The sequence below is a fragment of the Monodelphis domestica genome, chromosome 1 (genome assembly GCF_027887165.1).
Source record: "Monodelphis domestica isolate mMonDom1 chromosome 1, mMonDom1.pri, whole genome shotgun sequence".
NCBI lineage: Eukaryota > Metazoa > Chordata > Mammalia > Didelphimorphia > Didelphidae > Monodelphis > Monodelphis domestica.
Window position 1 is genome coordinate 695,007,369 of NC_077227.1, and position 72,089 is coordinate 695,079,457.

The 72,089-nt window shown below is 38.7% G+C and overlaps 1 long non-coding RNA gene across 1 annotated transcript; it reads right to left on the minus strand.

Annotated features, from left to right (window-relative positions):
• Positions 1 to 8,336: 8,336 nt before the first annotated feature.
• Positions 8,337 to 25,593, minus strand: LOC107650584 (uncharacterized). Its single transcript, XR_001626130.2, has 3 exons — positions 25,332 to 25,593; positions 20,619 to 20,777; positions 8,337 to 9,988 (listed from the first exon to the last, which is right to left on the minus strand). It is a non-coding gene; the product is annotated as an uncharacterized LOC107650584 (long non-coding RNA).
• Positions 25,594 to 72,089: the final 46,496 nt, after the last annotated feature.

A 72,089-nucleotide genomic window follows, 5' to 3' on the forward strand; every position in this document is an offset into this window, starting at 1 on the left:
TCCTGCTCATTCTGTAGACATTAACATTCACACCCCAAGGTGACAGATCTTTTTTAGACCTGCAAAGAATCTTTTGTTTGTTTGTTTTAGATTTTGGCTTTTGATTTTTTTTTAACTGGTAGTAACCTTATGTACATAGACAAAGGTGAAAAATTACAAATAAACTAGCCACATCAAATAGGAATTAAATAGGGCAAAAGTTGATTATAAAGTGAGCACAGCTGCCAAGATCAAAATTAAAACAAAGAAAAAAAACTGCTTGAGATTTTAGAACATTTTGTGTAGTCAAACTTAAATGCTAAAGATGAGAAAGAGAAAAGACACCATAAGTAGCTTTAAACTCAAGTCATCAGATTCTCGGATTAATGTAGCCATGTTTGGGGGGTGAGATGGTACAATGGATAGAGCACTGAGTCTCTAGCACTTAATCGCTGTGTAATCCTGGGCCAGTCACTTAACCAAGTTTGCCTCAGTTCCTCATCTCTATTATCTTTGTCAAGAAAATTCCAAAAGGAACTGTAGGAGTAGAAACACAGAAGAAAAATAACTGCTTGATCATATGGTTCGATGGGATTATGATTGGGGATGTAAACTCTAAACGATTACTGTATTATAAATATTAACAATATGGAAATAGGTCTTGATTAGTGTGTTATTATGGGATTGTTAAAAAGAAAGAGACAAGAAGGAAACATCTAAATATTTTAAGTTTGTTGATGGGAAAGGGGAGAGGAAGAAGTATAACAAGGGAGAAGGAAAAGTTCTTACTTCTTATCCCCAAAATTAAATCCCCTTAATACAATCCTAATGGCTAACTTATCTAGGCTAAATAAATTAAGTTTTCCCCCAAACAAAACCTCACAAAAGAGTCCAGTAAATGAACCAAGATCCCAGAGGTAAAGTCCAAAGTAGGTCCAGAAGAGAAGTTCTTCTTTGGTCTTCCTTCTAGCTGCCTGTAGCCAGTTCAAACAGGTTTCTCCTCTCAAGCTGGTATCTCAGAAAACGCCAGGAAACTTGTAGAAAAGATGGAAATCACAGCAACCTCCAAACTTGCCCCAGAAGTCTGTGGGTTTTTTTCAGTTGGGACCTTAGAATCTTGACCCAGGCTCCCATGTGATTCTCTGTCACATGTCTCTGTCAATCAAATGCAGTTCATTTTGCAAAATCATTTTGCAATCTTCCTTTGCTTACTACATTCCCCCCATTTTCACAAAGGCCAAATCATGTTGAAAATACTATTTTGGCATTTGTGCACAATCTAAAATACTTACCAATTACCTAACCTAAGAAATCTACCCCAAATAACAAAAAACCTACACTCAACTATCTTAATCTAACTAATACTAACCTATTCTAGGGAATTTAACAAGGAAAAAGGAAAAGGAATTAAATAATAAGTACAAATGTCAAACAGAAGCAAAAGCAAAACAGGCAAATAACATCAAAAGAAAAGATGAACATAACTTCCATGCAAACATCAAATTCAAAATACTCTTATCAGCCAATACAGAACACTGTACTACTATTGTAGTACATTAACATCTAACTTAAGAGTAAAAATTTTTGAAAATTACAATATACACAACATTGCATAAGTTTTACACTAAAAATCAAACCAACATTAAACTCACTTATGAAAATACATGTAACAATAGATATAAGTGAGCTATGTACATACTTCACACATATATACACATATACATATAGTATACACAATATATACATGTATGCTATACATATGCACACACATACACTTATATACACTTCCTATTTATACATATGTTATATATATACATATACATACAATTAATTTACAATCCTATTATACACACTATTTATATATATTTACATATTTATTTACAATTTTGTTTGATATGTGATATCTTATGTTATTTGTGTTGTGTAATATATGATGTAGTGCAAGTCAGTGTCTAGTTTTATCTTCTTAATACTACCTAACTAGTCTCTATCTTCAAAATTCTTCTGCCTAACTAGATTTCTATGTACTTAAACTAAATCTAAGTATCTAACTACATTTTGTTAGTAACTAACTTATCTATAGCTAATTATAACACTATTAGTACCCTAACTATACATTGTTTCACTCATTTAAGTAGTGATTCAATGTAATCTAACCATGTTTATGTTTTGTGTTTATATTTTGTTATGTTGTTACTTTTGCTATGTCATGTTGTTTTGCTAGTGTAATGTCAGTGTTACTGTTATGTTAGTGTTATGTTACTGTTGCATGCAATATATACTTACTACTACTTCTCTTCTCCTCTTGCTTGAAGAATTCTTCTTCTGCAATTCCATGGTAGTAAATATATTTGTGTTTGTGTGTGAATAAGTGCTATGTAATTTTGTTCTATAATACATTAACCAAAGTCTATTCATTCATGAGTCCATTAATCCTGTAATCCTCTTCATTGCAAATTTCCCAAAGTTTTTAAATTTATAAGTTTTCAGTCTTTTAACAATGTCCATTAATTCCTGAATTCTCCTCTTCATCTGCATTGTCCTATTCTATCATCTTCTACAGGAATGGTCCTCTCCTTACTGATCTTTTTGACTGCAGACTCAATTTGACTGATGATTCTATCTTTCTGCAATCTCTTCTTCTTAATTTTCTTCTTAGATGATTTGTACATTTTCATTATTAATACCATGTACTAATTTTATATGTGAGCAATGATACTATGAATCTCTACCCAAAACTTTTACTGAAGATGGAGAAACTAACACAACAGTGTAAGGACCTAATCAACTCTCTTGTGTTGCTGACGTTTTAGCAAAATTTTTGACATATACTATATCTCCTGATTTGTAATTATGAAGAGAATAACCAAAGGACCAGTTTGAATTAATACTCCCATATCATGTAATTCTTTTAGTCTTTGTTGTAAAGCACTTAAGTAAGAAGCAAGTTGACAATCTTCTCCTAAGAGAGATGTATAGACTGTCTTACAAGTTTTTGTCTGTAGTGGAGCATGTCCAAAGAGCATTTCATAGGATGATATATATATATATATATAAATCTGCTTTTGGTCTCGTACATAGGTAAAACAAAACTATGGGAAGAATCTCTGGCCATTTGAGATGAGTTTCAGCCCAGATCTTCCCCACCATAGTCTTGAATTCCTTATTTACACACTCTACCTGACCTGAACTTTGTGGGTAATAAGGAACATGATGTTTTGGTGTTATTCCTAGATTCTCATAGACTCTTTCCAGGATGTCTTGGGTGAAATGCGATCCCTTATCAGAGTCTATGGTTAGTGGTACTCCAAATATAAATATAATTTCCTTAATCAACACTTTCACCACAAAGCTAGCTGTGTTTGTATTTGATGGAAAAGCTTCAGGCCATTTGGTCAATCTGTCAACAATTACCAATCAAAACTGATATCTTCAAGCTTTTGGCATGCTGATGTAATCAATTTGCAGACTCTCAAGTAGACAATATGCTAAAGATCTACCTCCTAAATCTTTCCATCTGAATGCCCCTTGATTGAATTTTTGGCAAACAGAACAGCTTTAACAGATCTTATTTGCTTCAGTACTTATTCCAGGAAGAATCCATTGTCTCTTTACAGTATCAATTACAGCTTGAGTACCAAAATGACCTTTTGTGTGGATGGCTTGACACAAATAGGTATATAGGTCTTTTGGTAACAGTGGTTTTCTAGTATGTGCTACCCATATACCATGTTCTTTTCTTTCTCCAAACTTCTCCTTCCATTTTTGTATTTCTGAGTCTACATAAACTTTTTTCTAGATCATCAGATTCTATAGTTCATGACTAAGTTCATGATATATACCAGAGCATTTTTAGCCATGAATTTTGCAGTTACATTAGCTCTATGATTTCCTTTAGAGACTGAATCCCTGCCATAAGTGTGATTTCTACAATAGATTACCACTAGCTGTTTAGGCTTCTAGATAGCATCCAACAACTCAGTTATTATATCTGTATAAACAATTGGTTTTCCAAATGAAGTAATAAGACCTCATTGTTTGCAGATCTTCCCTGTAGTATCACAAACGAAAAAAGCATAACGGGAATCTGTATAAACATTTGCACTTTTACCATCAGTCAGAAGACATACTTGCTTTAAAGTGACCAACTCTGCACCTTGAGCACTAAAGTTACTAGGTAATGCTCCATACTACAGTGTCTCAAATTCTATAACAACTGTAGTACCTGTACATCAAATTCCATTACACAAATATGAAGAACCATCTGTGAATAAAACCAAGTCTGGATTTTCGATTGGAGTGTCTTTTAAATCCATCCTAGGCATATCCATTAGGTCTACTACTTCTACACATTCATGCAATGGTTTACCGTTCTTTGGCAAATCAGGAAGAAGTATAGTTGGATTTAATACACTATACCTCCTCAACTCAATGTTTTCACTCCCTAGAAGTATAATTTCATACTTAGATATTCGTTGGTCAGGATAAGCTTGAGCACAAAATTTCCTCATTAGTGTTTTTATTTGAAGTGAACACTATATTGTCAATGGACATCCCAAAATTAAACCTGATGACTTCTGGACTAACACAGCTGCCCCTGATTCACCCCTTATACAAAGAGCTATACCAGCAGCAATTGGATCTAGTTGACAACTATAGTATCCAATTGGATGATAACTTTGTGCCAAAGTCTGTGTCAGTTCACCAGATGCAATTCCTTCAGTCTCATTCACAAATAATTGAAAAGGTTTAGTATAGTCTGAGATTTCAAGAGCTGGTGCAGATAGAATAGCTTCCTTAAGCTTGCAGGTGTTCAGGTTTGAGTTTCAGAGGTTCTGGTTCTATATTCCTGGTTAGATCTGTTAAACACTTAGTAATTTCACTATACCCAGGTATCCATTGCCTACAGAAACCAGTTGTTCCAAGAACAGCTCTGACTTGCTTCTTGGTCTTAGGTACACTCAGTTCCTGGATATCAGCTATTCTTCTGAATGATACTTCTGGAAGTCACTGACAACACAAAGTCAAGATATTCAAGGTGAGTCAATACCCACTGTAGTTTTGCCTTGGAGATTTTATGTCCATGTTTATATAATTCAGTCAAAAGAATCTTGCTATCCCTTAAACACACTTTAGCAGATGGAGATGCTAGGAGGATATCATTAACAAAATGTACTATTTTGCTCTCCTTGAATGTTACTATTTTAAGGTCTCTGTTCAAAATTTGTGAGAACTGACTTGAGGAAATGCTGAAATCTTGTAGAAGATGAGTCCAAGTCCACTGCCTCTGAGTGAGTGATCACAAGAAGTGATGTGAAATAAATGGGCAGTTCTTTACATCACTTTCTGTGTCTCACATGTACCAATGGTGGCCTAAGCTCGGATTAGGAGAACCAAGGGGGTCAGTCAGTTTTTTCTGATTTGTCACTTGCTAGTGCATGCTGGTCATAGGCCATACTCCCCTACAGATAATTCTTAAGTGGGGGTGTATACATTCCTTGGTTGCTAAAATTCTAAAGACTAAGCAGGGTGGAGTAAATCTAAAATTCACAATCCCTCCTGATAATTGGGGGACTAGTCTCCCCAACTGAACACTAAACATAATCATTTTGTACCTCTAAATCTTCTAAGTGCAGGTGCATATAAAATTTTCCCTTCTAAGAGGAAACTACAATAGTTAGAGATAAGAGGAGAATAGAAGAAAGCAAAACGCTTAGAGCATTGACAAAAACTAATTAGGGGGAAATCCCCTTTTTAGAGTATACATTCAAATTAAATGTTCAATCAAGCTTCAATTCAATCAATCACACCCAAAGTTCATTCTGGATCTTCTTGATGTAGTGTAGGTTTTTCAGGCATCTTTCTGCAAACAGTTCATTCTCTGGATTTTAGGAGTTAGCAAGCTTCTTTCCTTGAAGATCTTTCTTGAACAAAAAATTTTAAATCTTGAATTTTTATTAAAATACAATCCCCCCCTGAAGTGGGTATTAAGAAACACCCAGTTCAGTTCAGGATGCATGGTTGAGTTATGGAGGTGTATGAGTCAAGTATCAAAAGAAGAGAAAAAAGACCAAAAACATAAAGAAAAAAATGGAAGAAAGTTAAACTTTTGGGAGAAAGGAAAAAATTCAAAATCAGAATCAAATTATCAAAATCTATATATATAAAATTTTGAGTAAACAAGAATTAATAATAGGCCCTTGTATTAGGGTCCAATAAATTTCTAATAGGCCTTTTGTATTAGGGTCCAATTAAAGTAATTTCTATTCCACAACTCTGAAGGACAGAATGCAGTAATATTTCACTTACCCATTTGCAGCCAAGACTACAGGAAGTTGCCATACTATAAGAGAGAAAAAGGACCAGATTTTTGTGTGTGATAGGGAAGTGTTATAACTCGAGCAAGAAGCAAGTTCTTTCAAAATAGAGGGAAATGAGTTAAAGCTAAGCTCCCTGTTAGACTTATGGATCCTAAACCTCAACCTTCATTTCCTTTCCTCAAACATTTTCCAATATTTATTAAATAGAATTTTCTTTACATCTGTCTCCAGCATTTATCCATTGCACAGGCCCAAATAGTTACATAGAGTTCTCCCCACTTAATATTCCTATATTAACTTTCCTGGCTGTACTTATTTGCAACATTCTTGGCAATAGATTACAATTAACAGGGGGCAAGGATCCTCAGATAGAGCTCAGAAAACAAGACAGCCCCTGCTCTCAAGGAACTCAAGCTTCAATTTAATATGCATTTATTAAACGCCTATTATATGCCAGGCACTATATAAAGTGCTAGAGATACAAAGAAAGATGAAAAATAGTCTCTGCTTTCTTGAAGCTCACAGACAAATGGAGAAAAGAACATGCAAGCAATTGTGTACAGACAAGATAGATATATACATAGTAGGGACAGTGAGGTGACTCAGCGGATTGAGAGCTAATCCTAGAAACAGGAGGTTCTGGATTCAAATCTGGCCTCAGATACTTCTTAGCTGTGTGATCTTTAACCCTCATTGTCTAACTCTCACCATTGCTTAGCCCTTTAAGCTCTTCTGCCCTGGAACCCATATATAGTATTGATTCTGAGATGAAAGGTAAAGGTTTAAAAAAAATACTATAATACAAGCAGTCTCTTCTGTATTAAAAAATACATAAGAGAGAGAAGTTTTGTACCCCAAGGGAAGCTTGGACTTTCAGTATGGAGAGGGGGAAAGTGAGGAGAACCCCCCTTCCACAAAGTGGGGTTCAGGGGAGACAGCAGATGTAACAAGTTGGATCAGAGAGAGGAGAGGGGGTTTGAAGATATTCCCCCTTCTGCCTTCTCTCAGCTAAAGCTGCTCTCTTCAATTCACTCTTGTTTCTCTTGTGCCCCCTCCACTACTCAAGACCAAAAGATCTCCCCTTGATTCATTCACTCATACTCAGCTTGGGGAACAGATAACTTTTAATGTTAACTCAATCAGATGTTACAAAAGGAATAATGGGCAGGGAAGAATGGGAAAAGGAAAGTGGGAAAAGGGGGTCCCTGTCCCTATCTAAACCCTTTCCCCTCCCTCCTTGAGTTTGGGGGGAACTCAGGCCTTGGCAGCCTGCGCCCCCTGAGAGAAAGTCAGTTTGACTCAGCCCTGGGCAACAGGAGCTGAGGTAAAGTCTGTTCGGGTTTCTCTTCAGAAAGTCCCTTCAATTGGGAAGTATTGGAGGGAAAGATTTCCAGTCACCAGCAGGAAAAGTGGGTAACTCTCAGGAGAAAGCCTTTATTAACCTCTCCTGACTGAAAGCCTCACTGCTCTCTCCTCCAGCTAGAGTTTTCTCCCCTCAGGATTCCACTCCTGGGGCCCCTCCCCTGTTGGGGTGACCAATTTCATATACTCTTCAGTCTGGCTCTTTTTCCTAGTGCCAGCCTCTGTCACACTTCTCAAGAATCTTTTTCAACCTCTGTAAGAAAAAGGTAATCATGCTTTTCTCAAGAAAAAAGATCCCTCTATTTTCTTTCTCCCTCTCTGCTCCAGCATCTCTCAAGTCATTACTCTTAAGAGACTCTCTTCATATTGACTCCTTAGGGAATAGTAGTTAAAACTCTTAATTTTTGAGGGCAGTTGGTGGCTCAATGGATTGAGAACCAGGCTTAGACATGGGAGGTCTTAGGTTCAAATCTGGCCTTAGACATTTCCCAGCTATGTGACCCTGGGCAAATCACTTAACCCCCATTGCCTTGCCCTTACCACTCTTCTACCTTAGAAACAATATACATTATTGATTCTAAGATGGAAGGTAAGGGTTAAAAATTAAAAAAAAAAACTCTTAGTTTTTCCTCAAATACTTATTAGATGTATGACCCTATCATTCAGTCACTAAACAAGTTCAAATCACTCAACCTGCCAACCCTTAGGGGAAAAAAAAATTTTTTTTTAACTCAGTTCTTGTGAAACAGATGCTACAAAGAAAAATAGTAGTCAATACACCTAGTGCAAGGACTGTTGTCTGATAATGTATACAACTTTCTGGCCTAGTAGTTGCTTGCTTCTCTATTATGGGGAAAGTGATAAATTTCCTTTTCTATTGTCTAGTACCATTGCTGTTTTTGTTTTTTGTTTTTTAGTTACTATTATATACCAGGCTTTTGGCTGCCTTTAAACTATATTTTTGTTTATATTATGGTAGACAGAAAAGTGAATGGAGGGACTGAGACAAATAGAATTTATGTATATATAGAGAGACAGAGAGATGGTGTGAAAGGGAATTTAAACTCCCTTTGTTCTTTTTTAACTTATTCAATCAGGAACTTGGACTCTGTTTTAATTTAATTAATCAATGAGCTGGAGGTCTTTTTACCATTGAAATGTGCAGAGATAGACCAGCTTACATTGAAAGGAAGTAGAAACCAGAGAGACAGGAAGTGATGTAGGAAAAGGGCTTATAAAGGCAACTGGAGACCTGAACATTCATTCTGCATTGGAGATTCTGTGTTGGTGATTCCCCACTGATTCTTCTGTGTTGGTGGCTCTGGCTGAAAGAGGGATTCTATGTTGGTGGCTCTTGCTGAAGGAAGAAGTATTTTGTGTTGGGGACTCAGCCTGAAGGGAGATTCTTACTCTGGGGACTCATGCTGAAGAGACTGCTGAGACTCCTGGCTGGAGATCAGGACCTGATTGAGCTTTTTGTCAGGGGATGATCTGGATTTCATTGGATCAGTATTAAGGGTTGGCTAGACAACTCGTTACCTCTTTCCTACATTTCCCTTCTCTTTACTATCTCGACTTTGCTGTAATAAAGCTACTAAAGCTACTAACAGACTCATAGTTTAAAATTTAATTATTATATATGGAAACCACTACTTTTTTAACTCTTACAATTCAACAAAACCTTTTTAACTATTACGATAGATAGACAGAAAGATAGACACACAGATAGATAGATAGATAGATAGATAGATAGATAGATAGATAGATAGATAGATAGATAGATAGATGGATGGATAGATGGAGAGAGAGACAGAAAGACAGAGAGACAGAGAGAGAGAGAAAGAGAAAGAGAAAGAGAGACAGAGACAGAGAGAGAGAAAGAGAAAGAGAGACAGAGACAGAGAGAGACAGAGAGAGAGATTGAGAGAAAGAAACAGATGGGATTTTAGCTGAAAAGGAAGCCAGGAGGCAGGGGTAAGGAATAAGAGAGTTCCAGGCATGAAGTTCACAGCCAGTGAAAATGCCCAGTTTGGAGATGGAGTATCGTGTGTAAGAAACACATACTTATTAAGCCTCTACTATATACCATATTATGTGTATCATATGTTAAGCTCTGAACTATACAATAAGCCAGTTACTTACTGGTTAAGCAGGGAGCTTAGGGAATTGAGTGAGAGCTCCTGGCCTGATTTACTGGCCTGGGCTGAGTTCATGATAAACTCTGGGTTCCTCTTCACAAAAGGCCTGGCAGGGGATTCCCTGAAAGAACCCTCGCTGTTGTCTTGGACCTGGGGCTAAGTCAGTGATCAGCTTCAGGAGTCGCTGAGCTGAAAAAAATGAATCGTAAACATGGAAAATATTTAAAAATAAAAATTAATTTTAAAAAAGGGGGTCCCCAAGCTTCTGGCCTAGTTCAGAAATCTGGTTGCTGTGTCCACTCTTCATCCACAGTTTCTGTTCTGATCACTTCCCTATAGGTAAAATTTTGCCGGTGGGCTAGAAGGAGGATACTTTTTTCTATGAAAACTGTAATTTCTCCTTTGATCTTTTCATTACTTAGTCCTCAGCTTTCGTCTAAATCATCATTGGAATGGTTGCAGGAGGAGCTAGACTATATTGCTTTTCCCTTTGGCTCCACCTTGCCATTCCTCTTCAATCTCTTTTACTGAATCTTCTACCAACTACACACAAATTTCCCCAAGGATCTGGCCTGGCCTTTCATCCCCACCCCCCCCACCCCAACTCCTCCCTTCTCTCTCAATACTATCAAATGTAAATGGCAGACAGGCAGCTTCTCCTACCAGGATACAAGAAACAGCCAAGGGAGAAGAGTCCTGATGCATCTCTGCGGACAAAATCTTGCCTGTCTCCTCACCTCCAGCTTTAGCCTGTTAACACACCTGGGAAATCCAGTTCCCTATGAGCTTCCTGTGAATTTATGTGAGTTCCCTCGTGGCAGCCCTTCAAATTCCCTGAGAGAAGATATGTTGCAAACCCTTCTATAATGTATTTGTGGTTGGGGTTTGGGGGGAATCCATCTTTTTTTTTTTTGCCAATTCCACATAATAACACATTTCCACATAAGTTTTCTGAAGTTATATGATCAAACTTGTCTCCCTCCCTCCCTTCCTTCCTCACTCCTGGAGCTGGCAAGTGATTCTATCTGGGTTATACAGATATTATCACACAAAACCTATCCCCATGTTGTCCTTTTTTGTAAGAGAATGATCATTTAAAACCAAAACCCCAAAACATAAACCCAAATAAAGAAGTGAAAAATTGCCTAGCCCTTACCACTCTTCTGCCTTGGAACCAATACAGAGTATTGATTCTAAGACAGAAGGTAAGAGGAAAAAAAGAGCTGGAGAAGGAAATAGTGTTCCACCCCAGATTCTTTGCCAGAAAAACCCCAGATGGAATCACAGTCAAACAAGAGTGAAATAACTGAATAACAACAATAGAAGGATGGTTCCCCAAGCAAGGGAAAGTGATTTCCCTACCTTCCTCCTGTCATCTGTTTCAGCCAGACCACAAACTGGAATATTACTGTGTAAGCTCTGGCTTCCCTAATATTTAGGAAGGTCATTGATAAGGCAGTGTGAATCCAAGGGAGGGTGACCAGATATTCTGGCAACTGGAAATCATGCATGCAAAGATCAGTTAAAGAAATCAAGTGCATAGCTTGCCAAAGGAGAGAAGGTAGAGGGATGGGTGATATCTCCATCTTATTGTTGGCTAATTACTCAATCAATCAGTGGTGCTTAATTAAACACATAATATGTTCCAGCCCTGTGCTAAACCTGGGGAGAGAAAGAATGATAATTGGTTTTGTGTTGTTTCTCCTTTTAGACTGTGAGCTTCCTGAGGGCAGGAACTTGGATAGAGTACTGGCCTGTAATTAGGAAGACCTATGAAAAAATACATTTTAATGAAATATTAAAATTATGGATCTCTCAGTTTGTTGTACCTTCACCCTACACTTGGGAATTTGACTACTTTTGGCTGATGAATCTCGTCCATATGACTCAGAGAATTGACTGTTTCGTAGCTATATGGTTTATTAAACCACAGTTTAATAATGTATTTATAATAAGAAAAATCATTATTAATTATTTTTTTATTCCATTACAATTTAAAGTACAGAGAAGTGACTCACTCTAAAGAATCTGCTTTGCTTATTTATCTTCTATTGGTCCATTGGACCACAATCTCCATAGTGAAGGAATGGGGAGAAGGAATAATGTCATGGGTACCCATCAGAATTCCTTCTATAAACAATTGGCAGAAACAAAGGAGAGAGCTAGGAGTTTGTCTCTGTTTCCTAGACTGACCTTGATAATAGTTGAGGTTTCAGAGCACCTACCAGTCTGGGTTCTCCTCACACCCTAGTTTTACATGGCCTCCTTGGTCTTTGGCCATTTGCTTTGTCATTTCTCTGACCATAACAGTATTCCATCACATTCACATCCCATTATTTTTTCAACCATTCCCCAGTTGGTGAGAACCTGTCTAGTTTCTAGTTCTTTGATACCACAAAAATGACTGCTGTATATATTTTTGTAATCTTCATCATTTGTTCTTTCTTTGATCTCTATGAGGTAAAGGACTACTAGTCATAGTCCTGGTATATAGGATATGCTCAGTTTAATTAACCTTCTGGGGTATAGTCCCAAATGGTTCTCCAGAATGGTTATATCATTTAACTTCTCCAAAAACAGTGCATTCATGTACATGTTTTCTCACAGTTCTTCCAACATTTGTCATTTTCCATTTTTGGCAACTTTACTAATCTAATCGCTATGAGGTGGAAATATAGAGTTTATTTTTTAATTAATTATTTGGAGATTTTTTTTCACCAAATGGCTACTGGTATCGTGGATTTCTACTTCTAAATATGACCTTTTTATATTCTTTGAGAATTTGTCAATTTGGAAGTGGTTTTTACACTTATAAATTTGAACCATTTCCCATTATATCTTAGAAAAGATAGTTTTATCAGAGAAATTTGCTGCAGAGAATTCCCTTCACACACTGACCCATTTCCCTTCTAATTTCACTTGCATTGCTTTTGTTTGTATAAAGACTTGGTTTCATTTATGTAATCAAAATGGTCTGTTCCTTTCTGTCATTGTCTATATACCTTGTTTGGTTATGAATTCTTCTCCTATTCCTAAATCTGGAAGATAATTTCTTCCCTGGTCCTCTTAATTAGTTTATGCTAGCATATTCTCTAAGTCAAATACTCATTTGGAGCTTCTCTTGATAAAATTTGTGACATGCCAGGCTATACCTTGTTGCTGCCAGATTGTTTTCCAGTTTGCCCAGCATTTTTTGTCAAAGGATGAATTCTTATCCAAAATGTTTGATCTTTGGGTTTATGAACTATTATACTTCTCTGCTAGTTTGTTTTCATGTATTTTGTACCTAATGTGTTTCACTGATCAATTTGTCTCTTTTCAACTAGTACCAAACTGTTTGGATAATTGTAGCTTTGTAGTACAGTTTGAGTTTGCAAACTCCCTGACTCTATTCCTCACCTTTTTCACTGATGCCTCTGAAATTCTTGACCTTCACTTCTTCCATCTGAATGCTGTGACTTTTAAAAACTAGTTTAATAAAGTAATCCTTTCATAGTTTTATTGGCATAAAACTGAATAAGTAAATCAGTTCTGGTGTTATTGTTCTCTTTATTATATTGGCTGAGTATATCAATGAGCAGTAAAGCGATCTCCAACTCTTTAGATCAGTTTTTATCTGTGTGAAGAGTTTTGTAATTGTGTTCATTTGATTCTTGTATGTCTATAGAATCCCATGTATTTTAAATTGATTGTACTTATTGTGGACAGAATTTCTTTCCTATCTCTTCTTTCTCAATTTTATTAGGATTATAGAGAAATATTCTATGATATATGTGGTTTTATTTTATATCCTTCAACTATGGTGAAGTGGTTAATTTATTCAAGTAGTATTTAGTTGTCTCCCTTGGGTTCTCTACATAAGTCATCATGTCTTCTATACAGAGGAATAATTTTGTTTCCCCTTTTCCTATGCATATTCCCTCCATGTCTTTTTCTTGTTATATTGTTGGACTCAGGTTTCTTCTCAACTGAGCTATATTCTTCCATTTTGTGGGTTAGTTTATCCCGTTTACATTTACTTTTTTGATATATAAATGTGAATTTCTCTTGATTCTATTCACTTATACTTTTCCTTTTCTTCACTTTACATCTTTTCTTTGTAAAAAAAAAAAGAATAAAAGAACATGTTTCAGAGAGGGGATTTCTTTTAGCCTGAGAGCTCTCAATTTGAAATAAATTGCTTCTTCCTCCCCTCCCCCCAACCATCTTTTCTTTCTCTATTCCAGAGATTTTATGTGGCACTGTGAAATGAGAACTGTGTATAGAGTCAGGACAACCTAACTTTATATATGGCCCCAGGTCCTTAGGAGTTGTATGATCCTGGTCAAGTCACTTAAACCGTTTTTTACTATTTATTCATCTATTAAATGAGTTGGAGGAGGAAATAGGAAACCACTTCACTATCTCTGCCAAGAAAACCTCAAATGAAGTCTCAAAGGGTCTGTCAAAACTGAACAATAAGCACAACTACAACAAATTTTTTTCCTTCTTTTTAAGCTATCCTTGACATCCACCATCAATGTTTAGAGTTTGTTTTGTTTGAGACTGACCCTCCCTTTCATCTATTCTCTTCCATATTCTCCTCCTTCCTTTTCCTACCTTGGTCTTTTCTATTTGTTGAATAAAATGTTTCTCTGTAAATTCCATGAGGGCAGGGATCTTATATCTAAGCCTTATGTCTTCTCCTGGGCTTTTCACAATTCTATTCATACCCTATTTGTTTCACAAAAAGTTTTTGAATTCTGGGATAGTCTCATGAAGTTAAGTCTCATGGAGAGTGTCTCGTGAAGAGTGTCTCCTGGAGATAGTCTTCGGGGAACTTCACCAGAGACTTCAGTGTGGATTATGACTTCAACTTAGACTCTGACTCCTGGACTACTTCATTAGGTGAATGAAAAAGCTGACTCCCTTCCTAGTTTCCTAAGAGACTAGCTTCCATCTTGGAGGAGGTTTCATGGTTACTCACTATAGGCCCACCTGGATGGGGACCAGTATAGGTATTTTCTCTAACTTCTTTCACATTTCTCTACTTTATTGTTTCCCCTCTATTTTGGTAAATAAGCTTCTGGCTTGAGATATAATAATTTTGGCAACCACATTATTTCATATAATTTAAGTCCAACCATTAAATTTAACATTTAAAACCTGGTGCCAGGGTTTGTTCCTTAAAGAAGAAGGCATCCTATGTGCTGCTATTCATCCTGGCTGGGTTCAGACAGATATGGGCAATAGTGGATCATTGAAGGTATGCCTCCTTCCTGCAACTCCCTCTGTTTGGGCCCAAGATTCAGATAGTATTGATGTATTATGACCTAGTCTTTGTTTGGGAGGATACCATAGGGCAGGAACTTGGGATGAAGGCACAGGGAGTCAGTTAGTATAGGCTTGATTGTCATAAATGGCTTTGGAGTGGGAGGAGAAAGTGAGCCCTTGATGGAGAACATTCTGTGTTAATTTCCTGGGATGATGGAGAAGGAATCAGATATGGTCTGATCTCCAGGAGTGGTAGAAGAAGATGATCTCAAATAGGAAACACAAGCAAATTGTATTAGCATCTAGATGGATATTTCCACTGTTTGTCTGTTTCTTTCTTTTTAAATCTTTACCTTCTTCCAACTGGTCCTGGGATCAGTTCTAAGGCATAAGAGCAGGTAAAGGCTAGGTAAATGGGATTAAGTGACTTGCCTAGGGTTAAACAGCTAGGAAATGTGTGAGACCAGATCTGAAGGCAGGGCCTCCCATCTCCAGGCCTGGCTCTCTATCCCTGAACCTCTGAGCTGCCCTTCAGGTTGTTTGAATTGGAACTATTCCTTCTTATTTGCTCCTTCCTTCCAACACCATCCATATGGGCCATGACTTGTGTCAGGTTCCAGAGGCTACTGAATCACAGAATTTGTCACTGACTGGCAATCCTTCCACTGTCCCTCTGGGAACTGGGAACTCACTCCCTTCTTTCTGAGTCACTTATTCACTGCATCCAGATGTTCTCCTAGCTTGTTCACTCTCCTCCTGGCCCTCCTTAACCTGCTGTGTGTTCTTCAGGCTTCTTTGAAGAAAGAAGAATCTGTGCAAGGAGTGCTGAAGGTCCTTTCTACACTTTCAGGGAAGGATTCAGGATATTTCTTTGACTGGGAAGGAAAGGAGTTGTGTTTGTGAAGTTACATCACGCTGGAAGGTGGTGATGGAGATGGATTACCTTTTTTAGAGAACATACAGGAAGACAATGTCATTGGATCAAAGAATGTGTGCTTGTGGGGGCAGCTGGGTGGCTCAGTGGATTGAGAGTCAGGCCTAGAGACGGGAGGTCCTGGGTTCAAATCTGACCTCAGACACTTCCCAGCTGTGTGACCCTGGGCAAGTCACTTGACCCTCATTGCCTAGCCCTTACCACTCTTCTGCCTTGGAGCCACTACACAGTATTGACTCCAAGACGGAAGGTAAGGGTTTAAAAAAAAAAAGAATGTGTGCTTGTTCAGGAGTAAGATGGAAGATGGCTGGAAAGGGAGGAGGGGGCCAGGTTATGAAAATTTGGAATGTCAAACAGAGCACTTTGCATTTGATCCAGGAAGTAAAAGAAAGCCACTGGAGTTTATGGAGCAGGAGAGTGCCATAGTTAGACTTGGACTTTAGGAAATCAGTTTGGTGGCTGAATAGAGGATAGACTAGGGCAGAGACCTGGGGCAGAAAGAACCACCAACAGGACACTACAATTAGGAGATGGGAAACTGTATCAGAGGGGTAGCAATATCGGAGGAAAGAAAGGGAGTGCATTTGATAGATGATGCAGAGGTGAAATCAATGGGTCTTGCAAATAGATTGAATATGGTGGGAGCTGGTGGGAAGAAATAGTGTAAAATCCAGGAAAACTCTTACTTTGTGAGGATGAGAAATTAGGAAGGTTTGGTGTTTCTCTCTACAGTAATAAAAAAGGAAGAAAGTGAGGAGGGTTGAGGGAGAAAGATAATGAGTCCTGTTTTGGGTATACTGAGGTTTGTCTTTAAAGCATCTACTCTAATAGCATAGTGTGTTTACTGGATATCCAGTTCCAGATGTCTGAAGGCAGGTGGACAAGTGGAACTGGAGTTCATCAGAGAGTCTGGGGCAGGAGAGGTCCATTTGAGAATCCCCAGCTTGAGATGGCAATGAAATCCATGGGAGCTAATGAGGACACTGAGGGAAATGCTGGAGGGAGGAGAGCCCAAGAAAGAACCCTGAGGGATAGCTATGGATAGAAGGTGTGATCTGCAAGAAGAACCAGCAATGGACAGTGGTCAGTCAGACAGGCAGAGGATGCAGTGGTGTCCTGAAATCCTGGAGACAAGAGAGTATCCAGGAGGAGAGAGTTCTCAATAGTGTCAGAAGCCGCACAGAGATCAAGGTCAATGAAGATACAGAAAAGGCCATTGGATTTGGCCACTGAAAGATCATTAGGAACTATGGAAAGAGAAATTTAGGTGGAATGAGAAGCCCAGAAGCCAGATGGTAAAGGGTTAAGAAGAGAGTGAGAAGAATGAAAGTGGAATTACATATAAAAAAATAGCTTTTTAAAAAAGGTTATATGCCAAAGGCAAAAGAGATAATTAGATAATAGAGATGCTTCAAGATGAAAAAAGTTAGGGAAACTCTGAACCCCTTTTTAGTGACTGTAAGTCAAGAAGTCATTGCCCAGTTACCTATATGCTGGATGGTCATCATAAGTTAAAATGAGTCTCTCCTGAAGGAAACCCAGCCCTCAGACAGGAAGAGAGGTCAAAAGAAAAGGCAAGACCTGTGTTCTCCCATACTTGACTAAGGCTATGGGAAACTTTGAAGTCATAGCCCTGAGCATTGAAAAGACTTCTAACTATTGGAAGGTCAAAATCTAACTATCTGAAAGAGCATAGCAGGAACCCAGCTGAGGATTGTAGCTCATCCTGAACCTAGAGGTGACAGAGACTACAGTTTCTCCCTGAGGAGCAAGCCCACCAAGTCTGACAGATAAGACTAGAGTCTGTCTTATACAGAGGTATTGGGTGACTCCTGTTTTAAGGGAAATTATACCCAAAACCTGAGAGTGTCTCTCCTTGTGGGGATCCAAACCATCAGTGCAAGAATACCTTGAATGAAATAGCCCCAAGGAAGTATTACATATAAAAGTAGGCCTTTGGACTAGATGCTTTCTGGAGTCCTTCCACTATAAGCACTTTCAGGGCAGGGACAGCCTTTGCCTCTTCTTGTATCTCTTGGCACATATGTTATGGGGAATATTGATCCTGATATAAATTGTTGTTGATAGGTATGGATAGACTATTAGGTTTAAGGAGATTCTGTTGAGAACTAGATTGGACAGGCAGCTGATAAATTCTGCTGGAGATTAGTTAAGAAAAACTATCACTACTAAGGATAATGTCAAGGAAAGGATAATGAAATGAGAATTTTTAGGAGAGGTATTTCCCTATAGCTAAAGGTTTCTAAACTAAATCCCCAAAACCCAAAATCTTTCTCGCAAGAGAAGTCTTCATAATCACCAGGGGTGATTCTCCTTAAGACTACACTTCACTATCTAACTAATCCCCCAAACTGACTATATATCTACCCTAAAACCAATATATAAGCTAATAATTAAATTCCTTTCCTTACAATTTGTCTCCAAGATTCAATGTGACTCCTTCTGTCTCTTCAGCTGTTAAGAATTCAGCTACTGAGAAGTTTACAGAAGCCACTCTCTGGTTACCCCTGTTCACTCCTGTTGCTCCCCTGTCTTCTCACAGGAAAGAGCCAAGTCAGTCTCTCTCACAGATGATCTGCTTTCAATCTTCCTCCAAATCTCCCAAGTATTTTCCCAAGCTAACTGTCACTAACTCTTCTAAGATTTCCAGAGGAAAAGTCAAACATCCACTCTCTAAGCAACCAACCCAAAGAGTATACAGTAATTCCTTACTGCCCCTCCAAGGGGAAACTGGGAATCCTTTCCCATGATCTCTTGAGGATTCCACTGTCTGAATTAAAGGGTCCTTGTACTACTCAAAATCATCTATCCATCCCTATTCTTATTCCTAGTTATTTGAATCTCTAATTACTTAGCTAATTAATAAATAACTTATAACACATAGTAGGCACTGAATAAATGTCTAATGGTTGAATGAAATGTTTCTACCTTTAAATCTATGACCACAGACCTATCCAAGAGGTTAGGGGACCCTGGTATTCAGAAATCATAGGAACCTCAAAAAAACACAGAAGACAACTCAGGAATGGGCAGAAAAAGCTTTCCCATCCCCTCTAGAAAACTTTCTCCCAAAGTATCAAAGTTATATTCTCATCATAGATTTGGGCTACAATGAGCAGCATGGAAAAATTGTTTGTCAACTGCCTTTCAAAAGGAAAAAGAACAAATGTAATATTTTAAAATTTCAACTACATGATTAACACCCTTTCCATCACTTTTCAAAGTCTAGACCATCAACATCAGCCCTTGGAGACAAGTAGGAAGAATGAGAACAGATTAGGGAGGCAATTAAATAAACTTATTGGAAACAGGAACTGAAGGAATAGGACAACCAAGATAAGGAAATCAATCCTGGGCTGTTGAAGGAGATGCAGGAGGGAAAACTAGAGTCAGATCTCCATCACCACCTTCCAGCTTAATGTAACTTCACCAACACAACTCCTTTCCTTCCCAGTCAAAGAAATATCCTGAATCCTTCCCTGAAAGTATAGAAAGGACCTTCAGCACTCCTTGCACAGATTCTTCTTTCTTCAAAGAAGCCTGAAGAACACACAGCAGGTTAAGGAGGGCCAAGAGGAGAGTGAACAAGCTAGGAGAACATCTGGATGCAGTGCAAGATGTAACAGGAAATAAATGACTCAGAAAGAAGGGAGTGAGTTCCCAGTTCCCAGAGGGACAGTGGAAGGATTGCCAGTCAGTGACAAATTCTGTGATTCAGTAGCCTCTGGAACCTGACACAAGTCATGGCCCATATGGATGGTGTTGGAAGGAAGGAGCAAATAAGAAGGAATAGTTCCAATTCAAACAACCTGAAGGGCAGCTCAGAGGTTCAGGGATAGAGAGCCAGGCCTGGAGATGGGAGGCCCTGCCTTCAGATCTGGTCTCACACATTTCCTAGCTGTTTAACCCTAGGCAAGTCACTTAATCCCATTTACCTAGCCTTTACCTGCTCTTATGCCTTAGAACTGATCCCAGGACCAGTTGGAAGAAGGTAAAGATTTAAAAAGAAAGAAACAGACAAACAGTGGAAATATCCATCTAGATGCTAATACAATTTGCTTGTGTTTCCTATTTGAGATCATCTTCTTCTACCACTCCTGGAGATCAGACCATATCTGATTCCTTCTCCATCATCCCAGGAAATTAACACAGAATGTTCTCCATCAAGGGCTCACTTTCTCCTCCCACTCCAAAGCCATTTATGACAATCAAGCCTATACTAACTGACTCCCTGTGCCTTCATCCCAAGTTCCTGCCCTATGGTATCCTCCCAAACAAAGACTAGGTCATAATACATCAATGCTATCTGAATCTTGGGCCCAAACAGAGGGAGTTGCAGGAAGGAGGCATACCTTCAATGATCCACTATTGCCCATATCTGTCTGAACCCAGCCAGGATGAATAGCAGCACATAGGATGCCTTCTTCTTTAAGGAACAAACCCTGGCACTGAGTGAGCATGTTCAGGGCAGCCTAGTGGCAGGAAATAAGGCACACAGGGAAGAAGAGGGCACAGATCAGCTGTGCTAATGAAGGACTATAGCACCATTATTCTCTCACCATCCACCTCAAACTTCCTTCCTTCTTCCCACCCAATATCCCATATCCATACCTTACTACAGCGATATGACAAAATATGATACAAATGCCAAGCAAAAACTTCTTTGATGGAGCCTCCAAGAGAAGAAATGTTGATGATAGCAGCCCGGTTACAACTGAGACTATCCTGAGGACCCATTTGGGCTGCCTTCTTCAACAAGGGAAGGAATATCTGGTAGGGTTGGAGAAAGACAGGAGAATAATGCCATATATTAGTGTCAGAAATCTAAAACAATAGAGATCCTACATAGCCTCAGCTTTCTTTCCACCTTAATGCAATTCAACTACTTTTTGCGAAACTCATAAGACTATGCATAAAATTGTGAAAAATCCAGGAGACGACATAAGTCTTAGATAGAAGATCTCTGCCCTATTGGAGCTTACACATAAACATTTTATTCAACAAACAAAAAAGATGGAGAGGGGAAAGGAAAGGAGAAGAAAAAGGGAGAGCATAGTTGAAAGGAGGGATCAGTCCCAAACAAAACAAACTCTAACCATTGACAGGGGATGTCAAGGATAGCTTAAAAAGAAAGGAAAAATGGTTATAATTGTTTTTATTGTTCATTTGTGACAGATCCTTTGAGAAGTCATTTGAGATTTTCTTGGCAGAGATAGTAAAGTGGTTTGCTATTTCCTTCCCCAGCCCATTTAATAGATGAGGGAACTAAGGCAAATAGGGTTAAATGACTTGACCAGGATCACACAACTCCTAAAGGTCTGGGACCAAATTTAAACTCATGTCTTCCTGACTTCATACCCAGTGCTCATTCCACAATTCCCATGTAAATCCTCTGGGACAGAGAAAGAGAAGAGTGTTAGGGAAACAGAATCAAATTATTTCAAATTGAGAGCTTTTAGTCTAAACAAAATCCTCTCTCTGAAGAAAAGTAAAAGTATAAGAGAATAGAATCAAGAGAAATTCACATTTAACTATCAAAAAAGCAAATGTAAATGGGATAAACTAACCCACAAAATGAAAGAGTATAGCTCAGTTGAGTAGAAACCTAAATCCAACAATATAACAAGAAAAAGGCATTGAGGGAATAAGCATAGGAAAAGGAGAAACAAAATTATTCCTCTGTATAGAAGACATGATGACTTATGTAGAGAACCCAAGGGAGACAACTAAACACTAAATGAATAAATTAACCACTTCACCATAGTTGAAGGATATAAAATGAAACCACATATATCATAAATATTTCTCTATAGTCATAACAAAATTGAGGTAGAAGAGATAGGAAAGAAATTCTGTTTAAAATAATTACAATCAGTTTAAAATACATGGAACTCTACCTATCAAAACACACAAGGACCAAATGAAAACAATTACAAAATTCTTCAAACAAATAAAGACTAATATAAAGAGTTAGAGATAGATTTATTGCTCATGGATGTACTCAGATGTAAAAAGGAATTCTTTATTCCTTTTTTAATTTAATGGGGGACGTGGAGGTCCTCTTACCATTGATATGTGTAGGGATTATCCAGCCCACAATGACAGAAAGTAGGAACTATAGGGACAGGAAGTGAGGTAGAAAGAGGAGATAAAAGGCTTCCGGGGTCAGTTGGTCGGTTTGTCAGTTGCTGACAGTTAGGGCTGGCATTTGCAGGGAAATTGGCTGCTGGGTGTGAGCTGGTCATTGGTGGTTGGTTACTGGTGGTGTGTGTTGGGGATTAGTTGATGGTTGGCATTTAATTGCTATAATATAAAGGTAGACCTGAGCTTATTGAGAGGGCTTTTGGCTTTAGCTTTTAGAGGGATTTTTACCTTTTGGGTTTTGGGCTTTTGGTTTGGGCTGTTAGGTCTTTTTCCTTTCCTTGAACTTTTTGGAAGGTGGCTGTTCTTCAATGACAGACCTAATTGGGGTTGGATTAAACACTGATTGGATTGGTTTTGATTGGGCTGAATTGGGTTGGAACTTTGTAGGGTGATTGTTATTATAGGTAGTTATAGGCAGTTTTAGATAGTTATAGGATAACTGGTATAGACATTAGGAAAATTTCTTTCTTTACTTTTGTTCTTATATTTCCCTTCTTTGCTATATTCATTATACTATATTCTTTTACTATCTCTATTTTAATTAAACTAAATTATTAATTGTTAAAAGCTGCTAGAAGTTTTCTCTGACTTAAAGGGACAATATTAATTCATAACTCTACTATATTCTCATTAAAACTTAAGTAATTAAAAACTGCTCTTATTTTGTTAAAACCCCTATTTTAACCCTTACACAGTCAATATAATAAAGAGAACAATACCAACAAAACTGATTTATGTATTCAGTTTTATGCCAATAAAACTATGAAAGTATTACTTTATAAAGCTATTTTTTTCAAATGACAAAATTCAGATGGAAGAAAAGAAGGGCAAGAATTTCAGAGGCACCAATGAAAAAAGTGAGAAGTAGAGTCAAGGAGTATGCAAACTCAAACTGTACTACAAAGCCATAATTATCCAAACAATTTGGTACTAGTTGAAATGAAATAAGTTGATCAGTGAAACAGATTAGGTACAAAATACATGAAAACAAACTAGCAGAGAAGTATAATAGTTCATAAACCCAAAGATCAAACATATTGGACAAGAATTCATCCTTTGACAAAAAATGTTGGGCAAACTGGAAAACAATCTGGCAGCAACAAGGTATAGCCTGGCATGTCACAAACTTTATCAAGAGAAACTCCAAATAGGTATTTGACTTAGAGAATATGCTAGCATAAACTAATTAAAAGGACCAGGGAAGAAATTATCTTCCAGATTTAGGAATAGGAGAAGAATTCATAACCAAACAAGGTATATAGACAATGACAGAAAGGAACAGACCATTTTGATTACATAAATGAAACCAAGTCTTTATACAGCAATGCGAGTGAAATTAGAAGGGAAGTGGCTCAGTGTGTGAAGGGAATTTTCTGCAGCAAATTTCTCTGATAAAACTATCTTTTCTAAGATGTAATGGGAAATGATTCAAATTTATAAGTGTAAAAACCACTCCCAAATTGACAAATTCTCAAAGAATATAAAAATATCATATTTAGAAGTAGAAATCAATGATACCAGTAGCCATTTGGTGAAAAAAATTCTTCAAATAATTAATAATTTTTTAAAAGCACCCTAAATTTCCACTCATATCTATTGGATTGGCAAAATCACCAAAAACTAGAAAATGACAAATATTGGAAGAACTGTGGGAAAACATGTACATGAATGCACTGTTTTTGGAGAAGTTAATTGATATAACCATTCTGGAAAACCATATAGGACTATGCCCCAGAAGGTATTAAACTGAGCATATCCTATATACCAGGACTATGACTAGTAGTTCTATACATCATGGAATTCAAAGAAAGAATAAAATGATGAGGATTACAAAAATATATACAGCAGTCTTTTTCATGGTGGCAAAGAACTGAAAACTAGACAGGTTCTCACCAACTGGGGAATGGTTGAACTAGTAATGGGATGTGAATGTGATGGAATACTATCATGCTAGGAGAATTGGCAAAGCAAATAACCAAAGAACAAGGGGACCATGAAAAACCATTGTTTAAGGACAGTCCAGACTGGTAGCTGCTCTGAAACCTCAACTACTATCAAGATCAGTCTGAGAAACAGACACAACTCCTAGCTCTCTCCTTTGTTTCTGCCAATTGTTTATAGAAGCAATTCTGATGGATACTCATGACATTATTCCTTCTCCCCATTCCTTCACTATGGAGATTGTGGTCTAATGGACCAATAGAAGACAAATAAGCAAAGCAGATTCTTTAAAGTTAGTTGCTTCCCTGTACTTTAAACTGTAAAACAAATGCTTGATATTTATAAAATGATTTAATTATTATTAATATATTAATTATATTATATAATATATTGTATAATGTATAATAATTAATAAAATGATTATTCTTTTCAATATTAATACATTATTAAACTATAGTTTAATTAGCCATATAGTGACTAAAAGGTCAGTTCTCTGAGTCACATGGATGAGATTCATTAGCCAAAAGTAGCCAGTTTCCCAAGTGTAGGATGAAGATATGACAAAATGAGAGTTCCATAATTTTAATATTTCATGAAAATGTTCACTTTTTTCCATACCCTCAGGTGAATATTAAATTGAAAACAGTACTATCATTGGGTTATCCCTGGGGGCTTCTGGAGAGGTCAAAACGGTATGTATTTGTAAGAGAGTGTCCCCTGGTGGGAGCGGTGGGAATTTTATATCTTTGTGGAAAGTAAGAGCACAGAATACTCTTTGACCATGCAAAAAAGTAGACAGGCTCAATAATCAAGAACTACTATTGAAAACTATACATGTAATTAAAATGTGCTATCACCCACATTTAAATGAAATCCAATGAGGAAAACCAAAAGTTAGAGAAGTTAACTTTTCCCCAGATCAAATTCTTAAAGAGCTGAAACCTGCAACCCTGTGTTTTCTAAACATTATTCTCACTGGGGCCAAGCCAATCAAGATTCACCCCTCTCCCACTATAGCCCTCTAAATACATGAAGGTGTCTGGTTTAATAGGTGTTATTAGGTACTCATTTGGAAATGTGGAGAGCAGCCAGATTGAGAAAAGTCCTGAAAGGGGGCCAGGAACTTGAAAAGTAAGGTCGTGCCCAATTCCCTCAACTCTGGGACTGTGAGAGAAATGGTCACCCATGTCCAGAGGGGACGTGGGGCTCTGCATGGGGCCTGAGCAGGAAAAGCCTCACCTGGCTCATCTTCAAGCTACCAACAACATGAGTTTGGTACAGCTGGAGCATGGATTCCTCTGATTCAGAGAGGAATGGGTGGATAAAGATCCTTCCTGCATTGTTGATGAGTAGGTTCAGCCCCAAGCCCTCCAGCTGGTTCTCGATGGAGACAAAGGCCTCTTGTATGGAAGCACTATTATCTACATCTGTCAAGAAAGAATATTCAATCAAATAGCCAGTATTTCTATAAGCACCATAAGAGGAACTGAGGAATACAAGAACACAGAAGGAAACAATCCCTCTTCTAAAGGAATTCTAAATTCTAAAGGAATTCACATTCTAAAGGAGGAGAGGGAAGAGGAACACAGAGAGATAAACATGCACCACATGTCTATGCATATATGTATTTGTGTGTATGTATATGTATAGAAAATGCCACATGTGCACATTTAGACTCCTCCATCCCAAATTTGCATATGGGCTATTTATGCTCAACCTGTGGCTAAGTCTTCCCACTGAGTATTAGTCTGATCAGTTACAGACACACTGTGCATTGATCCTGACATAGTGATGACATTTTGGTCTTCCTCAAGTAGGAAAGGACAACTACCAGGCAACACACACACGACTTCATAAGTGCCCATGTGCCAGAGTATATACAAAGTAAATATACAGAGAAGAAATAGAGAATATTGTATATTTATAAGAAATGCCAACTAGAAAATTAAAAGGTACTTCAAAAGGGAAGGCACTAGCAGCCAAGAGGGTTCAGGAAAGGTTTCCGGTCCAAGATGGTGTTTGAGCTGAGTCCATTAGGTGAAGGTAAAGAAGTAATGGAGTCCAGGAATGGTAGCACTGCCAGAGTACAAGAAAGAAAATGAGTGCTGGGAGGATTATGACCAAGAGGCAAGAAGCAAGTTGGTCTGGATGAAGAATACAGAAGGGAGAGTATAGGAGGTTCTCATTTCAGGTGAACTTAACACATGTAAATTCAGGTATATGTGATTATATATATATATACACATATATATACACATATATATACACACACACACATATATATACATACACACACATACACATACACACACATGTCAGTCAAAAATATAGAATGGACAATTTTTTAATTCCTGGCTAAATCCTCACCATTCTCCCAAACTCAGCAAAGTCTTCTAGGAGTTCACTCAATCTGAATCATTATTACATGGTTTTGCACCAAAGCTTAGCTCCCCCCTGAGTACTTGCTTGTTAGAAGAACCTTGAAAGTTCTTGCATAAAACAAGTGAGGTCCAACTCAGATCAGGGCTTCTCTTTGTTTCATTAGAGCTATTTGGTCAATAATAATGGCTGCAAAATACAAGAGTTGTGATGTTAATAGTTCTGCTAAGCCCAAGAAAAGTAGTAAAGTGTCTAGGTATGTTCATATAATAAATACATATTAATGATGGGATTCCCTATTATACTGGATTTTCAGCTTACTAAAAAGGTCTTTGAACCTATTGGTCCCATAAAATGACTTCACCTATAATATAAAATGAAGCTGAAAGTATATGTTGGGATCAAAAGTGTAAAGGACTTCAGAAACTGACAGAAGAGTTTGTAATTTCTTCTAGAGGTAATAGGAAGCCAATAGGGTTTATTGATCAAGGGAATTACATGGTCAGATCTTGACTCAATAAATAATATTTTGACAGCAACATGGAGAATTAAATGGAATAGAGTAATACTTGAGACATGTAAACCCATTTGTAGGTTATTGTGATAATGCAAGCATGAGATGAGGAGGAGGAGGTGAATTTAGAAGGTAGCTATGTGAGCATAGATAAAGGGTTGGATGCAAGAAATGCTATGGGATTAGATATATCAAAATTGGCAATTGATTAGACATGTAAAATAGGATTAAGAGTCTAGGACAGTAATGACTAACCTATGGCATGGATGCCAACGATGGCACACAGATTGCTCTTTGTGGGCATGAGGCTGCCCTCCCCCCACCAGAGTTTGTTACTAGAAAAGCAGAGGGACTTGGGCAGAACTGCTCCCTTCCCCCCTCTCCACTTTGCCCCACAACATTTTTTCACATCCCCTGACCCTCTGCCCAGCAGTCCAATGGGAATCCTTTCTCCCTCCCCTGTATGGGATAATAGTGGATGGGACACCCTCCAAACTTGGTGGGAAGGAGGGGCATGGAATATGGTATCTGGTGAGGGGGCCGCACTCAGTCTGGGGGATGGGGTGGGGATAGGTTCTAGCACTCTGTCTCTAAAAGGTTTGCCATGACTGGTCTAGGATAATACTGCTGTTGTGCATGAACCTGCAAGACTAGAAGAATGAAGATGCCTTCAATAGAGAGAAGAGAATTTGGAGAAAGGGTGAGTTTGGGGAAAGATAATGAATTGTTCCTGATATATTGCATTTGAGATGTTATCAGGACATCCAGTTTGAAATGTGAAGTAGGCAACTGCAGATAAAGTCTGAATCTCAGAAGAAAGAGAAGGGTGAGATTTATAAATCTGTGAGCTATCTTCAAAGAAATCACAATAAATTAAATCAACTAATGATACTTTTAAAACAAATTACCATTTTACATGTAATTTAGTTATATATAATACTTATATATTAATGTATAGTGTTATATACATAAATGTATTTAAATGTATATATACACATGTATGTATATATACTTATGTTATGTATAAGTATGTCAATATAAATAAGGGCACATGAAATCTCAAACAAATTAACATACAATTATTAATTAAGAGTTTAAACCAAGAGTTGCTAACATGATCAGTAAGAAAGTGCAGAAAAAGAAGAGAGGCCAGGATGGAGCCATTGGGGTATGAGCACAATTAGAGGGCATGATATATATGATGAGATAGCAAAGAAGTCTAAGAAAGTCTGATCAAACAATAAGAGAGAAGCAAGAAAATGCAGAGGAAGAGAGAATTGCCAAGGATCTAATAGAGCTCAGAGATGGAGAAGAATAAGGTCTGGAGAAGACTCTCAGATTTGTGAATTAAGAGCCTCAATTATACTGGGGAAGGCAGCTAGGTGGCACAGTGGGGCCAGGAAGTCGAGTCCAAATCTGACCTCAGACACTTACTAGTCATGTGATCCTAGTCAAGCCACTTCACCCTATTTACCTCAGTTTCCTCATCTCTCAAATGAGCTCCGGAAGGAAATGGCTAACTCCTCCAGTAGCTTTGCCAAAAAAATCCAAATGGGGTCAAAAAGAGTAGGGCATGATTCAACTGAACAACATCTGAACAACTACTTTCAGGAAGGGGGAAGAAGAGTGAGGATAAGTGTAAGGAGAGAAAGTTGACCTGAGTGAGTGCTCCAAGCAATTCAGGAAAATGACAAATCCTTTGGCACTGTCTTACCTTTCCTTGTTGGTCAATGTATCTCCCTGCCAATTGCTGTAGGTCAACTGGCTATTACCTGTGTCATTATCACCTGACTGTCAGCCAGCTCAGTACCCAACACCAAGGACAGAACCTTAACCCCACAGCTTCTTATAACCCATCCTTCCACCCAGAGGGATCATAGGGAAAGAGATCAGGGAGATACTGGAGAAAAGAAGCCACCTCATAAGAGCTTCAAGGGGCTCCACCTCCAGGACTATATTGACTTCTCCATATGACACTCTCTACTCCCAAATGCCTCCAAATCCAAAGAAACAAATCATCCTTGGCTTTAAATTGTAGATTCCATGGCAATTGAGAGTCAGGAGCTCCTGTCCTGAGCCCCTCAGACCATTCCCATGGCTAAGCCTGCTTGGTGTATGACTATTTCTGACAGTCTCGGGAACTCCAAGACACAAAAGACAGAAGGCTTAATGCCTTGACATCTCTAACTTGTGTTCTAGAATCAAGGAGCTGGAGAGAGACTGAAACCCTGACTAAGCAAGGAGAGGAGCCCCAGAGACCCAGAGAGCGTGTAAAATCTCCCCAAGACACACAACAAGGTGGACAAACCAGAGGACCTGCCTTTGGGCTCTACACTCACTCTCCCTTTTGGAGACCTTGGTTCTTCCTTGCTAGGAAGATGTAGGAGCATGAGCTATGAGTCTGATACTACAAAAGAGAATCTGAGTCAACATTTCAGTATTTTCTAGCTGCGGGAACTTCAGCCAATCACTTTTCTCTGAGCTTCCTTTCCTTGGCTTTAAACTATCCTATGCTGTGGATCCCCAGACTCCCTGCAAAGGTCCTTTATCTTCTTACACCCCAAGGACTTGGCCAACCGATAGGACCCCGTGAAATGCCAATGGGCTGCACTATTAGGAAAGGGGGAGGGCAAGGTGGAGCAGGGATGGCTTCTGAAGAGAGGCTCACCCAACCGAAGGATCTGGACGCTGGAGTGCTGAGCTTCGGGCTCTCAAAGTACCTAAAGAATCAAAAAAGGAAAGGTATCCTCTAGCTACAGAGGGGGCACCGGATGGGAAATGGAGAGGGACTTTGAGGAGTCCCCTCCTCTGCATCTCTCAAGAATGCCTGCATGGGGGAGGATTAAGCCCTGTCAACATGGAATCTAGGAACCCCAAACTTGTGGCCTAGTGGTATCTGGTGAACCCCAAGTTTTAGGACTAGTTTATAGGTTGGGGACCCCAAAGTTTGTACTTGTTCCCTTTCCCCATGGGAATCTACCCTGAAGAGAATCTCAGGCTGGCAGTTTCAGACTGAGTGGGAAACCCTCAGGGGAATGACAATCCTAGTGGAGTGAGATAAGCATATGCTAAGGACCCTCTTTGTTTTAGGTAGTCTCCCCTATTCGATCATAACCTTTCCCAAGAAGATCCGCACCTGGGCAGGAACCACCCTTTAGTATCCATTGTAAGCAGTCCCTTCCCTTCCACCCTAGCCTCTGACTTTGATTCCTTTCCCAAGCTTGATGGCATCCAGTCAGTGTACTTTGAACACTCCCATTTTCTTTGTAGCTATAGAGATGTCAGTCATCTTTCCTTGTCCCTGCGTCCCCCAAATGGTATATAGTGTCAACTAGAAAAAACACAGAACTATTAAATAGTCAAAATCACTCTTTAATCAAGGGAAAAGGGGTTAGCGCTGCTACTACGACAACAGAGCTGATTTCCAAGACTGCACCGGAGTCAAGACGCTCTGGTCACCAGCCCCTGGGAGTGCCACTGACTCAGGATGGACTCCGAGGAACAAAAGAACTTAGGGAACCTATATACCACTCTAGATGACCTGGGGGCTCTAGGATTAGAGGGACAGTTGATTGACTTTACAATGGTGAGAAAGGAAAATGAGAAGTTCCAGACAGGAATAATAGTGAGGGGCTGGGGCCCCACAATGGACACAAAAGGGAAAGACTCAGCCTAGGGCTGGGTCACCTTGGTCATGGACCTTAGCCTAGGGGGAAGCAACCATTGGGACAAAAGGGATATTCAATATTGGATGGGATTAGCTGTTCCCACCCAAACTACCAGGAAGTTCACTGTCTGGTGAAGAGGGACCTTCCCTCAGGGGGAAACTCTCCTGTGACAAGGTCAAAACCTGGGGTTTCTACACTCAAACTAAATAAACTGGGGATCTCTAGATTTCCATGTTGACAATAGGTTCCCCAAATTCTTTTGTTCCCTGGAATCCATCTAGCACAGTGGCACTCCCAGGGGTCAGTGACCAGAGTGGTCAGAGTTTAATCCTTGGATTCTGTGCAGTCATGTGTGTCATGCAGCCTACTAGAGCTGAACCCCTTTTTGCCCTTGATTAAAAAGTGATTTTTGACTATTTAATAGTTCTGTGTCTTTCCCGGTCACAGCCCACAAGTCCTAAAATACCACCACCACCACCACTACACCCTTCTAGAGATGACATCCCCTTCTCCGTCCCCCTCCGCCTTTCCCCCCTCCCTCTGCCTCACATCTGCACCCTGACAGAGTCTCCCGCTTGGCAAACTCTCATCCCCAGAGACCTAACACTGCAGAGCCTCTCAGCCATCACTTAATACCCAGGTCTGCAGCCCAACGCCCTGGGGAGAAGCCCGGGCTCTCTAAAGATATCCTGCAGCAACCCAAAGCCCCCAAACTCTCCCTGTGCACCCCCAGAGTCCCAGAGCGCAGCACCTGGAAATCCTCAAGCTCAGCGTCCTCACTCTTGGTCTAAGGGACCCTTGGTCTGAGGGACAACTCGGGGAGAAGTAGGGTGGGGAGGGGAGTGAGCCAGGGAAGAGGAGTACGGCTTGCAGGCTCTCACCTGGGCTGCAGAGGGATTCCTGCAGGTCGCAAACAATAGCTGGGGAGGCTTGGGCAGCTCCAACAGCTGCCTGACAAACTCCAGTCCCAGGCCATGGTTGCTACCTGTCACCAGCACACTGAAAGGACTTAGACAAGCCATTGAGAAGGCCCCACTTTCTACAAGACCTTCCTAGAGTCTGCCTGTGGGCCCATTAGCTCCTCACAAGATCTGCTCCCTTGTCCAATCCCACTTGTATGTTGACATGGGCACTGTACCTCAGAAAGGCAGGTGAACTATTATCAGGGAAACTCTCTCACTCCCTTCCATCCTCCTGACTCTGAACCTGGAAACACCCATTGACCCCCCCTCCCCCAGAGTCCTGAGATGACTATCTACCTTTGAATGTCCTCTAGACTTAAGATGGACAAAGAGATGAATCTTTATGCCTCCAGGCAGACCCCAGTCAGATGACCACCTCACCTCACCAAATGCCTGAGGGCTTACCACTCTAAGCCCCACCCCACTCTAAGCCCCACAGGGCATAGCATCTGTTGTAAAAAGTATAAAAACCCCAGAACTGATGTCTGGGGGAACAGCCTTTCCTTTCATACTGTCCTCCCAAGGAACTGCTCCCCATCTTCCTGTTCCACCTTGCTACCCTCCTGGCCATTCTCAACATTACTTTCTAAATTAATAAATTTCTCTTTTTGTTTTTAAGCTAAGTTTTGGAGTCTTGCATTCTTGCAAAAGGTATCCTTTCCAAACCCCAGGGGTACACATTGACCCCCATAACAATGTCAGGGCAAAGACGATTGGGAAAGAAGACAGTGACTTCATTCTCTGTCCCCACACCCTGACCTTTCTTGGGAATCAAGGATTGCAAATCCAGGTCCTGATCTCTCCTCCCCACCTACTTCTTTGCACCAACAATACCACCTATTGATCTGGCCTGGGACGAAATTTCCTACCCTCACTGCCTAGTATTCTAATTCTTTAATCGTTATCATGTTTGCCTGGGTTTCTCTGAACTGAGATTCAAAGGAATAAAAAGAAAAATCAATAGAAAAGAGACAGAGACAGAGAGAGAAACTTCCACTCAGGGGGTCAAAGCTCTAGGACCAGAAACTCTTGTTTTTGCAAAGGAAGAAGCAAGGACGCAATGAGTCATGGATTTGCTTTGGTAAGTAACAACTGAGCCCCAAAACAAGGCTAAATGATCACCAGCACACCAACAGCATCTTGTGTAGCCCCCATACCAGGATGTCCTCATCCTTTCTCCTCTCCTAGCCAGTTTCTATCATCTCCAGTGACAAGATCCCCTACCTCACCTTTCTGTCGACTGTCAAGCCTCTAGACCCTGAGCTCTTTCCCCATTTTCATGAATTCTTTTTCATTCTCTTTGACCTAAGTTTTGCTTCCTGAATGAATCCAGGCAAGAGCCTAAACTGAGAATTTTCCTCCTAATACACCCCACTCAGGTCACCCTTGCACTTAAGTGGGGGCAGTGTCCACTCTGCAGTGGGTTAAGGATTTGAAGATTTGAATGGTCACATGCACATGCACATATAAAAACTGGCTGATGTTACAAACAAAAGAGTGGTTGCCATAAACTGTGACCATGAAAATATGGGTTTAAGATAAAAAATATAGTGGTCGCCATGGGAAAATTCCCAAATATTAAATATAGCCAAGTTAGCTGGATTTTACAGAGATTTTAATTAATACAAATTAAGGAATTAATGAAAGGGAGAGAGAGAGAGTAAGATGAAATAATGAGAAAAGGGCTAGGCCAGCCAAGGCTTAAGCCTTAAGAGAGAGATCAGTCAGTCTTTAATCCACTCACCACAAGATTTGTACCAAGCAAGATTCTAGTGTTCAGAGAAACCCACCAGTTCAGCTCCTCAGCTCCACTAAGTTCAGCCACCGAAGCCCTCCAATTCAGCTTTGGCAAGCTGCACCTCTCCAGAGGCTTTTCTGACCTCCTTTTAAAGAGAATTTTCTCCTATGTCAGCTCCCCTAAATTCTCACATCTACCAATCACAGTAGACGTTTTCACAGGACTGACCATTCTTAATTCACATCTTCTTTAGTTCTCAACTTCTCTGGGTAGACTAAAACTTCTGAGTAAGTTCACACCTCTTTGCCCCTTGCAAGTTTGCAAATTGCCTGACCTTTTAGTGATTAATTTGACCTTCATAGGTACTTAGCACCCTTTTGTATTAGATCTAAAAATAGACTTAGATTAAGGGCTTTTGCCTCACTATAAGTATGAGTTAAGTTTCATTGTTCAGTAAGGAGTTTACAACTTTATCTTCCCCTAAAGTATGCTTAAGTATGGGTGGAATGATGTTAGAGTTCTCACATTCCTGATCAAGTACCTTCATTGTTTAAAATGGGGAATGGTCTTAACCAAATGTTCTAAGGTAGAGTCTGAGAATTTTTAACATTCACAAGTCTGAGAAATTTTAAGATTCACACTGAGCAGCCACCTTCTCCCCAGACAATCAATTATACAGAGACCAGCAAGAAATACACCAATCAATAAACATTTATCCACCACTCACTCTATGTGCCAGGCATACTGCTAAGTCCTAATGACACATAAAGAGGGAAAAGACAGTCCCTACCCTCAAGCAGCTGAAGATCTAATGGGAAGACAGTAGACATACTGTAAAGGGTGAAATTATGGCTGAGACTGAATGTATAATTAGTTTAGGTCACCAAGGGTTTTATTCATGAAAATCCTAATGAAAAACCCAAATAGCTGCCAAATTTTATGGTGATTTAATTGATATAGTAGATAAGATTAAGAAGAAGAAAGGAGTAGGTTTTTTCTCTCCCTCTCCCCCCCCCCACCTGATAATCAGGAGATAAGAGAGTAAGGGTTTGGAGTATGAAGGAGGAAGGAATCACCCTGACCTCCAAAGGGGCTCAGCTAAGATGCCCAAACCTGAAATCAGCTCTAGGGCAAAACTCACCACCCAAGACTCCAAGATGTCAGAACACTTAGCATGCTGCCAGGCAGAGTCGTCTCTCCGGGGAAAGAGAAAGAGGCAGGAACTGACAGGCCTTATATGGACATTTTTTACATCTCTTTCCTGCGTCTCATCTGTACCAATGAGGACTTAGCTTGACTTAGGAAAGCCCAGAGGTCTGTCCTTTTTTTGCACATGTCTGTTGAAGGCCATCTCCTCAGATAATTAAATCTTGAGTTTGATGCAGACCTTCAAAATCTTGTTAAACTGAATAGGGTGGAGAATGTAGAGTTTCCAAGATCTGATTCTGTTATTCCAAGTATCTTCATTGTTACTGATCAGGAAATAGCTAAACCAGATCTTCTAAAGAATGATCTAATTAGGGTGGAATAGTTTTAAAATTCACAATGTTCCCCCCTGAGGCCCAAGGAAGACTAGTCTCTCCTATGGGTTTTATAAACATACCAGCTATGAAATTACAATAGTTAGAGATAAGGGGGAAATAGGAGAGAGAGAAGGAGAGACAGAGAGAGACAGAGAGACAGAGAGACAACAAAACCAATGTTTTGCTGGGCGCATTGACAAAAGCCAATTAGGGGGAAGTCCCCTTTGGTATAAGAGTGTACATTCAAAATAAATGTTCAATCATCCTTCAGTTCAATCAACCACACCCCAAGCTTCATTCTTAATCTTGATGTAATGTAGGTTTTCTGGCATCTTTCTGCAACACTTCATTCTCTGGATTTAGGAGTTAGCAAGCTTCTTCCTTGAAGATCTTTCTCAAACAAAAAAAATGTCAAAATCTTGGATTTTTATTAAAATACAATCGCCCCCCTGAGTGGGTGTTAAAAAAAAACATCCAGTTCATCTCAGGATGCATTGTTGAGTTATGGGGATATATGAATCAGTTATTAAAAGAATTAAAAAACAATAAAAACAAAACAAAAATATATAAGGGGAAAAAATACCAAAATCTATGTATATAAATTGTTGAGTGAGCAAGAATAAATTCATAATAGGCCCTTGTACAGGTCCAATTTAAAGTAATTTCTATCCCACAAGTCTGTAGGACAGAATGCAGTAATATTTCACTTACCCATTTGCAGCTAAGACTACAGGAAGTTGCCATACTATAAGAAGGAAAGGAACTAGAATTTTATTTTGATAGGGAAGCTTCATTCCCTGGTCTGATTTTTAATTATTCTCAGAGATATAGTGAGCCAGCATGATAGTAAAATTTTGTACTTGGATGAGAACTTCACAAAGAGTGTAGATACAAGGAAGTCCTATGACTTAACATATGTCAAGCATCACAACCTCAAGTCCACATTAATATTTCCTGTGTGCTCTGTTGACACTATTGAGGTTAAGTCTGTGCTCCTTGTTTTTATCCTATTTCCTGGAATCAGACAGAAACATTAATCACAGTCCCATAACATTTTATCAATAAATGGCAAGTTCCCACAGTTTAAAGCTTTTGGGTATGCATTGATATTATAGCAAGCATATATATATATACATATAACATATTACTGTAGAGAGAGAAAAAATATTTAATTATATGTACCTTCAGTACAAGAAATGAGGAAAAGGGGGGAAATCAAATATTCTAATCAAAATAAAAAGAAAAGCAATAATAAAAAATAACAGAAAAGGAAGGAAAAAAATCAGGAATTCAATGTGTTCTTGAAAAACAACATCCACTTGTCAATGGATTATTATCTTCAATGCATGTGATAGGATATAGTCAATCAGTCTCAACAGAAGATGCTCTCTTTACACGTGAGCAATGAATCCAAGGGTCCTTCTCTCCAACCTTTATAGATATTGGAGTAGTTAACAATATTTGGAATGGTCCTTCACAGGAAAACTGAGTTGCTCCAGTATGCTGGAAATTCTTAATATACACCTTGTCTCCTGGGTTCAGGTCGTGAAGTGAAAAGTATAGTGGTTCAGCTTGTACTGCAGCTCCGGATTCATGAAGTTCACACAGTTTAAGCTGTAATTCCTGTATATAGGAAGCAATAGTAGTATCTCCCCCTAATAGTGATGTATATGAGGGGGAGAAAGGCTTAGCCTGTATAGGCAAATGTCCAAAAAGCATCTCAAATGGTGAGATGTGTAGATCTCCTCTAGGCCTCCTTCTAAGATAAAATAGGGCTGGAGGGAGAATTTCAGGCCATTTTAGATGGGTCTCAGTGCATAATTTGCCAATCATAGTTTTAAGTTCTTTTTCCATCCTTTCAACTTGGCCTGAGCTCTGAGGATATGGAACATTGAATTTAGGAGTTATCCCCAAGCAAGAATATATTTGGTTTAAAACAGAATCAGTAAAATGACTCCCTCTATCGGAGTCAATACGTGCTGGCAGGCCAAAGTGAGGAATAATTTCTTTTAAAAGCACCTTAGCAACAAAAGCTGCTGTGGCTCAGGTCGCAGGAAATGCTTCCAGCCATATGGTCAGTTGATCTACTTGACTAAACAAAATTTATAATGTCCGGCCTTTGACATTGTTATGAAATCTATCTGTAGCTGCTCAAAAGGTATGTAAGCCAGAGGACACCCACCAAAAGCTTTGCCACGGAAGGCGTGTTATTTATATGCCTGGCAGGTAGAGCAGGCTGAACACACTTGAGAGGCTATGGTAGTTATACCGGGGGCTATCTATACTCTCTTAACAGAGTCCATGATGCCCTGGGTACCAAAGTGACAATTTTTATGAACAGATTAGCAAATTTGGTGATAGAAACTTCTAGGGAGCAGGGGTTTTCCTTCAGATGACACCCATACTCCATTAATCTGTTTTGCTTCCATTTTTCCACTTCCTTTTCATTATAGGAAAGTGATAAATTTAAGTCATCAGTGGTTGTTAATGTTAAAATTAATTCAGTCCCTTCTATGGCTGCTAGCTTTGCAGCAGTATCTGCTCGGTCATTTCCCCTAGAGGCAGGTCAGTGCCACCTGTATGCGCAGAGCAATGAACTACAGCTAGGGCTTCAGGCAGTTTGAGAGCAGAAAGAACTTCATTAATAATTTCTGCATTAGCTATGGATTTTCCTGCTGAGGTTAAAAATCCTCCCTGGAGCCATAGCATCCTGACTAAGTGACAAATGCCAAAAGCATGCCTAGAATCCATATAAATTGTTGCCTTTTTATCCTTGGCAATTATACAGGCATGTTTCAGAGCTATGGTTTCTGCCCCTTGAGTGCTAATGTTAGAGGGCAGTGAAGCTGACCACTCAGTGGCAAATTCTGTGACTACAGCAGCTCTAGTATAGCGTATGCCATCTCTCATAAAAGAAGAAACATCAGTAAATAAGACCAGATCTGAGTTGTTTAAGGGAGTGTCCAATAGATCATCTCAAGGCTTTTCTGCCATGGACACAAGAGTTTCACAACTATGTAATGATTCTTCTGAAGTTGGTAAATCTGGAAGCAAGGTGGCAGGGTTAAGGGTTGAACAGCATTTCAAGGTAATGTTTGCATTGTTTAACAGGGTTATTTCATACCTTGTAATTTGCTGATCAGAAAATGCCTGTGTTCTATGTCTCAGCTACAATGCTTCTACCTCATTTGGGAACATAATTGTTAATGGGTATCCCAATACTAGATCAACAGTTTTTGTCACTAGTAAGGCTTTAGCAGCTACTCCTCTAAGACATGGTGGTGCTCCTGATGCTACTGGGTCCAGTTGGGCAGAATAATAGGCAATTGGGCGCTGAGAAGGCCCCAAAGTCTGAGTTAAAACGCCTGAAGCTACCCTTCTTTGCTCATGTACATATAAAGTAAATGGCTTGTTGTAATCTGGGGTGCCTAGAGCAGGGGCAGACAGGATAGCCTTTTTTTAGATCTGATAGAGCTGATAGGTGTTCTGGTTCTAGTTTGAGGGGTTCAGGGACCAAATCCCTTGTTAGTGGTATGAGGGGTTTAGTAATTTCCCCTTAGCAAGGAATCCATTGTCTATAAAACCCTGTTGCTCCTAAAATTGCTCTCAACTGTTTCTTAGGGGTAGGAGCACTTAAATTTTGAATATTCTCAATTCATTTTGGGAGAAATAAAGCGGGCACCCACAGTCAGGATGAACCCCAAATATTCTACTTTAGGGAGGCACCACTGAACCTTATCCTACAAGATCTTATGCCCTCTTTTGTGCAATTCCAAAAGAAGGTGTTTAATATCTTCCTGACATGCTTCTGCATCTGTTGAAGTGAATAGTAGATTATCTATGTATTTGATTAATTTGCTGTTTTTTAATTTTATATTATCTGTATCTTAGCTCAAAATTTGCACAAATAAGCTCGGGCTGTCTATGAAACTTTGTGGCAGATGACTCCAGGAGTATTTACAGCCCTGCCAGCTGTGAACCTTAAAAATTCTCAGACCCTACTTCATAAGGTTTGGTTAAGACCATTCCCCATTTGGGCAATGAAGGTACTTGACCAGAAATGTGGGAACTCTACTCCACCCCTACTTAAGCATACTATAGGGGAAGATAAAGTTGTAAACTCTTTGCTGAACAATGAAAAGTACTTAAACCCATACTTATAATAAGGCAAAAAACTCTTAAGCTGTACCTATTTTTATATCTAATACAAAAGGGTGCTAAGTACCTATAAAGGTCAGGCAACTTGTGAATTTACAAGGAGCAAAGAGGTGAGAAACTTACTCAGAGGTTTTCTGGTGTGAACTTAATCAAAAATGTAAGCCTTCTTAGGTGTGAACTAAGAATGGTCTGTCCTTTGGAAACCGTCTACTGTGATTGGTAGATGTGAGAATTTAGGGGAGGTGACATAGGAGAAAATCCCCTTTAAAAGAAGATGAGAAACTGAGTCTGAGGACAGTCTCTGAAGGACTCTCTTGCTGGAGCTCCCTCTGAGGAGACTCTGTCCCTCTGTACTCTCTCCGGACTCTCTCCAGGACGGTCAGAAGAATCTCTCTCTGGCGATGGAGCTGGCTGAACTGGTGTATTTCTGAACACTAGAATCTTTGCTTGGACAAATCTTGTGAGTGGATAAAAAGACTGACTGATCTCTCTCTTAGGGTTTTCAGCCTAGGCAGGCTCATGCTGGCCTAGGCTGGTGTAGCCCTTTTCTCATTATTTCCTTTTTCTCTCTTTCTCTCTTTCTTTAATTCCTCATTTGTATGAATTAAAATCTCTTTAAAACCCAGCTGACTTGGGTATATTTAATAATTGGGAATTTTTCCCTGGCAACCACCTTATATTTGATTTAAAAACAAGACACTGTCTTGAAACCATAATTTCTGCAGTCACAATTTACTCATCCAGTCTTTTATCAGCCACAGTTTATGTCTTCCACTATTTTAATCATTACACAGGTGAAAGCAAAGATATGCCTGGAGTTCTCATGTATGGGTTTGGAAAAGAAAGCTGAGCACAAGTCTACTACTGTAAAGTATGTAGCTGTGCTAGGAATAGAAGAAATAATAGTATTGATGTTGGAAACTACAGAATGTCTCTTTATAACGTGATTGTTCACAGCCCTCAAATTCTGTACGAATCTATAGAGGTGTTTGCCATCAGGCCCTCTTTTAGGTTTTTTAACTGGCAGGATGGGTGTGTTGTATTCAGATTTACAAGGGATTATGATTTCCTGTGCAATTAATGAGTTGATTACTGGGGTAATCCCCTCAATTGCCTCTTTTGAGAGGGGATACTGAGGAATGGAGGAAGGTGGGCTAGATTTAGTTTTTATCTGTACAGAAACAGCCGACTTAAAGTAAGCCTACATTGGAAGAAGATATGTCCCAAAGAGATTCCAGTATATCTTCAGGTATTACAAAGGTGGGATGCTTTTCCCCCTCCTGACTCTGAGAGAATTACAGGGAGTAAATTTAAAGATTCCTCTGGTACTTCCAATGATAAGGAACCATCTGGGGAGCAAGTTATTGTGACTCTGAGTTTGCATAGAAGGTCCCTCCCCAGCAAATTTAAAGGGGAGTTAGGCATCAAAAGGAAGGAATGTTGTACCTCTAGGGGTCCTACAGACACCATTCTAGGGTTTTTTTTAAACTCTTTGGGGTATTCCTGATACTCCCATTACATTCTCTGAGCCAACAGAATAACAATGTAAATCAGGTGTTCTCTTTAATACAGACCAGGAAGATCCAGTTTCTAAAAGACAATCATAATAGGTGTTACCCACCTTTAAGGTAACATGGAGTTCATTAGTATAGGGTGGGCAGTGGATAGGGACAATGGGTAGTAAGACATCAGGGTCTGGAAAATCAAAGGTTGTATTCTCTGATTCCTGTGTCCCAGCCTCCACCCCCTACCCCAACACCTTCATTGTGTTTGGGAAGTTCCTTGGGCACCCCCCTGAAAGGCACCCCCCTGAGGGGCATTAGCACCCTGAGTATTTTTTGAATGATCACCACTTAAGTTATATTGTTGTGGAGTTATTTGGTTTGAGTTATCATTTTCCCAATGTCTATTCCTATAGTCATCATTCCTAAAGTTGTGGTTTCCACTGTCATAATTATAGTTATTTCTATAATTATCACTTCTGTAGTTGTTATTAAACTGTGTGTTCCTTCCAATAATCTTGAGAAAAGTTCTACACTGTATCATTTTGTGGCCCTTCTTCTCACAGAAGTGGCAGGTACTGGATCGATAATTTGATTTCTGGAGAGGGGCAAGTGTCATTGGTTCATTATCATGCCCACTATCTGTTTTAGTCATCTTATCTTTTAAACACCTCAATTCTTTCTTCATTTCCTATATGACATCATTATTTTCTTCCTCCTTTTCTTTGTTTCCCTTTAAAACATATATAGTTGTTTTTCACAATTCTTCAAGGTCCATCTCTGGCCATCTTGGACAATGTGTTCTAAAATAATCCCTAAATACTTTGCAAGAGTTATTGACAAAGAGCCTTCTAACTTGTCTTAAGCTATTTTCTCTAGATAGGTCAAAATCCAGGTATCTATCCCCAAACTCGATTATTCTATCCATGAATCTGGAGGGTGTTTCTTCCTCATTTTGCTTAATTTTTTCAAGTTCTGTCCACTTATCTCTACTGTCTGCACATTCTCCTATTGCCATTAGGATGGCCTCTCTACAATGGTATAGTTGTAGATAATCCTCAGGGTTGTTATAGTCCCTTTCGGGATCCTGAGGTGGCCAATGTGCTACACTATGCCCCTGGGTTTTCTTGACATGAGTAATTATTTTATTTTTCTCACGTTCAGTTAAAAAAGCCTGTAGCAAGTTTTCAATGTCCTTGTAAGATGGATTATACTGAAAAAATATGTCTGTCATCTTTTTTGTTACTAGAAAGGAATATTGTTCATATGTGGGGATATTTCATGTAAATTCATTTATTTCTTGGGGAGTAAATGGTATCCTATGTCTTAAAGTCACCACATCCCCATTTCGTCCTATTTCAGGTACTTCTCTTAGAGGAAACAGGCCTCTAGTTGAATTTTGTACCTGTGGGTCAGTTTGACAAGGACAGGTTTCTCTAGGAGGACAAGATCTCCTTTGAATTGGAAATTGGTTTTCTGTAGAAGAGGGAACATGAGAAACTGGGATTGCAGGGGAAGGGTTTTGGGGATTAAATTCAGTCAAGATTTGCATTACACAAGAGAAGCAGTCTGTTAACTGGGCTATAGGGACGGTGTTTTCCATCTCTATTTCAGGGAAGGAAATTTCCTCATTCAAAGGTTCAGAAACAGGTCTGTTTCTGGTAGAGTAGATGTTTGCCAATTGATTCTGTAAGAAACATTTTAAATCTTCTAATTGGGCTTGCATTTTATCCTCAATTTTTTTTTAGCATCTCTAAACACAGTATAGAGGAGTACAAAAATAACATTACCTATTGTGAATATTAAAAATTCTCAGACCTTACTTCATAAGGTTTGGTTAAGACCATTTAAACAGTGAAGGGACTTAGATCAGGAATGTGAGACCTCTACTCCACCCCTACTTAAGCATGCTTTAGGGAAGAAACTCCTTGCTGAACAATGAAAAATACTTAAACCTCTACTTATAGTAAGGCAAAAGTTCTTAAGCTGTGCCTATTTTTAGATCTAATACAAAAGGGTGCTAAGTACCTATAAAGGTCAGGCAACTTGTGAATTTACAAGGATCAAAGAGGTGAGAACTTACTCAGAGGTATTCTGGTGTGAACTTAATCAAAAATGTAAGCCTTCTTAGGTGTGAATTAAGAATGGTCTGTCCTTTGAAAAACATCCACTGTGATTGGTAGATGTGAGAACTTAGGGGAGGTGACATAGGAGAAAATTCCCTTTAAAAGGAGGCCTCAGGAGAGAGAGGGATACACATTCAGCTTGTGGAGTCAGCTGAGATGGAGCTGGCCTGGTGTCTCTCTGAACACTAGAATCTTGCTTGGGACAAATCTTGTGGTGAGTGGATAAAAAACTGACTGATCTCTCTCTTAAGGCTGGCCTAGGCTGGTTTAGTCCTTTTTCCTATTATTCTCTCTCTCTCTCTCTCTCTTTCATTTATTCCTTAATTTTGTATTAATTAAAATCTCTATAAAACCCAGCTGACTTGGGTATATTTTAATAATTGAGAATTTTTCCCTGGCAACCACCTTATATTTAATTTAAAAACAAGACACTGTCTTGAAACCATATTTTCTGCAGTCACAATTTTAACAACCACTCTTATATCTACTACAGTTTATGTCTTCCACTATTTTAATTATTATACTATTAATATAAAAATTGGAGGTATGCTGTATTCCTCAATGTCCCTAATTCTTCAACCACCATATAAATCATATAAATGTTGAAGAATGTAGTATTCATATATATATATATATATAGTAATTTTTTTCTAACAGTCTCCACAAAACACATGGGGAGCAGGACAAAGCCAAAACTTTCTAAAGGTTTTTTTCACTCCTAATCTAGGCAGTTGTTCCCTAAGGGAAAGGAGATTTAGAAACAGCTCTCCCAGCTAGGTCCTTAGGGCCCTGTTGCTAAGATTTAAAACAGCTGTGTTCTATCTAATTTAAGGAGAGAGGGAGAAAAGAGAAAAAATAAATAAATCCGAATTTACTTACCTTTACCGTTGATCAAAATAATCTATAAAAAAGATAGTCACAGTAGAAAAAAGGTTTAGGAAGTTAAGAAGATTGAGGGTATTTCGTCACAATCGACGTGGTCAGCCAAACTGTAAAGGGTGAAATTATGAATGTATAATTAATTTAGGTCACCAAGGATTTTATTTATAAAAATCCTAATGAAAAACCCAAATAATACAATACCCAAGTCAGCTGCCAAATTTTATGGTGATTTAATTGATATAGTAGAGAAGGTTAAGAAGACAGGAGAAGGAAAGGGTGAAGGAGGAAGGAATTAACCTGAACTCCAAAAGGGGCTCAGCTGAGATGCCTGAACTTGATTCAGGTCAAGTACAAAACTCACCGCCAAAACCCAGACAAATAACTGCCACCACTCCCAAGATGTCAGCACACTGCCAGCAAGAGTTGTCTCTCCAAGGAAAATGAAAAAGGCAGAAAATGACGTGCCTTATATAACGTTTTTACATCACTCTGTACCAACAAGGACTTAGTTTTACTTCGGACAGCTCAGAGGTCTGTCCTTTTTTTGCACATGTCTGTTGAAGGCCCTCTCCTCAGATAATTAAATCTTGAGTTTGATGGAGACCTTCAAAATCTTGTTAAACTGAGTAGGGTGAAGAATGTAGAATTTCCAAGACCTAATTCTGTTATTCCAAGTATCTCCGTTATTACTGATCAGGAAATAGCTAAAGCACATCTTCTAAAGAATGGTCTGATTAGGGTGGAATAGTTTTGAAATTCACAGGATCCTCTATCACAGTAATGTTCAGCTCCTAACCGCTTGGCAGCAACCTCCACAACTCCGAGAACGCCGTGAACCAGTCCTAGACTTGACCCTCACATCTATTTTTGGTTTAGCAGGGTTAGGAACAGGGATAGCCTCTATACTCTCCTTTAAAGCAGACCTAAGCTCCCTACATGCTGGGGTCAATACTGACCTCTGCCGCAATGAACAGTCCTTGGAGGCCTTAGAGAAATCCCTCACTTCCTTATTGGAAGTAGTGCTTCAGAATCGGTGGGGGCTGGATCTTCTATTCCTCCAAGAAGGAGGCTTGTGTGTCACACCTAAGGAAGAATGCTGCTTCTATGCCGATCATACAGGGATTGCTAGGGAATCTCTAGCAGAGCTTAAGAAAAGCCTTGACCAATGCCAGAAAGTGCAGATTGAAGCCGAGCCCTGGTACCAACAAATCTTTAATCGATCCCCCTGGCTCACCACCCTGATATCCACACTTATAGGACCCTTTGCCATTCTCATCCTCCTTCTGGCTTTTGGGCCTTGTATACTCAATCACTTGGTCCAGTTTGTGAAAGACCGGATTAACACAGTCCAACTCATGGTCCTAAGACAGCAATATCTACCCTTAAACGACATCAATGATCCTATGAGGACTCCATTCCCATGAGTACGATTCCTCATTTCCCTAAAAAGAAGTGAGGAATGAAGAAACTGACTGATATCATGGGAATTTGCCCTCCAGATGAACCCCTAATGGGCCCCTTGTCACAAGAACTAAGGTTGACATGTCCTTATTTATGTAGTTTCACAAAGATATGTTATCTCATGTTTCACAAGGACATGTTATCTTATAACTTCAGGTTTCACAAGGGCATGTTATCTCAGAACTTCAGGGGTCACTGACCTGACCTAGGTCACCATGACCATATGTTAAACATCTGAGTAGCAAAAATTAAGATTGATGTGTCTTCCCTTTTGATGCCTAGGTGTCAGGACAACCCCTCTTTCCCCTATCTCCTCTATATAAGCCAGGTCTAGGAAAGGCTTAGGGTCTTTTACTTCTTTTGGAGAACCAAGCTATAGCTTAAATAAAGTACCTCTTGTGTATTGCATTACCATGTGTGTCTCCTCCTTGGAATCTGAACCAGATCTGGACAAAACACAAGGAGTATTTGAGTAATTGAAAATAATAACCAGAGGGAAGGCTGTAAGTAAGAGAACTTGGAGGAGACTTCCTCTAGAAAGTGGGGATTTAGATGGGACTAAAAGAAAGCCAGAGAGGTCAGTAGTCAGAACAGTGGAAGGAGAGTTGTTGGGCCTGGAGAACAGCCAGAGGGAGTGACAGGAGTGAATGGATTGACTTTTCCAGGGAACACCCAGGAATCCAGTGTCACTGGATCAAGGAATATGTGCTTGTTCAGAAGTAAGATAGAAGATGAATGGAGGATGAAGAAGATGACAGGTTATGAAAGACTGGGAATATAAACAGAGTACTTCATTTATGATCACAGAAGTAAAAGAAAGCCCTGGAGTTTATGGATTAGTGTAGTATCATAGTTCACTTGGCAATTTAAGAAAATCCCTTTGGGGGACAGCTGGGTGACTCAGTGGATTGAGAGCCAGGCTTAGAGATGGGAGGTATTAGGTTCAAATCTGGCCTCAGACACTTCCCAGCTATGTGACCCTGGGCAAGTCACTTAACCCCCAATGCCTAGCCCTTACCACTCTTCTGCCTTGGAGTCAATACACATTATTTCTCCAAGTTTGACTCCAAGAGGGAAGGTAAGGTTTTTAACAAGAAAACAACAACAACAACAAAATCCCTTTGGTGACTGTATGAAGAATAGTCTGGAATGGGCAGAGACTTGAGGCAGAAAGACTCACCTTCACATTCTGGTTTGTTACTAGAGCCAGATCTATATTTTATTTCTTTCCAGAGTCCTGATTCTCAACATGGCACTATGTTTTTTCACTCATTTCCTTCTTCTCTCCTCCTCCCTGACCACATCCCTTCCTTCTTCCCCTGACTCCACTCCTCCTAAGGTCTATACTCTGTCTCCTTCCCCTCCTTCTGATTCCCCTATTCTTCCTCTTCCTCCAGTTCCTACTCTCTACTCTTCCCTTTCTCCTTCAGCCCCTCCTTCTTCTTTTCTTTTCTTTTCTCCTCCTCCTTCCCCTCTCCTTTCTATTCCTCTTTCTCCCCATTCTGCCCCTCATTTTTCTCCTCCTCTTCCACCTCCTCCCATGTATCTTCTGTTCTGTCTCCACTCAGACTTTAGACTTGGATGTAGGAAGTATTCAACCTCCCAAGTAAGGGCATGTTTTCTCTGAGAGAAGTTACCATGAATGATCATAGGGAAAATTTAGTAACAATGAGAAATCACCTCCCATTCAGTGGCAGTGATCTTGATAGATAGCTAGACAAAGCACCTTCCTTTGATGTTGAACCCTTGTTTGTGATCAAGCAAGTTTGCAAATATTGGTAGGCCTTGCCACCCAAACTGAGTGAATGTAATGGATCTCCAGTATGCCTTACTTCCTGAGGGGGATAGACAGAGCATCCTTGCAGCTACTAATAATTCTCAAGATGTGAATGCAAAAAAAAAAGACCTTTAAAAGACCCCAAATTAGGCACAAATGTAGCTGAGGACTTTATACAATTATGTGAAGCCAAGGGCACTTTATTAAGGGGTATGAAGTCTTGCTCCTTAAGTCCAGAGAACTTGGTTAAATTCTAATAAATTAATCAGGAAGCAAATGAACATCCAACTCATTCTTATGTTAGGATTGTAGAATCAGAAGCTAGATTTCTTGGGTTTGCTTTCTTGAAACAGATAGATTCTTAGATTATAAGAAAGCATTTTATAAATCATTTCCCCCCCAAAATTAGAAAATATTTTGAGAAGAACTGTATGGATTGGTCTAGCATGGACATAGAGCAGTTGACGAGAACAGCAGTATATGTTTTTGAAAGTTGTGAGAGGGAAGAAAAAGAAAAAGTGGAAAAGGATGAACTGAAAAAGCATAAACAGGGCAGGGAAAAAGAGGAAATTATTTTAGCCCCTATCTTAACAATTGAGGAAACCATGACTCCTGTAAACCTTAAAATTTCTTAGACTTATGAATGTTGGAAATTTCCCCACTGGGAAATTTCATACTGGAAAAAATTTCCTACTGATAGTAAAAACTCTGTTGTAATGTGAAACCCCTTGGCATGGGAGGATCCTTCTCCCTACTTAAGACTACTTTAGGACAGAAACCTTTCGCTAAACAATGGAAAGGGTTTTGACCTATGCTTAAGCATAGAACAGGATGTTCTTTGAGTCATGATTGATTTTAGAATTGATACAATAGAGATACTTGGAATGACAGAACCAGGTCTTGGAAAATACAATCTCCACCCTACTTAGAGTAACAGGATTTAGGAAGGGCTGCAGCAAAGGTCAAGATTTAATTATTTGAGAATATGACCTTCAGCAGATATGTGCAAAGCCACAGACCTCTGGGCGGTCCTGGGTTAAACTAGAGCCACCATTGGCACAGGGGAGACATCGACAGTGATTGGTAGATGTGAGAACTGAGGGGAGGGACTTAGATGGTTTCCTTAAAGATAGTGGGGTCTGAGGATAGAGGGAGAGAGTTTTTTGCTCTGGGAGGTTTTGCTCTGAGCGAGGTGGCTCTGAAGGAGGACTGAGGAGGTTGCTCTGTTGGAGGACCAGGAGAGAAGGCTGGCTCTGAAGGAGGAGAATTCTCTGGAAACATTTCTTGAAAGGAGGCTCTCTTGAAAGTGGAGCCTGAGGTTGGCATGAGAAGCCTTACCTAGAGAGATCTTGGGTGAGTGATAAAACCAACTGACTTATTTATTCATTCTTATTCCTTTCTTACTTTCTCTCTTTTTCTATTGATTAATCAGTGTATTATAAATTAAATTTCTCTATAAAACCCAGTTGGCTTGGGCATATTCATAAATTGGAAATATATTCCCTGGCGACCATCTTATATTTATATAAAACCAAGACTCAGTAGAAAACATATTTCAGCAGTCATAATTGATATATATATATATATACATATATATATATATATATATATATATATATATATATATATTTCCCTTGCTCCCAAACATTTTAATTATCACAGTTTATGGCTCCCACTCTCTTATCTACAACTACTTAACACTCAAAACTATTTTAAATCTAACACTCCTTTGAGAAAAACAGCAAGTACCCTAGCAGACAGAGGATCAATAAGATGGTATTTCTGTGATAAGGAAGTCCATGTAGCTGTGAATTGTAGAAGGAAGAATCAGGAAAATAGGAACAGAAGTTGGAAGGATAATAGGAATAGAGCCTCTAGCAGGACTCATTATTCTAATGAGGTAAATCAGAACCCAAACCATAACACCCCTCCAGGAACCTGCAGTCACTGTGGGGGACCATAGAGGGATGGACAGAAGAATGACCAGAAGTATGGCCAGAGGTATGTTCAGAGGAATCAGGTTTACCAATGGCATGAGAGAGAGAAATGGACCTCAAGGAGTATGGAGGTGAAGTTTACTCCTTTACAGATCCCAATGTCTTGTTGATCCTAATTATTTCAGTCTGCTCCCGTCCCCCAAAGGAAAACCTTATGCAAAATAATCACACATGTAGATCTACACTCAGAAGATAAGGTATATATAAAGAATTTTCAGCCCACTGGAGGAAAACAACCTGTTTAGGAAGGCCCCTTTGAAGTGCTGGTAACTGTTCCAACTGCCATCAAAATTGGAGAAAAAGATTCTGGATTCATTATTCTAATGTAGGGGTCCCCAAACTATGGCTACAGGCCAAATGCAGCCCCCAAGGCCACTTATCCAGCTCTCGCTACACTTCCAGAAGGATTACCTCTTTCATTGGTAGTCAGTAAGAGGGGCACTGCATGTGGTGGTGCTGCAAAGCATGGTGTCACTCATGTACAGTACTACTTCTGGTGACATAATACTTTGTGTGGCACCTTGTTCTGAGAGTAACTGTATGAGAATGAGGTGCTGTGCACAGGATTATGTGGCTGCACAATGGAAGATGTCAGCATGGTGAGTGGCAATCTGGGGGAGGAGATTCCACACAGTGTATACTGCTGTCCAGTATAGTGGTAGAAATGATGGGCCTATGCAAGGTGCGACAGGCCCATCACAGCCAGCGCTTTAGCCTCTGCTATCCCAGACAGCGGTACACAGATTTGTTCATAGTTTGTTGTTTTTTTTTATAGTCTGGCCCTCCAACAGTCTGAGGAACAGTGAACTGCCCCCCCCCAAAAAAAAAGTTTGGAGACCCCATTCTAATGTAAAATGTAAACCTCAAAATTTCTCAGACTTATGAATGTTAGGGGTTTCCCCCATTGGGGAATCTTCTACTTAAAAAAATTCCCTAGCAGATGGTGAGAACTCTACTTGAGTGTGGGGGCTCCTAGCTATGGGAGTGTCCCTGCTCCACCCTACTTAAGACTGCTTTAGGACAGAAAACGACTTGCTAAACAATGAAAGTACTTTGATCCACGCTTATGGAAGGGACAGGAAGTTCTTTGAGTCATGACTGTTTTAAAATTGATACAATGGGATGCTAGGTACTCATATAGGTGGGGCAACTTGTAAACTACTTAAACCTAAAAGGGTGACAACTTATTCAGAGGTTTTTTTCTTAATGAAATTTGTCGACACAGCAGTATTTTTTTCTGACTTACTAAAGAGATTAAAACTACTCAGCTGTGAATTCAAAATGGGCGGTCCTTTAGAAACATCTACAGTGATTGGTAGATGTAAGGACTTAGGGGAGGTGACAGAGGAAATTTTGCCCTTAAAAATAAGAGCTGGGATCTCAATTTCTGACTCTCATTCTGAAGGAGAGCTCCTTGAGGAGCTCCTCTGAGGGGCTCTGTCCCTCTGGGTAGGAGCTCTGGAGGCTCTTGAGAGAGGCCCTTTGAAACAATCTCTGGCTGGAAGACTCTTTGAGGAAGGATGCTGGCCTGGTGTTACTAGAATCCTTGTTTAGTCAGACCTTGTGGTGAGTGTTAAAAAAACTGACTGATTTCTCTTTTAAGACTCAGGTCTAGGCCATATTGGCTTGAGGCCCTTCATACTTATTCCTTTCTTACTCTCTCTCTCTTTCTTTGATTACTCATTGTATTGTTAATTAAAATCTCTATAAAACCCAATTGACTTGGGTATTTGAATAATTGGGAATATTTCCCTGGTGTCCACCTTATATTTGATTTTAAAACCCAAGACACTGTAGTGAAACATATTTCTGCGGTCAAATTTACTCACCCTCTCTTAAATCTATCACAATTTATATCTTCCACTATTTTAATCACTACAGTTTAAGACCTCAACCATTTTAAATCTCACAAAAACACGGACTGTTTAGTGACACTAAATAACTATATCCTGTCTCACACCTTGCATTTTATTTCTTGTTTGTTTTGATATTTGTTTTTGCTTTTACTTTTATTCTTATCTTTGTGAGCATAGGAAGTTTGTATATTAATCTGGTTTAAACAATCTGGCTACAAGATAGAAGGGGTGGGCCAATGCAATAGAAAAGGGGCAAATGGCCTCAGCAATCGAGTGTTTGATAAACCCAAAGTTCCCTGCTTTGAGGATAAGAACTCACTATTTAACAAAAACTGCTGGAAAAATTGGAAAAGAGTATGAGGAAAATTTTGAATGAAAACAAATTTTTTTTAGAGACTGTAAGGGTTAAAATAGGGGTTTTGACAAAATAAGAGAACAGCTTTTAATAATTTAAGTTTTAATAAGAATATAGTAGAGTTGTAAATTAATATTATTCCTTTAAGCCAGAGGAAAGGAAACTAGCAGCTTTTAACAATGAACTAATCTTATACCCTATAAATATACTTAAAATTCCTTATAACTACCTCTAACTATCTTCTGAAGACAGCTTCTTATTGCCTGGTGTAGGACAATAGAACCATTGGGGGAAATTGGAATGTCGGAATGACAATTGGAAACTGAACAAGGACTTCTGGGAAATTCTAAGGAGCAGGGTCTTGGGTAGAAGTCGTAGAAGGGAGTAGAAGGAGGAGCTGCTTCTCTGGGCCATTTCAAGATACCTGTGGAGATTTCTGTCACTGACAAAAAATCTTAACATCGAGGATGCCTGTTTAAAACATCACAGGTTCCTGTCAAGAAACCCAGTTTCTTCAAATAGTTTCATTCCATGAACTATTAAGATATTGGACTCAAATGGGTGAGCAGTGCTCTCCCTTTTTCCTACCTCTCCTCTAGCTACAAGAAAACTTTGTACTTCATTAATTAGTTTATTTGGAAATAGATTTAGAGTGACCCAGAACCCCTCTAACCTTTACCCTTTGCCCCAGTAAACAATTAAATCAAATAAGCAGTCAGATGGCGAATCTTGTTTATTTACATATAGGACAGGTGTCCCCAAACTTTTTACAAAGGGGGCCAGTTCACTGTCCCTCAGACTGCTGGAGGGCTGGACTATAAAAACCTAACCCTAACCCTAACCAGGCAGCAGTATACACAGTGCGAAATCCCCTCCCCCAGATCTCCACTCACCATGCTGGTGTCTTCCATTGTGTAGCCACATAATCCTTTGTGTGGTGCCTCGTTCTCATTAAATTACTCTCAGAACAAAGAGCCATGCAAAGGATTATGTCACCAGAAGTAGTACTGTATGTGAGCAACACCACACTTTGCAGAGCCACCACTTACAGTACTCCAGGAGTACAGGATGCGTGCCCCTCCCAGAAGTGTGGTGGCCAGTAGGCCACACTTTGGGGACCCCTGATCTAGAGAGTAAGCCCATTGGCAGACTCCATTTTGTTGCCAGTTTTCAAGAAGACATGAGGGGTAGGCTTGTGAGTGCCCCAAACCAGGGCATATCTGGATTGAGGTCCCTCATACATCTCCTTGTAGAAAAGACTTCCCCACCGCTCTTGAGGGCTGGCACAGCCACCAAAGGATGTCAGATAATTTTAGTTTTGTGACTTTAAATCTAGATTTAAATGGGAGCCAAATAAAAATTCCCAAGTCAGTCTGGAAATTTATGGTAATTTAATTAATATAGAGGGAAGGAATTTAAGGAGAAGGAGGAAAGAGGATATAGGATTTCTCCTACCTGGCCTATGCCAGGGGGAATTTTAAACTCCCAACCTCTAGGTCTCTGAAGAAGATTAGAGGTTTCTGAGAGGAAAAAGTTGGAAAGTAAAGGAGGAAAATTTAGCCAGAAATTCACCACCGAACCAGACAATAACTTGTAGCCATGCTAAGATGACAAAAGGCTCAGCACGCAGCTCTCAGCTAACTCTTCACTGCCAATCAGGGAAAGAGAGAGAGAGAGTCCCCTTGAGGGACAAAAAGTTTCAAATATATAGACCTTTCAACCTTGTGTCTCCTCCTCTATGTAAAAATTAAATTAGTCTCTAGTAATAGAAGTATTATATTTTATGAGGTTTATTAAAGATTATTAGAAATCAAGGAATAAAGAAAAATCAAAATAGAAAAACTATGTGCCTAGGGTTGGTTAGCCCATTCAAAACCCCCGCCTTTAGCTTACCCACTACAACATTGCAATGGCTGAGTAGAGGAAGAGGGTGAGGTAGACGTTAACAGCCAGTTTAAATACTCATTGTGATCTTGCCCAGGTGGAGACTCAGGTAAGATTATAGGGAATTTTGGGAAATACCAAGGACTTCTGGGGATTGAAGTCTAGGGTTCAAATCTCCATTTTACATCTAAATTTTCACATCTACCAATCACATTAAAGGCTTTTTTTCTCCAGAACTGCCCATACTTTTAGTTCTCACCTTCTTTGATTTGATTACCTCTTTAGTTACTTCACACTTCTTTGTTAAGTTTACCTTCTGTGAGTTACTTGACCTTTTTGTGATTAATTTAATCTTTATAGTTACTTAACACCTTTTTGTATTAGATCTAAAAATAGACAGCTTAAAGTTCTAGCTTCACTATAAGGTGAGAACTAAGTACCTTCATTGTTCAATCAGGAGATTACAACTTTATCTTCCCTTAAAGTACATTCTAAGAAGGGTGGAGTAGTTTTTTAAAGTTCACAGGGGCAAGCCTTCACTGAGGGAAGATCACCATTTTGTCTCCCTCAAGTAATTCAGGGACTATGAGGAGGAAGTAGTGAGGGAAGCCATTTTCATCAATCCTTTCCTCACTACCTTTAACCCTCATTTCTCTATTTAAGGAGTGTGAGTCCCCCCAAATTGTGGTTGGCTGAGCCAGTTTTAGGATAAAACCTGCTATAAGATAATATAAATTTATTTTTAAAAACAAAACATTTCTCAGGGGAGAACCAGGAAGAAGCCATTTTGTTTTTCCACTCACTAAGGTAACCTAAGAGGTTCAAAAATCTCAGAGAAAAAAATTTAAAGGGACAGTAACACAGATAGTACAAAATCAGACACAATTAGATACAAAACAATGGAAAAGTCTATAATAACAATGCTGTTTGCAATACACAGCAGCATCTTCTTGTTATACAAATTCTGGTCAATGCTGTATGGCATATGGATGGAAGTGATTCCACAATACATCTTAGGAATCATAGAAATTTATGACTCATACCAGTGGCTAAAAATAGAGCTTAAAAAACTCTTTGCATTCTTGCCTACAATATTTGTAGTCATGTTATCCTTCCTACAGCTTTATTACTGTCTAAAGAATCTAATCAAAAAATACTTGGGCAAAAGGAAGATAATATCCTTACACTAAAAGAAAAGATAACCCAATTAGAAAAAAAAAGAGATAATGAAAAACAACAAGGGGAACAAACACTAGACATGGCAACACAAACTGTAGAAGGGATAAAGGAGAAGTGCAAATAGCTAAAAATAAGGTAGAGAATCCAGTATCTATCCTACCCATTTATGATCAAGCCTTAATACAACCAGATTCTGGCATCATTCATGTAAAGACCCATTAACCTTTCTCTGCTGCAGACCTAGAAAATCTGAAAAAATGAACACCTGTTTTTTTTCCTGAGCCCTTTTCAGGCCATAAAAGAATTAAAACATACAATCAGACTTTTTGATCCAATATTCTTGGACATTGAAATTCTTCTTTCAGAGATGTTTACTCCAGCAGAAAAAAAGTAAAATTCATTCAGGAAACTAGAAATAACCCTAATTTAACCTTATGGCCAGAACATTTTAAGGACCTGGAACTTTCCAACCATTCAAATTTAGTTTATTGAAGAAAGGCTAGAGAGGACTTGGGGGAGAGTATGAAAATCTTTGCCAAGCATCCTGACTCATGAGGGAAATTTGAAAACATAAAGCAAGAAAAACAGGGAACACCCTTCAACATTTCTCGATCACTTGCTCAAAGCTGGAGAAACTTTACTTGGGTTTCAAGGTATGGTCAGAAAATAACCTCCAGCACATCAAGAGACAATTCATTAAAGGCAGTTCCCTACCTATCCGGACATATTTCAAATTACATTGTCCAGGTTGGGAAAATCTCAACATTGAGGATCTTCGTAAAACTGCATCTTACGTTCATGAAGGATCCCAAGAAATTATTGACTCAAAACAGATTCTAAAAGAAAAGGACCAGATCATCAAAGACTTAAAGCATCAATTAAAAGATGCAAAGGAAAACATAAAAAAATAGGGAAATCAAGGAAGTGAAATCATTAGCTACTCTCCAAGTATTTAGACCTAAATACCAAAACCAGCAGCCTAGGCAACCAAGAAACTCATACTACAACAACAACACTATCAAACGATGTTTCTTATGTGAAAAATTGGGACATATTGTCAGATTTTGCCACTACAAGGCTCAATTAAACTTGAACTCAAACAACAGAAATTGGAGCTATAATAACTACAACACAAGAACAATAGCAATTCAAACAAGTCAAGCAGATTCTGTGACCACAATTGCAAAATATATAGACAAAGTCCAGATCTAAAGAGCATGCAAGAAGCTATAGCCCAGGGAACAAAGCCTTGTTACTCGAGCTTGGCTGCAGGACATAAAGCAGATTTATGAAGCCAGAATCCAGCCTTAGCACATGAAACAAAATGTAAAGGGTGCAAGGCTGAACCTAAACATGGGAAACAACATATAAAAATTTTGAGCTTGGAAATAGACTATGGGAATTGTACAGCACAAACTAAAACTGAAGATCAAATAGAGGAAGAACAACAGATATTAAGGGATGTAAGAGCAATCAAAGATAAAGTATATGGTATGAAATCTAAAGCTTCCAAAACACAAGAAAAATACAAAAATATTCTTACAACAGACTTATGTAATAATTAAAAATAAATAATATTTCTTGCTACCCAGAGATATATATTTTATAAAGTTTTATTAGGAAGGGTAGACAATCATTCCTAAGTAACCTGACTGCATGGAGCCTAGCCTGCCAGTTCCTTTCTCATTTCCCCTCACCTCCTGCTCTGTCTCTTCTCCCTTGGTTCCCTCATGGTCTTCTCATCCATCTCCCCCTTTCTCTCATCAATCTCCCCGTCTCTCTCCAAACCTTCACTTGTATTGACATCCAGGAAGTACACCCATGCAAACCTGGCCTACACCTATGCAACCCTGGCGCAACTATGGTATGTCAGGAATGTTTGATAGACATGTAAAGTTACTGAGGAGGGAGAGGGGATGAGCTTCCTTGACACAAATTCCCCTGTGATCCTTTGGGAGACCCGTCTCCCCAATGGATCATTTAAATATAACTATCTTATAACTCTAAATACCTTCTAGCTAAACGTACATATAATATTGCATTTTTCTAAGAGGGAGTTACAATAGTTAGAGATGGGAGTAAAATACAAAAAAATGGATTGATAGATGCATTGACAAAATTCCAACTAGGGGGCAGTCCCTTTTGGCATAAGAGTTTACATTCAGAATAAGTATGTTCAACCCCTTTCAATTCAGTTCATTATATCCCAAAGTTCATTCTGGATCTTTTGATGCAGTGTGTGGATTCTTCAGGCATCTTTACAGCCCCTCCTCCAAAAGGATCTATTTTACTGATTTTGGGGTGTTGGCAAGTTTCTTTTCCTGAAATCTTGCACTTTAGGATAATTGCATAATCCCCCCTAAGGAGGGTTTTGACCAACACCAGAATCACACTGGGATACATGACTGAGTTATGAGATATAGGAAACAATTGTCAAAACAAAAACAAACCCCCCCCCAAAAAAACAAATAAAAGAGTAAAAATTAAATTCTGTATAAAAATAAGAAGAAATACAGAAATGATAAAGAAATAAATAAAAATCTTTCATATATATGTATAAATATATAATGTATATATGTATAAATGTATAAAATTCTGATTAAAAAATAATACAACTGTAACAGGTTCTTGAATCACAGCAAGGACCAATTAAAGTGACTTATGTCTCACAAGCCCATAGGATAATAGCAACAATACAGAACTTTTCCCATTTGCAGTCAGGACTACAGAAAATTGCCAAACTATAAGAGAGAAAGGACTAAGTTTCAGCAGCAAATTGGAAAATTCATTCCCTGGTTTGATTGTACCTTCACTTTCAGAGAGAGGGGGAGCCAGGATGATAACCAACCTGAGGCACGTGAGTCAGAATATTGCACATGGAGTGTGGTACAAGGAGTCCTACATCTTAACATATGGCAAGTGCCCCAACCTTGATTCTCACACTAGGTTCAAGTCCTTTTGTATTGGCAAAGAAGTTCAACAATCCTCCCTGGATTGGATTTGGTCTTTTTTTTACCTCATGCCACTTGGCACTGTATAGTGGCTCTTTTGTTCCCTTCTCCTGGAATCAGACATAATCATTAAACAAAGTCCCATAACATTTATCAATAAATGGCAGGTTTCTATAGTCAAAAGCTTTTGGGGTATGCATATTACTAAGGCTAATAGATACTGTAAACTTATACTGTAAACTTTATCCTTCAAGTAAAAAAAAAACATTAATACTGATCTCATGTACTTCAAGTATCACCAGTGTTAGGTAAAAAGAAAGAAAAAAATCAAATATCCTATTGCAAACATAAAGAGGGAAAAATAATGAAAAAAATCATAATTTCACTGTTCACATTCCATGTGACAATGTATTAGCTGAGTAGAGGCACAACACAAAAGGTGCTCACTTAAAAATGAAATGTATATCACTCTTAACTTGGTCAGCATCCACAGTGTGAGTGTACATAATTTTTTCACCAGGTAAAATTCTTTTAAAAACAGTAGTACAATTAATACAGATTCTAAGAAGTACCCAAATCCCCAAAATTATAAGAACCCATTTAAGGATAACTACAAACAAACCCACTATCATTAGGATTTACATGACTTGCTATATGACACGTAAAAACCTTTGAAATCATGAATACTTGTTACAAGTTCTACAGATTTTAGCCAGTCTTTCAATTTTGGCAAAGATATTATTAACAAAATCTAATATTACCATCATTCCAAAATTTGGTGGGAGAAAAATGCAGAAAAAAACCTCTATATAGTTGATGAAGAGTTACAAATATAATAAATCCATTTCAAAGCTACAAAGCTTCACAGGAAAAATCATTCCCAATTACTGGATGAGATTATAACATATCACAGGTAACTAAGCCACTTGGGCACCCCCCTCCTTCATGGTATGAGACTAACAGTGTAACAGAACTGTCTCCAATATGTCTCAACCATTTTCATGTGGAGCTGAGGACTAAAAAGTAAAAATCACTTCAGGTGTGTCATCCATTACATTTACAATAAATGCAGAGATGGGAAAATACAACAATGCCATTTAACTTTACTTCAACTACACATAGACCTCTTATTACAAACAACTCAAGAGGCAGGCAAATAAATGATCAGTCAGAGGTAGGGATGCTCCCAAATATAAATCAATTTAAATCATTAGGCAAGTAAATTCTCCAAAACTTGTATACAGGTTGAAACCAGTGTGATAGAGTCCATCTATCATCTCTGTGTGACAATTAACAAAGGCAAAAAAGGAACAAAATGTGTATGGGCTTTTACACTGATATTCTTCAGTACAATAATAGTCATAGGGGATGTACAAATTAAAACAATTTAACAGAATATTTTAATTTTGATAACTAATGAAGTAATTAACAGTAAATTACATGCATCTTGTATTTAGAAATGAGTTACAGAGACTTCTTCATTCTGGGGAGGGGAACAAACTAAAACAGTTAATATCAATAAGTCAATTAGGTCTGAAAAGGCTTAAAATTTCACTTCCAGACTCTTTGAAGTTCCTTCCCCTCCCAAGTACCATCAGTAATCACAATCTCTTTGTCCACACCTCTGGGGTCTCCCATGCTGAGGGGAGTTCCCACATTGAGTACAAGTGTTTGGGTGTGATTTTTTTATTTTCCTCACTGGAATAACTATTCCTCCTATTAATATCATTATGCCTGAAACTTCTATTCCTACTTTCCTGATTCCTCTTCTTACAATTCATAATCACATGATCAATTTTTCCACAAAAATAACATGTTAGTGGTTGTTTTGTGGATTCTTGTAAGGGAGCTATGTTCTCTCCTTGCTTTACCTTCACAACTGTTTCAGCTAATTCTTTTATTTCCTTCCCCAATGTCTTTACTAAAGTAGCATTCTCCTTAATGCTTCTCACCCTGTTTAGACCTTAATTCCTTTATTTCCTTCCTTAATGTTTCCACTAAATCAGTGTTCTCCTTCTCCTCCTTATGTCCCTCAAAAGCATAAACTTCTACTCTTTTCAATTCTTCAAGGTCCATAGTAGGCCAATTTGGACAGCTAGTCATAAAATAATTTTTAACTACTTTACAACTGTTTTTGACAAATTGCATTCTGATTTGTCTAAGGTCCCATTCCTTATCTAGATCAAGCTCAATATATCTTCCTCCCAGCTCGATAAGTCTATCCATAAACTGGGTGTGATTTTCTATCTTCTTGCTTAAGATTTTCAAATTTAGTCCATGTACCAGGCCTATCAGAACATGCTTTCATAGCTTTTAGCAATGCAATTCTACCTGGCATAGTTGTAAGTAATCTTGCTCTGAATTTGGGTCCCATTTGGGATCTTCAGTTGGCCAATTAATTGTTCTCTCTCCTTGGGCCTGATTAACAAGAGAAAGAATCTTATTCCTTTCCCTTTCTGTTAGCAAGGCCTGGAGCAAATCTTCTATATCAAGCCATGTGGGATTATATGTGCAAAAAATGCTTTCAAATTTATTCATCACCACCACAGGATCAGCTTCATAAGGTGTTTTTTCTTTTAATCTCTCAATGTCCTGTGGAGAAAAAGGTGTATGATATCTAATGTTTACTAAATCTCCACATCTGTTATATGTAGGGACAACTGTTAGAGGGAAAAGACCTTTATTTGAATCATCTATGGCAACTGCTGCTTGGCCTGTATTCTTGAGTTCAATGGAATGGGTTGTAGTGAGCCTGGTAGGGGAAGGGGGTAGGTAGGGTGGTGGAATGGAGCTGATCAGCAGGTGGGGAGGTAGAGCAAAAGGATGGGGGGTGGAGAGGAGTAGGATGGGTGAGGTCTAGAGAGGTCACAGTAAGGTGGGTAGGAAGGAGGATATGGAAAAGGATTTAAGTAGGGATGGTATGGGTAGGGATTGGGGAGATGGGTGGGCATAGGAGGGTAGAGAGTTGGATTGGGAGGAAAGGGGATGGCAGGAGTGACAGGAAGAGGAGCTGAAGGGTTCAAGTCCTGGTTTGGGTCAGTATGAGGAGAAATCTCCTCAGAGGTCAAGTGGGATGACAGAGAATGTCCCTTGCTAGATTTCACTGAAGAAGTTAAGCTAGAATGGTTTGGTTCCAAAGTTTCCTTACTGGAGGGAATAATGGATTTATCCATGAAATAGGCCTATAAGTACCAGTATTTATCATCTTTGGACTCTGTGTTTTTAATGGCTAACTTCCAAATCTTTTAAGATCTTGAAGTCAAAAGAGCCATATTTTGGCCAGGTAAAAGATATGTCCATCCATGCCTTACAAAGTTTTCTAGCTTTTTTCTTCGTCATCCAATTCTCCTTAGGCAAATTTGGATCACTCCAGTTATTTAAAAGTTTATACAGGGCTGAATCAGGAGGAATATATCCTGATTTCCTTTGATGTGTTGCAGTATTTCCCATATTGTCTAGTCTGTATGTCTTATTTAAGCTAGTTTGAGTTTTCCTAAATTAGCAGCTTAAACAATGAAGTCTCTAAAACATAAAAAAATGGAGTCACAAAGTTCTTCAATGTTATTGTGGAAGGCAATAAGAGAAGGTTTAAAACAAAAGGCTAATATAAAGAAACAGTAATTATAGCACAGCAATAATATCAATAATGAATGTGTATTTATTTTAATAATTGTTGCTATTAATAATTAATAACAATATACATTTGTTATAATTATTAATGGTGTTAATAATTAACAATATCCATTTATTATAATCATTGTTATTAATAATTAACAACCATAAACATGTATCAATAATCAATAATAACCATTAGTAATTAATAGTATTATTAATACTATTATGTTCTAAAATTATTCTTTAATATTGCATGTAATTAATTTGCCTCAATGTTGGCTTTGTTCAATTTTTGAAATTTGGCTTTAATTTAAATTCAATATTATTAATATTTCCTATTAGTAATCCATTTATTTAAATGTATTCAATTTAATAGCATTATTTTAGATCACTAGAAGCAGTAGCAAAGGAATTTTTTTTTTAATTTTCCTACAGTTTTAATTCTTGACAGTGGGTGGTGCTATAAATGCATGTAGAGTAGAAGGCTCCTGTGGGTAGACCTATCTAAGCAAGTAGTCAGATAAAGAGAAGGCCAAAAAAAATTTGTCTTTTAAATGCTAAAGAAATACTGGAAGAGTGACTTTTAAAATGCTAATGAAGACTAGCCCTCCCAAGTAAAATGTTGCTTTAGACATGCAAACAAAGCTAAGCAGTCTATAAGCAAAGTTTGAGGGTGGGGGAGGGAGAGAGAAAAAAGGCAGTTTCAAGAAACAAATTTTAAAAGAACACTTCCTCTTAGCCCAGGTTTAAGGACTGTTCCAGGGGGGAAGGGAGAAGAGAGAGAAAAATGGAGTTAAATCCCTTCCCCTGGAACAGTCACTCCATATAGAGTTAAGCAGAGAAACAAGCAGACCTCCAGGAGAAATGGTAGATGAGAATTTTAAAGGGGAAGACAGTATCTTTGACATATCAACACAATTAAACCTCAATCCAGAATTCAAAGAGTTTTACCCTAAACCATCTCCAGAGAACAATTCTATTCAAACAATGCCACAACTCCAAGCTTGTGATCTTTTGGGGAAGTCTCCAACTGAAAGTAACTCCGCTTGCTTAACTGTCAATCATGTCAATCATGCAGTTCAAGCAGATGTTAACTTGGATGGGCAGGAAATGACTGAGTTTGTTCTGATATTACTGTTCTTGCACAAGTGTTAGAAACATTTCAACCACCAAATAGTACAAAACCATATGTATCTGTCACTATAGGAGATCAGATTTATGATCTTCTGGTTGATACTAGAGCCAGTAAATCAGTTTTGCAAAGTCTTCCTAAGAAATGTAGATCTGTTGGTACAATGGAAGTTATATGAGCTATTGGTAAAGGTCCTTTATCTGTGGAGCATGCATTTATTTGTATGCCAAACTATCCCATGAATCTTTTAGGTAGAGATTTATTATGCAAATTAAGAGCAACAATCCAATGTACTGATAATGGTGATATTTCATTATATCTACCAGAAGAATCTCTGAAAGCTTTTCCATTGCTGTTCTTAGATTCAGTCAGTACAGAGGATGACTTGGATTCAATCTATCCTATACCTGAGGATATCCCTGAAGATTTATGGTCAAAGTCTTTCACAGATGTAGGTCTATTGAAATCAGTTACTCCTGTAAGGATGAAGACTAAGGAAGGACGGGTTCCTTATGTACATCAATATCCCTTAACTAAAGAAGCAATAGAGGATATAAGACCAGTCATTGAATCCCTAATCCAACAAGGGATTATAATACCTTGCTTCTCAGAATATAATACCCCTATTCTGCCAATCAAAAAGCCAAAGCTAGATCAAAATGGCAAAGTTGTATATAGATTCATTTAAGAACTGTAAATAATTATGTGATAAAGACACACCCTATTGTACCAAGTCCAGCTGCTATAATTTCTTCCATTCCAAGTCAGGCAAGATATTTCACCGTGGCAGATTTATGCTCAGCTTTTTTTCTCAATGCCAATTCATGAAGATTCTCAAAAGATCTTTGCTTTTACCTGGGAAAAAACAAAATAGATCTGGACTCATCTTCCACAAGGGTTCACAGACTCACTGAGCTAATTTTCACAAATTTTAAATTGAGATTAAAAAACTATAGCATTCAAAGAAAGTAAGTTGGTGCATTTTGTGGATGATATTCTCCTTGTATCCACAAATACTAAAGTGTGTCTAAGAGATAGCAAGATTCTTTTGTTAGAATTATATATGTATGGGCATAAAATCTCCAAGGCAAAATTACAGTGGGTTTTGCCTCAAGTGCAATAGTTTGTATTTGTTTTATCAGAGGGTTCCAGAAGTATCACACAGAAAAGAATAGCAGATATCCAGAAACTAAGTGCCCCTAAAACCAAAAAGTAACTCAGAGCTGTTCTTAGAACAATTGGTTTCTGTAGACAATAGATACCTGGGTATGGTGAATTAACAAAGTATCTAACAGATTTAACCAAGAATACAGAACCAGAACCTCTGAAACTAAAGCCTGGACACCTGCAAGCCTTAAGTAAGCTTAAAGAATATCTGCTCTAGCTTTGGGTATCCTAGACTATACAAAACCATTTCAACTATTTGCAAATGAAACTAAAGGTATTGCTTCTGGGGTACTGATGCAGACTTTAGGACAAAGTTATTTTCCAATTGGATATTATAATTGCCAGCTTGATCCAATAGCTGCTGGTACAGTTCCCTCTAAGGGGTGTAGCAGCTACATCTGTGTTAGTCCAGAAGTCAGCAGACTTAGTCTTGGGATGTCCATTGACTGTATATTATTCACATCAAATAGAAGCACTAATGAGAAAATTTCATACTTAAGCTTATTCAGATCAAAGAATTTCTAAGTTTGAAATTATTCTCCTAGTGTGAATCTTAAAATTTCTCAGACTTGTGAATCTTAAAAATTCTCAGACTCTACTTCAGAAGATTTGATTAAGCTAAACCCATTTTAAACAATGAAGGTACTTTGGTCAGGAAGGTGGGAACTCTAACATTACTCCACCCATACTTAGGCATACTTTAGGGGAAGATAAAGTTGTAAACTCCTTACTGAACAATGAAAAGTACTCAACCCATACTTAAAGTGAAGCAAGAACCCTTAAGCTAGGTCTATTTTTAGATCTAATACTAAGGGATACTAAGTACCTATGAAGGTCAAATTAATCAGGTAACTTGCAAAGGTGTAAAAAATAGACTCAAATACAGGACTACAATCCCCATGAGCCTTTGCTCCACTTCCCCAGAATGCCTTGTAATCTCGCCTGGGCCGAGATCGAGAAGATATTTAAGCAAAGGCTTTTGAAGGGCTCGGCTCTTTTGGACTTCCGTTTTTGGAGCAGAGGCGTCTCTTCCATGATGTGAGGTTATTTTGTCTAGGCCTCTGGCCTAGGCACATGTTTCTTACTTGTATATTCTTAATCTTTAACCTTTAATAAACCTCTAAAAAATATATATTCCTTGCAGAGAGAAACTAATTTCTACCTGCCTCAGTCTCCCCATCTCCCCTAAATTTTAATCTTTACAGTTTTTGGCGACCACTAGATTGGATGAGAACTTCTCAAAAAATGTTTTTAGCCTAGAGAATTTTTTTAAAGCCACGATTCTCCAAGATACTCTTTAGAAAACCATCTTGATCAGCTCCTGCCTGCGGCCCTCTCCGGCTCCTGCTTCTGCTCCTGGCCTCTCACCTGGTGCTCCAGCTCCCAGCCCGACCCACCCCAGTGGTCTGTCTCTCACCCATCTGGCCTCGGACCCAGCCGGCTCATCACCCAGATCCTTGGAGCAGATCGCTCAGGACTCATTGTGACCAGCTGGTAACAGTATTGGCCACGTGGGCGGAGGGGAGAGACCAGAGGGAAAGGAGACCAGGCAATTTTCCCTTAGGCTAAGCCTCCACGTGGCTGGGGGTATTGGCCACAGGGGTATCAGAGAGGGGAAAGACAGAAAAGACTAAAGAGAAGAAACAGATCTTTTCAAACAGAAACTTAATAGCAATGGGCTGTTTACAAGGATTTTTGACTCTTCTGGCAGTTTCATTGATTTTACCTGCCTGTCTGGGAGCAGACTCAGCCCAAAGATTCAACTTTAACTTTGGGGAGGAAAATGGGTGGCCCAGCGAACTGGAAGCCAGGCCCAGAGACGGGAGGTCTCTAGTTAAAATCTGGCCTCCGATGCTTCCCAGCTGTGGGGCCCTGGATGGATCCCTTGAACCCCATAGCCTAGCCTTTACTACTCTACCTTCGGACAATAGACATTTAAATGGATAAATAAAAACAAACAAACAAAAAAAAAACCCCAAGGAACTTTGAAGAGACTAAAGGCTACATTCTAAGGCATTTCAGACTCCAATGGTTTATAAAAAAAAATCTCTGTATTCTATTGCATTGTTTTGTTTAAGGTTTAACTTTGTGATTTTAAGTTCATATATTACTGGATTCAATATTATTCTGTGAACTGAAGGTTGATTGAAGTTATTTTGAATGTACTGAGTTTTGAAATTCTGTTGTTTTCCCCCTATAACTGTGTTGAAAAAATATTATTGTGAATAAGCCCATATATGAAAAAACAGCTTTTTTTTATTTTGCTGAGGATAGATGGACTTCAGAACTGGTTATAATTGTATTAACAACCTTTGGGATTTTAATGTGCTAAATACCTCAAATGATTTGATTTTAAGGGTTTTTTAAATATGATTTTGGAATTTTTTTTTAACAATCTGGTTATTTTTGCCTGCCCCTACCACGAGGTAAGGCCCATTCTAGTAGCTGAAGTGAAATGTATTTTATAACCCCCAACCTTCCCACATGTGAATGGAAGTTGGGCAGTTAATTTCAGGGCATTTGTACCCTTGGGAAAAGCCTCCAAGAACAAGGAGCACCCCTTTATTTATGCTCTTTAGCTCACTATTTTATTTCTACCAGAATGATATATAGATTTCTTGATTATGTTCTAAACCCAAGATGAGTTTTACTTTGTTTTAAAAAATATGTTTAAATACCAAGGTTGAAAGATTGCTATGTTTGTAAAAATTGTGACAAATGTCCATCAATTCATAGGTTTTAAAAATGTCACACAGCAACTTATGTGAAATATGAAAGTGTGTTTTCTATTATAATTAATTGGGCTATTGAGAATTTTGGGGATTTTGATATCTACATATTTGTACTACTGTATTTTAAAGATGAAAAAATTGTTAACCTTGTTCAATTCATTTGCCTTCTACTCACAGTGATCATGGCCAGATATTAAGAGGAAATGGATCTCATTTTTTGGTGAGAAAGCCTTGTATTTTATATTTTCTTAACTGACACAGTGTCAATGGTTATAAGCTATATTTTTGAATTTTTTAAAGCTCTTTTTTATTATATTTTTCTTGCATGTGCAATATACTTTTTCAGTTTTTTTTATTATTTTTTCTCTCCTTTTTATATTTGAAGCACATGTCACCAGTATTAAGATTTTCTTTAACTTTTTGACTTTTCAGTGCTACAAGTTTGAAATACATTTGCTAATGCATGCCCTAGAAAGCTTGTGACTATAAAAATTATGCCACTAATTATTTAAATAAATTATGGGACTTTGCTTAATGATTCTGTCTGATTCTAGGACAAGATATACACAAAAGAGCCACTGCATAGTGCCAATAGAGCATAAGGTCAAAGAGACCAACCAATCCTGGAGAAATTGACGTCACTTTGAGCCTAGACAAAGAGGACTTGAACGTGTTTGGGGTTCGAGGTTGCGGCTGTTTAACATGTGTTAAAAGCAGGTCTTCCTTGTTCCACATTCTACCAAGTACCTCAAACTTGGCTCCCGGAACCTTGGCTTATATACTCTGGTCCCTTTCTTTTCTGCCTCTCATAGTGTGGTACCTTTCTGTAGTCCTGGCGCTGATTGGGTAAATGCATCATTACTTAGATCATTTTGATTGGGCCCTGATTGAAGGACCTGTTATAGATTTATTTTTCTTCTACTTGGAATTTTTACACATAAGACTTTGATAGTCTATATTTTCATCCAGAAATTTTTCTTTTCTTTTGGATTTTCTGGTGTCTTTTTAATATCTCTTGCCAATTGATTCATATACCTCATACCTCAGCCATGCATCCCTAACTGATTCTGAATCTTTCAATCACCCACAACACGGGGGAATGTAAAAAATATCATTATTTAAATTGCAAAGTTTAAATTCCTTTTGAGAAGAATTTTAGGTGAAGAAGATGCTACCTCTCTGAATCCAGAACTGAACTGTTGGAGAAGCCACCATGAAGAAGCCTCCAGACCACAAGTTGCACAAAATTGAACTTTGGGTGTGGTTGATTGAACATTTATTTGTATGTATACTTTTATGCCAAAGGGGACTGCCCCCTAACGGCTTTTTGTCAATGTGTTCAGAAATTATTGGTTTTATTCTTTTTTCTCTTATCCTCACACTATTGTAATCTTTTAAGTTTATTATGTTTTTATGATCCTTTTGGGGAAAAATTAATTTTTCCACAAATGATCACACGGGGGGATGTAAAAAATAGACTCAAATACAGGACTACAATCCCCATGAGCCTTTGCTCCACTTCCCCAGAATGCCTTGTAATCTCGCCTGGGCCGAGATCGAGAAGATATTTAAGCAAAGGCTTTTGAAGGGCTCGGCTCTTTTGGACTTCCGTTTTTGGAGCAGAGGCGTCTCTTCCATGATGTGAGGTTATTTTGTCTAGGCCTCTGGCCTAGGCACATGTTTCTTACTTGTATATTCTTAATCTTTAACCTTTAATAAACCTCTAAAAAATATATATTCCTTGCAGAGAGAAACTAATTTCTACCTGCCTCAGTCTCCCCATCTCCCCTAAATTTTAATCTTTACAGAGGACAGAATTAGTCTACTCAGGTGTGAATTAAGAATGGTCAGTCCTTTGGAAAATGTCTACTGTGATTGGTAGATGTGAAAACTTAGGGGAGGTGACATAGGAGAAAATTCTCTTTAAAAGGAGAATCAGAAGGCCTCTGAAAAGGGAGTTCAGCTTCGAAAAGCTGAATTGGAGGTCAGGAACTGATTGCTGCGCTGTCTCTCAGAGGCTGAACTTAGTTCAGCTTCCTGAGCTAAACTGGAGGGTCTCTCTGAACACTAGAGTTTTGCTTGGGACAATCTTGTGGTGAGTGATTAAAGACTGACTTAGTTTTCTCTCTTAAAAGAAAGGCCTAGGCCCTAGCCTTCCTATTATTTCCTCTTACTCTGTCTCTCTCCCTTTCCTTAATTCCTTGATTTATATTAATTAAAATCTCCATAAAACCCAGCTGACTTGGGTATTTCATATTTGGGAATTTTTCCCATGGTGACCACTTTATTTTTAATGTAAAATCAAGACACTAAAAATTGTCTTTATGCTTTTGGCAATTCAAAGTCTTGAACCCATATTTTCATGGTCACAGTTTATGGCAACCACTCTTTTGTCTGTAACAGTTTATGGCAACTACTCTTTTGTCTGTAACACTAGGGAGTGAGAACATTCAGTTGAGGAGGTATAGTGTATTAAATCCAGCTCCATTTCTTCCTGATTTGCCAAAGAATGGTGAACCATTACATGAGTGTGTAGAAAGTATTGAGTCATCCAGCAGTCTCTCTGAGGGTCCAAGGTTACCCTGTCTAGATCTGGTCGAGTAATGGAGAAGACAGACACAGTGTGCTCAGGCCCACATGCATAGGCATCACACAGTGTTCTGCCATAGCACAGAGGTTCATTTATTTTATAGGCTAGTGATTACATACTTCTTTGGCATACAATCAATTTTCTACATATGTGTTTCCATAGTACTTAACAACAGTCACTTAGCCTAAGGAGATAGTTAATGAAACATTGTTGCTATAGATGAATGACATAGACAGGGTGATCTAGAGGTTAGTTCTCCCTGACCTAGAAGAATCATTGTTACTTTTGGTCAGCTTTCACAATCAATCACAATTACTTAAGAGATGGGTAACAAAACATTTTGTAGCTAGGTACAAGGTTAGAGGGCAATTTAATGACAGGTCAGATTTAGGGTTTTCCTCAATTTACAAGTTCTATTTTAATTGTGTTACTTTAAAGCACCTGGCAATGTTGCCTGGTTTTTGTCCATAAACAGAATTCAGTGGAGTGTGTATTGAAGGTGATTGATGTTCTTGGCTTGCCTGGTTTGTAATGGGAGTGAATGTGGCTCTGTGAAGAGGGAAATGTAACAAGGGAATCAATTTAAAAGACTGATATATATTAATTTAAGGTCGCCAAGGAATCAGCTATGTAATTCCTAAATGAAAAACTCAAGTCAGCCATCAGCCTTTTTTGGAGTTTAATTACAATAGGAGTAAGAAAGGAATTAGAGATAGAGAGAGAGAAAAAGGGAGAGAAGGGAATAGGGCTTAAATACCCCTTCTGTTTAGGCTGGGCCAAAAGGCCCAAGCCCTTAGATAGCTGGGGCAAAGAAAAGAGATCAGTCCCTATTACTCACGTGTCCAAAATGGAGAAACAGTCTCAGAGGCCCCCACCTTCAGCTTCCTCCCGAGCAAGCCTTCTCAGAGCCCAGGAACCACACCGACCAAAACCTCCACCCTCCGAGTCTTCCGCCCCCTATCTTTAAGGAAACCCTCCAAGTTGCCTCCCCTCAGTCCTCACATCTACCAATCACTCTTCATCAATTTCCCTGTCAATGGAGGCTCTAGCTTAAACCAGGACCGCCCAGAGGTTTCTGGCTTTTGCACATGTCTGTTGAAGGTCATATTTTCAAATGATTAAATCTTTACTCCTTTGCTACAGCCCTTTCTAAATCCTGTTAACTTGAGTATGGTAGAGATTGGAATAATTAAATTTTGATCTAGGCTGCAGCCCTTACTCAATCCTATTAGGACTGAATAGGGTGGAGATTTATTCCAAGTATCTCCATTGTATCAATTCTAAAATCAATCAAGACTCAAAGAAATTCCTGTTCTATGCTTAAGCATAGGTCAAAGTCCTTTCCATTGTTCAGCAAAGGGTTTCTGTCCTAAAGTAATCTTAAGAAGGGAAGAGAAAGAACCTCCCATGCCAATGGGGTTCCCATTCCAATAGACTATCAGTAAGAAATTTTCCAAGTATGAAATATCCCAATGGTGAAATTTCCAACATTTATAAGTCTAAGGAAATTTTGAGGTTTACAGAAAGGGGGGGGGGTAATAAGCAATAATCTTTGGGCTTTAATTCTGTAAATGTAATCTTTTGGGGTAATAACCTAGAGGAATTAAAGTGGAATATATATGTATTGATCCTATAAGTATTTGCTCTCATATTATTTCTCCTATATTGTGGAGAGAATAATAACCATAACAAGCCCATTAGTTAGGAAAGTTGGAGAGAGAGAAGTCACAGAGGGGGATCAGTGGAGGCCTCATTCTCTGGATGCTGTCTTGCAGACCCCATTTCCCCAGACTGTGAACCTTTTCAGCCAGTGAGGGTATGATGACCTCCAGCATAGTAGATCTAGTGGATATGCCTAGGATGGATTTAAAAGACACTCCTATCAAAAATCCAAGCTTGGTGTTATTCACTGATAGATCTTAATATTTGTGTAATGGAATTATATGTACAGGTGCTACAGTGGTCACAGAATTTGAGACATTGTGGTATGGCTCATTATCTAGTAACCTTAGTACTCAAGGGGCAGAGTTGGTTGCTTTGAAGCAAGGATGTCTTCTAGCTATGGGTAAAAGTGCAAATATTTATATAAACTTCTGTTGTGTATTTTCTGTATGTCATGCTACAAGGAAGATCTGGAAACTTGAAGCTGCCTGCTTAAGTTTGAGTGCCCCCATTCATTTTAGTGGACAGCAGAGATTTGGGTGTGAGCTACTCTATTTCCTGGTCTATAAGGACCCTACAACTGGATTCTTCAGTCTGACCCTACCAATGGACTATGGAAGTGTGTGAGAAATCTGGGCTCCCCTTTTGGACTTTATCCTTTATTTAACTCTTAGTTTAGTATTAGTTTAGTAAGGTTAAGCTTAGTGTAGAAACCTTATTGAGTTAACTAACTGGGAGGGTAATAGCCAGTTGGTCCATCATTCCCTACCATCCCCATCCCTTGTAGCTATAAAGCTATTTATATACTTGTGTGTGTTGCCTTCCTAAACCTTCCCCTTTCCTTAAATTACCCTATAACATATTCCTTAGAATAGAATGCCCCCCTACCCAATCCAAAACATTTTTAGCTTTCCTGACATATTTTCAAAAACCTTGAGAAGAGTTATCTATAGCCTGGGAAGAAATAGATAAGATAAATTGAAGAAGGAAAGAACAGGCAGTTTCAAATGTATCTCTACTGAACCAGGCTGAAAATCCCATGATAGCCATGGATTTTTTTGCTCATGGAGATCTTTGGGGGTATGTAATGTTGAAAATCACACACTCAAGATTTGAAACATCACAAACACCCCCCCATACATACACTTCTGTACAATTGGTCAGAGGGAAGGAGGAGAATCTTTCATCAGGACTATTATAAAAGTGTGTGATTGTATGTAGAAAGAGAGAGGACATTTTTGCCTTGAGGAAGCAGCTTGTGTGAGTAGAATCCCTTTTCCTTCTCTTCTCCTCCCCCTCCCCCACTTTCCAGATGTCCACTGTTTTCTCCAAATAAAGAGGCTTTTTCTCTGCCAGTATCTTATCAAATCTCCCATCTACTTAGAATGGTTTCTTGGGGTACAAATTCCCCCAAAATTCCATTCCACACATTGACTTAGACAGAAAAGATTATATCATAAAAAATTAAGAAGAGCAAGAAAAATTTATGAATAGAAAAATTCAAACCAAAGTATGATGAGAATGACAGAAAGTAACACCATTTTGATTACATAAAATTAAATCTTTACACAAACAAATGTAAGTAAAATTAGAGAATTCTCTGCAGCAAATTTCTCTGAAAAACATCTCTTTTCTAAGAGATACTAGGAAATTGTTAAAATTTCTAAGTATTAAAACCATTCCCTAATTGACAAATACTCAAAGGATATAAAAAGTGATATTCAGAAGTAGAAATCAAAGATACCAGTAGCCATTTGGTTTTTTAAAAAAACCCTTAAATCATTAATAAATTCAATTAATAAAAAAAATGTTACCCTATAACATATTCCTTAGAATAGAATGCCCCCCTACCCAATCCAAAACATTTTTAGCTTTCCTGACCTATTTTCATAAATATTCATAAATTCATAAATTCAATTAATAAAAATTCAAACAAATAGGACTCTAAGGTTCTACTTCATACCCATTAAACTGGAAAAGTTCCCACACACATACACACACACACAAAAGGAAAATGGCAAATGTTGGGACAGCTAAAGGAAAAAGAGATAAAGTAATGCATTGTTGTTGGATTACTGTTGTTGAAGCAGTGAATTGATCTAATCATTCTGGAAAACTATTTGGGCTATGCCATAGCAGTTACTAAACTGAGTATATCCTATAGCCCAGAACTATGACCCATACCCC